The sequence below is a fragment of the Miniopterus natalensis genome, chromosome 14 (genome assembly GCF_054644295.1).
Source record: "Miniopterus natalensis isolate mMinNat1 chromosome 14, mMinNat1.hap1, whole genome shotgun sequence".
NCBI lineage: Eukaryota > Metazoa > Chordata > Mammalia > Chiroptera > Miniopteridae > Miniopterus > Miniopterus natalensis.
This window is the reverse complement of record NC_142094.1, coordinates 11,703,081-11,772,350: the sequence shown is the minus strand read 5'-3', so window position 1 is coordinate 11,772,350 and position 69,270 is coordinate 11,703,081. Positions and strand designations below refer to the sequence as shown.

Below are 69,270 nucleotides of genomic sequence, written 5' to 3'. Positions count from 1 at the left end.
AAAAGTGAAATATTGCCATTTGCAACAGCATGGAAGGACCTACAGGGTATTGTGCTGAGTGAAATAAGACAAAGACAAATACCATATGATTTCACTCATATGTGGAATCTTAAGAACAAAATAAACAAACAAAACAGAAATAGATATACAGAGAACATTTTTATAGTTCCCAGAGGGGAGGGGGATTGGGAGGCTGGGTGCAAAAGGTGAATATATTAAGAAGCACAAATTGGTAGTTACAAAATCATCATGGGGATGTGAAGTACAGCTAAGGGAATATAGTCAATAATTTTATAATAACTATGTATGGTGCCAGACTTATCAGGGCAATCACTTCATAAGTTAAACAAGGGTGGACAAAAGTAGGTTTATGGATAACGCTAAAGAACTCTGTACCGCCCTAGCCCATTTGGCTCATTGGATAGAGTGTCGGCCCTCAGACTGAAGAGTCTAGGGTTCGATTCTGGCCCAGGGCACATGCCTTGGTTGCAGGCTCAATCCCTGCCCCAGTCTGGGCGAGTGTGGGAGGCAACCAATTGATGTGTCCCTCTGTCTCCCTTCCATTCTCTCTGAAGAGCAATGGGAAGAAAAACAAAAGAACTCTGTGCCAAAGCATGCTTCAGTATTGCAAGTAGACTATGAGAAAGTGTGAATAATGAAGGCTGGCAATTTGAGCACTTACGATTCTTTTGGGTTAATGAAGCTACTGTAATAAGCATAACTTGCGTTGCCTTTTTCCATATGAACAACTGTAAACCTATTTTTCCCATCACTATATAAATGTCTAATCCCTGGGTTGTACACCTGAAACTAATATAGTATTGTACTTCAACTGTAACTGAAATATAAAAAATTAGCCCAGTCGGTGTGGCTAAATTGGTTGAGCGTCACCCAATGCACCAAGAGGTCAGCAGTTCTATTCCAGTCAGGGCATATGGCTCTACCTCCAGTAGGGGGCGTGCAAGAAGCAGCCCATCAATGTTTCTCTCTCATTGATGTTTCTATGTCTCCTTCCCTCTCCCTTCCTCTCTCTCTAAAAAAATCAATAAAAACATATTTTTTTAAAAAAGAAATAAAAATTTAAAAATTATTTATAAATAAAGTTAAAAAAACACAACAGTACTGGTGGGAACATTTCCCTGCTACTTAAGCCACTCTCCAAGGTCCCCCAATGTCCTGTCCCCCACCCCCATTCCAGGCCTCCCCCAGACACATGCACACCCCCAAGCAGCTGACACTGACCAATGTCTTGACTCCCACCTCATGTCCGATCCTCCCAAGCTCCAACTACTCCCCATTCTTCTAGGACTCTCCTCACACCAGGTCATATCCCAATGACTGAATTCCCTGCCCATGACCAGACCCCACACACACTCTCTCTATCCAGGCCCCACACATACTCCCTCCCCACCCTCTGGGCCCCCTTCACACCTGCCCCCCCCATATACACTCTTAGGGCCCCTTCCAATGACTCTGGATTTTTGGTGGCATAATGTGGTTAACGAACATCTTTAATTCAAAGAATATTTAAGACTGGGCACTGCACCAGAAAAACATGAAACACCCTAAAATCCTGCTGCTCAAATATGGAAATCACTCAGTAGAGATTTTCCCAAATTTGACAGCATCCAGAACTTTTACAAGACATTAGCAATAATAAATTATGAAACTGAAGCAAATTTTCTAAACTATCAGTAAAGCCCGCAAGTGTGCCTCAATGGTTGAGTGTTGACCCATGCACCAAGGTCACCAGTTTGATTCCTGGTCAGGGCACATGCCCGGGTTGTGGGCTCAATCCCCAGTGCAAGAGGCAGTCAATTGACGTTGATGTGATGTTTTTCGCTCTCTCCCTCTCCCTTTCTCTCTCTCTAAAATCAATTTAAAAAAACATTTTTAAAAAGTAAACTATAAGTAAAAAATTTCTTAAACTTTTTTTAAAAATATGTCTTTATTAATTTCAGAGAGAGGGAGCGGGAGAGAGAGAGATAGAAACATCAATGATGAGAGAGTCATTGATCAGCTGCCTCCTGCACAGCCCCTACTGGGGATCCATCCCAAAGGGGAATCAAACCGAGATCTCCTGGATCATAGGTTGATGCTCAACCACTGCGTCACACCGGCTAAACTATTTTTTTAAATCCTTACCCAAGGATATGCTGTTATCGGTTTTGAGAGGGAGAGAAAGAGAGAGAGAAGCATCAATCGGTTGCCAGGCACATGACCCCTACTGGGGATTGAACCTGCTACCCAGGGAAGTGCCCTTGATCGCGGAATCAAGCCAGAGACCCTTGGCAGGCTGAGGCTCTAACCACTGAGCGGCACCAGCCAGGGCGCAAAGATTTTTTAGAGTGGGTCAGTCAGGCTAGAAGACTGAGTTATCTTCCATTCTTTGTCATAGAAATTATTCTAATTTTTACATATTCTAATTTAAATAGTATAAATCACTATCCTATAAAGCAGTGGCTGTAATTATGCAGTTAATGTTACCAGTGTTGAGGTAAGAACATCCAAACTTGTGTAAAGAATTTTTATGAGTTTATTTGAGCCCAAACTGACTACACATGTCAGGGAGCAAGATCTCCAATGCTCCTGAGAACAACAGTTTGCAGTTTCTTTACGCATTTGGAATTGAGGCAATGTAAGAAAGATGGCAGAAAGCTGGGAGAAAGCTAAGTGGGGGGCAGGAATACAGGAGAATTAACATTATATGCTCCCCGAGAGCTTGGCCACCGCTTCCAGGGAGGGGTCTGGAAAGAGGCATTTCAAAGGAGTGTTAACCTCAATGAACAAGCACAATGGGCAGGCTGGCTTAAAAAACGTTCAGTGTAAAGGAAACAGAACAAAACCCTCAGTAAACAAATTATACTCCCCGGGTGACTACCCACCGCCTCCTGCCCACTTAGGGATTGTTTTATTACAGCGCCCCTTTTCGTCCACACCGATAAAATTAGTATTTTGACAGGAATTTCATTTTAAAGGGTTTTTTAATTTTGTTGTCAGCATTTTAAACTTTGCTTGTCATGCTAAACGGACTTTGACACAGTGGAGCCCAGGGGAGCCTGTGGCCCACAAAGCAGCAGCCGCCGCCGCCCCGGGAGCGGGGCTGGGAGGAGCCCGCCCGCTGCGCCCCCGCCGCCCCGGGAGCGGGGCTGGGAGGAGCCCGCCCGCTGCGCCCCCCGCCGCCCCGGGAGCGGGGCTGGGAGGAGCCCGCCCGCTGCGCCCCCCGCCGCCCCGGGAGCGGGGATGGGAGGAGCCCGCCCGCTGCGCCCCCGCTGCCCCGGGAGCGGGGCTGGGAGGAGCCCGCCCGCTGCGCCCCCCGCCGCCCCGGGAGCGGGGCTGGGAGGAGCCCGCCCGCTGCGCCCCCCGCCGCCCCGGGAGCGGGGCTGGGAGGAGCCCGCCCGCTGCGCCCCCCGCCGCCCCGGGAGCGGGGCTGGGAGGAGCCCGCCCGCTGCGCCCCCCACCGCCCCGGGAGCGGGGCTGGGAGGAGCCCGCCTGCTGAAGCGCGCCCGCCGCTCCCCCGCCGCGCCCCGCCGCGCCCCTGCACCACCCGCCTCTCGGGCGCGCTCCCCGGGCGGGCCACTCGCAGCGCGGAGGCGAGAGCGCGCAGGCGCAGCCCCGCGGCGCTGTCAGTCCCGAGCCTGGAGCGGTAGACGTCTCGCGTCGAGGTTCTTGCCTTGAAGGGCCTTTTGCTTTTGTGAGTTAAAGAACCGGAGCCGACGCAAATGGCGCGGTTCCAGTTGGTGTTGGTAACCCCCGCCCCCGCCCCCCGGGAAAGCTCGAATCTGCGCGGTAGGGGAAGACCGCCCGCAGCTGAGACCGCGGGCAGGCGGAGTCCCTCTGGGAACACGAACCTCCCGGGCCTTCTGTTCTCCTGGGCCCTGGTACGGGATGGAAGGACTTGAGGAGCCCCCGCCGCCAGGGCTTGGGGCCCGCGATCTAGCGTGGCACCGCGTTCACCAGCTGCTACGCACAGGCCTAAGGACTTTTTCTATTATGAAAAAGAGAGTCTCTCCGGCTTAAACTGTTAGTTGTCATGCCTGGCTGGTGCTGTGAACATAAAACTGCGACTGGAGGCCATCAATTTGAAGATGGTGATAAGCTGCTGGCAACAAACTTTTCTCTTGCAAAAAAAAATTGTTTAAAAAATAAACTTTGACACAAACGTGTGGTGTGTATTTTAACATGGGTGTTTGAAACAGCAAATTTTAAGATGGTTGAAGGATTACTCTATCAGGATAACCTCCGTGAATAAAATTCTTACGTGGATTTGAGTCTATTGGAAGTTTGGCACCAGACTGAACACCAGTCTAAGGCAAAATTTTCTCTTTAGTGTTTTGAAGCCCTGAACATGTTTTCCTTAAGATTAAAAGACACAAACATATTATGTTCATAATTTTGTGTTCTTTTCATAGAGAACTTCCAGCACTGTACCAGCTGAAGCTCCCACTTCCAGGATGAGTCCCTCTTCTGGGCAGGTGCTACTGTGCTATGAAGGACTGGCCTGGGGCATTGCTGCTGGGAACCATTTTTGCACACCTTCAGTTTTCTGAAGCCATGCAATTGTTTCCCAAGGCAGGTGAAACCAATTTAGAAATGGAACTGAGACCTGTGCGCCCCACTCTGTCCAGGCTTAGGAGTTAGGTCTTAGTCACCATCAATGTAAAGGTAGGATACTGTAAACTCCACCCATCCCTAGCCGGAAAACTGGCTTTCCAAGTGCAGTGTGGTGGAGGGAATGGCTTCAGATTCTCACTGTGGAAAATTCCAATGTTGATCATCAGAAGTTAAGATATTAATATTTTACTAGTGTGTTAAGAACTTGCAGGCATGTTTTAATTTTACATTACAGGAAAAAAGATAATGTTATTAAATTTTTTTAATCCTCACCTGAGGATATGTTTTGATTTTTAGAGAGCAAAGGAGAGAAAAACATCAATAGGTTGCTTCCTGACTGGGGATCAAACCCACAACCTAGGTATGCGCCCTGACCGGGATATTGAACCAACTCCAACCAACTTAGCCACCTGGCCAGGGCAGCTATTTAATTTTTTAATGTGATTTTCCCCATTGTTACTATACTTCAACTTCTTAATTAGTTCACATTGCTAGAATGTGCTTGTTATTTCTCTCTTTTTAAAATACGTTCTTATTGAGGGAGAGGGAGAAACACTGATGGGCTGCAAGCCCCTTACTGGGGATCGAGCCAGCAATCCCGACATGTGCCCTGACAGGGTATCAAACCGGAGACTTCTTGGTGCATAGGATGACACACAACCACTGAGCCACATCGGCCAGGGCTTGCTATTCTCTTTTGTAGTCTGGAGTAGAACACAACACTAGCCCCTTTGTTGGTAAACCTGCATAACAAATGACTGCAGGAGTTTTTTATTTAGCTACTGCAGTGAAAACAACAAAGACTTTGTCAAGCTTGTACTGAATTTGAATCCATTTAATGCATTCTTTATCTGCAGACAAGCTTCTAGAAACTATTGACATTTATAGTCATATTCAGTGCTAACAAAACACAGAACTAAGACTGGCTGAAATGTAGATCCTTTCCAATCATGTCTTTGGTCTCTTAAGCCACTGTTTTTTGTCTTTCAACATTCAGTACCAGGAAAAACATTCTTTTATTCTATTGCTGCCAAATATGTAAGTAATTCTCCTTATCAGACACTTAATCTTATTATAACTAACATATAAAGATGTAGATAAACAAGTTACATAGACATTTCTTGGGATGAGAGCCACTGGTTCCAGGTAAGAAAACCTTTTCATAAATTATACTCTAATCTAAAATCTGGGTATATATTTTACTTCATTGGTTCAGTTTAATTAGAAAACACATGCAAAGGAAAATTAATGACTGGCATACAAATGTCTTAAACCTGTTTCTGTCACTGCCCAACTCTGACACCCCAATCTAGAAAAGTTGTCCCTGTACCCCATCACTTTCTACATCTCAGCCATTTTATGTGTCTTCACTACAGAGGTCAATCAATACTTGAAATATTTAACCATCTATTTCCTTTTCCTACTCGTTGTTCCACATATCAGCCATTCAGGGAAGGAGCTTTGCACTGACTTGTTCAGAAGCCCCACTTTCTGAAAAAGTGGCAGAACTGTAGTGAGATTCAAAATATAGAATTAGTAAATCAGTGTTCAATCAATAAATATTAATATGTAAATAAAAATTTAAAATAAATGTTGAATCAGTAAATAAATATCAAGTAATTATATTAAAATGTATGTATTTTTAATTTTATTATTTTTTTAATATATCCTTATTGATTTCAGAGAGAGGAAGGGAGAGGGAGAGAGAGAGGTAGAAACATCAATGATGAGAGAGTTGTCATTAATCGGCTGCCTCCTGCACTACCCCAACTGGGGATCGAGCCCAAAACCTGGGCATGTGCCCTGACCAGGAATCGAACCACTGCAATCTCCTGGATCCTAGGTCGATGCTCAACCGCTGAGCCATGCCCAGCCGGGCAATATTTTTAAAATTGTAAAATTAGATGATAATCTATTCAATGAAAAAGCACAGTACACATACCAACTTTTCAACGATTGACACCCTAATGAAAATAAAATGTACACTTAACATGAAATATGGAAATTAAAATTACATACACAGCCCGGACGGCATGGCCAGCATGACTCATCCATCAAGCATGGACATATCATCAGGAGATAGTGGTTCCATTCAGGGTCAGGGCACATACCCCAGTTGCTGGCTGGATCCCCAGTAGGGGGCGTGCAGGAGGCAGCCAATCAGTGACTCATCATTGAGGTTTCTCTCTCTGAAATCAATAAAGACATTTTTTTTTTTAATTTTAAATCACACACACATGCACACAAAATATATGTATTTAAAACAATGTGTATAAACTCTGTGAACACACTAAAAACCACTGAATTGTACATAAATGGCATAACTATATGGTGCGTGAATTATCTCAACAAAGCTGTTTTTAAATCACATTAATGGGGTGATGAACACACAATACAATATACACATGATGTATTGTAGAATTGTGCACCTGAAATCTATATAATTTTACTAACCAATGTCACCCCAATAAATCCAATAGAAAGTGTGTACGAAAAGGGACCACATGCTAACCTGACAAGGTCAGGGAAGGCCGGTGTGGAGGCCCTGCAAACTCAGAGACCTAAAGTAACCACAAAGGATGGTCTAAAATTAAAACTTTTTAACTAAAAGTAGTTCATGGCAGGTAGTTGTGTCCTAGACTAGAATGTTCCCTGACGAAAGTCAATCTTTACCTTAACTGAGCCTGTCTATTGTCTTTAGCACCTACAATAGCATATCTTTGGAATGTCAAAATAATTTCCCTTTTTCTGGGCCCCTCAAAGCACAGGCACCGCTCTGTAGAGACCACAAATCCCCTCATTGTTATTGTCTGTTAACTATCCTGTACTCACCTAAGTAAAAGATGTACGTGTCTATCATTTTAGTTTTCACCCAATCCCAGAGGTCGCCCCACTTTGCTTTCCCCCAGGCCTCCCTAATGGATCACCAGTGGGTTTCATGTAACCCACTTCCCTCTTTTGATTGGAATGTATAAAACCAGGCACTAAACTGCCATTCTCTGGAGCAGTCTCAAGCCCTTGAGAGTTTGCTTCCCAGCAATTATGGACAGTTAGGCTCAAAGGTCTGAATGTTTCTTACGCTGACAGGAGCAGAGGGGAGCGGAGGGAGGGGAGGGGGAAAGAGGGAAAGAGAGACAGAGACAGAGAGACAGAGAGAACGAGAGAAAGAAAGATCCACACGCACAGTTTAGTGCTGAGAGCGGTGGTGAAGAGCCGGCTCTGTGCAAACTAATAGGGAAAGAAAAAGCAGCCAGGCAGCTCCGTCCAGGGCGCCGCCCAGCGCTTCACTTAACCGCTCTCCACATTCCCTCCTCTGAAGCCGGGTGATGAGTCCTCTCTTAAAGGTTGTGAGGATGCCCCGAGTTAACGTGTGGAAAGTCCTGGAAGAGCAACCAGGTCGCACAAAAGGTGCTGCTGTTGTGGACAAGCTGCTGTCAGCCACAGTGCCCTCGGGGAGGTCACAGCCTGCGGGGAGGCATCTCACCGATCACCTCCCTAGCGTTGCTGTCGGCGCTGGCCTGCGGACCGGCGGACAGGGGAGGGGCCTAAAATGGCGGAGCTCTGTGAAACAGACGGGGGGGCGAGAGAGACGACGGAGAGGTTCAATTTGTTAGCTGCCCACTGTGAAGTGCCCTCAGGAAACGAAGGGCGCTGTGTCCAAGGGGCGCTGTGACCCTTCAGTCTACGTCAGGGCGGCGGCGCGGCGGGAACGGCCGGGCGGAGGGAAGCGCCACTCGCTCTACGAAGCGGAGTGAACGGGGCGACGAGGCGCCGGTCTCGCAGCCCCGTGAGCCCTTCCCGCTTCTCTCGGGCGTCTGCATCCTCGCCCTACGAAGGACGTCCTCAAAAGCAAACCCAACGATGTCCACCCCCTGCCTGCAGCCCTCCCCGCGCCCCAGGCCCTCGCCGGCTTGCTGGCCCCTCCCGCGGCCCCTCCACCGCTGGGCCGGTCGCCTCCGCCCAGGCCTGCTCTGAGCGCGCCAGCGGCGCCGTCCCCTCGCCTCGGCCACCCCGCCCAGCTTCTAAGGCGCCAGTTACTGAAGACGGCGACCTCCAGAAGGCCGTGACCATCACGACACAGCGAACCGACAACAGACACACCGGACAACCCATCCAGAAAAATGACCGCGTGAGGACGCCCAGCGGCCTGCACGGGAGCCGCCGCGCAAGCGCACTGTGTCGCAGGCTTGACAGACGCTCAGCGGCCCCGAGCAACCAATCCGCGCGAAGAGGGGCGGGACCGCTCGGAGGAAGGGAAGCCCCGCCCACACCGCTTGCGTCCGAGCCGCTTCACCCACCGTCCCTAGGTGCTGATTGGCTGGAAGCCACCAAGGCCTTGCTCCCATTGGCTGTTTCTCCACGCCTTGCCGAGGGGGAGAGGGTGCGCCGTGAACGGTCTCTTGTAAGCAGCCTCCTGGAGGCAAGTCGGCGAAAGGAAGCCGGGCGTTCGCTCCACGCTCCTGAGTGGAGTGGCTGCCGCTGGGAACCCAGTATTACCCCTCTGGAGACCCGTCCCACTCGCGCGTTTCCGTCTCCCTTGTCCAGGAGGCTCTGAGGTCGCGCGGCGGGAGGAGCCCCAGCCCGCAGGCGGTCGCGCTGCCAGCCTGCTCGCCCCTCCCCCCGGCTCTCGCGTGGGCCGGCGAGTGAGCGGAGAGGCGGCCTCGCTCCCCTCGCGTCCCCGAAGGGGGTGGGCCGCGGGCGCTCGGCACGCACGGGGGGCCGAGGTCTGCGGAGCGTCGCTGGGCTGTCAGCTAGGGGACCCCACTGTTCCCGGTGTGTAAGCCGCGCCGCCAGCTCCGCTCGCTGAGGGAGCTGCGCGAACCGCTCCCGGTGGGCCTGCGGCGGCTCCTCGGCGGGGCGGGCGCCCCCGCCCCCGGGTCGGTCCCCACTCGCGCACTGAAGGCACGGGAGCCGTCAGGACTCGGCGGGCCCCACTCTTCCTGGAATTCACCCCCGATCCCACCTACCTACCCCGGCCTCCCACGTGGGGGAGAAGGTGTATTTGGAACATGACTCACCTTCTCCACTGGATGAAAGAAGGAACTTTCTCCTCTGCGTTCCCGAGCTCGGCCTCGTTCTGTGGGCGCCGCCCGGAGGGACCTCAGTTTGGGCCGCTGGCCCCCAAAGGGTTGGCACCCAGAGGGCAAGAAGAGCCAGGGGCTCCTGAGGGAGACAGAGCCCAGGGCGGGGACCCAGGCGGGAGAGGCCCCGGAGCAGCGGTTCCCTCTGCCCTCCCGCCGGCTGTCGCGCAGATGGGGTGTTCCCGCCCCGCCGGGCAGGGCAGTTGGTTAGCGTGGCCTCCCTGTAGGCCAAGGTGTCGGTTCAGTCCCATCCCGGCACATACATGAATCAACCAGAAAATGCGTAAATAAGTAGAACAACAAATCGATGTATGTCTCTCAAATCAACAAATAATTTTTTTTTTTTTAAAAGGTGTTTTCTCTCCTGCACCAGAGCCCTCAAAGTAGCCTCAGCCTTCCACTGATGCCGGTGACATGCAGTCCATAATAGAAAAAACTCATCTTAAACGCTCCCACTGTGCGCCAGACAAGATAGGAGCCACTTCCCTTAATTTTACCTCTGGTCAGGCTGTCCCGTTTCACCACCTTTCCTCAGGGAGGTGAGTGGCTTTGGGGTACATGTGTCTCCCAGAGCAGGAGGTCGGGCTGGAGAAGGGGAAGCGCCGCTGGGGAGCCGGCGCTGTGGTGGCGACTGACAGGATCCCAGGAGGGAGTCCTGGGAGTGAGTGCTGATTTCCACACCACTCTTGGCAACAGATTTCCCGCCTTCTGTCGGCAGGCAGTTAGACAGACATGAGCAGAGCCAGGACGATGGGCCAGGTACAGAAGGTCACCAGGGTGGAGAGTCCTGGGTGCCTGGCAAAGGACAATTGCAGGGTGGGACCTAATCCCCAGGGTGACCTTTCCTCCCCTAGCATGTCACTGGTCATATGGTTTGTACCCCCTGACCTTTCCCTCCCTAGAGATAACATCTAGGCCTCAGTTGTATTTCAGCTCCAGGCCCAGAAAAGCAGCAAAACCAGACAAACTACACCACATCTGACCTCAGGACCAGCTGCTTTAGATAATGACCCCCTGCGCTGGTGCTGACCAGTCAGTCAGTGGAGATCACAACCCTGAAAGGACACACCTGGACAGCTGCCGAATATTCTGTTGAGATCTTCCCCTGGGACCGCCCCTAAAATCTCCACCCTTAATACCCTTGGGAAGGAGGACCCAGTGCATTCTCCCTCCTGGACCCTTTCCCTTTCCCCTGCCCCTCTCCCCTGGCATGTTGCCATTAGCTTCCTCACTCCCAAGCTCCAAGGGCCTTTCCTTCACCTCTGTGATTTTATAAATGTTCTCTTATAGTTGGAGTCCTGGCTCTGAATTCTTTCCTAGCCAGAAACCAGGTACCGAGGTTGCTGACCCCAGGTCCAGTCTGACCCCACCGGTCAGACACCTGGTACCTGTTCCGCACAGCCCACAACACTTCCACACAAGGTTTTTGTATCCTTTGCAGTGCTGAGTCCAGAGGGAAAGAAAGAGTTCAGAGTTGGATCTAGCAGTTTTATCTCTTGAATTCTTTACCTCTAGGCTCTCATCTCCACCCACACAACTGAGGTTGGTTCTCTATCACCCACTCCTTCCAGCCTTTCATCACCCTAGGTTTGATTTTCCTGCCTGAAGGTTTCAGTGCCATCAGACCCAAATGGATGGCTCTGGGGATTCTGATGAGAAATGCATATCCAAGCTCTGGCCACTGTGGCTCAATGGTTAGAGCTTAGGCCCACACACCAAAGGGTCTTGGGTTTGAATCCTAGTGAAGGGCATGTACCTGGGTTGCAGGTTCGATCCCTGGCCTAGTTAGGGCACGTGCAGGAGGCAACCAATTGATGTGTCTCCCTCACATTGATGTCTCTCTCTCCCCACCCCCTAAAAATCAATGGAAAAATATCCTCAGGTGAGGATTAACAACAACAAAAAAGAAAGAAATGCATATCCAAGAAGCAGGGCCAGTGGGCAGCCCTCCTGGAATGCGACTTCCTGAAAACACCCTTCACTGCCAGTCCAGGCCTCAGGAATCACATCTTGAGAGAGCAGCTGTTCATCCTAAACACTCCTAATGAATAAAAGGGAAGTTTTTCTAAACACTTCTTAATCTATAAAGCTTCTAAAGCTTTCTGTACCAGGTTTTGTGACCACTTATAAGTACTGGGATTAATATCTAAGAAGACAAATTCGTTAACCCAGGAACTGATTTTATGCCACTTTCAGTGCCTGCCACTGAGTGTGGAGACAGCCTTTGGGGCTTCTCAAAGGGGACAAATGCAGGACTCAGCCATGGCACACCTGCACCTACACCTACAGCCAACTTTGGCAAGAAGAAATGAGGTGATGTCCTACTATTGTGCTTGCAGAAGTTACAGGCAGCTGGGCTCCCTCCTCCTGGTTCTGCCCCAGGCTCAACCTATCCCCTATCTTGGACCAGTGTCAATACCACCTGACTCAAGTGATATTTTCTTTCTACTTGTTAAAGGTGATAACACCTGGTAGCAATAGGGATGAGAGTTGGTGAATCCCTGAAGAGGGCAGAAGCTGTAGGGCAAAAGCACTAGTCCCTCTGGAGCAGTGGATCTGAAGTCCTTTTCATACTTCATGGAGACCTTCCAAAGCAAAGATGGCACTTGGGACTTAAAGGGTCCCCTTCCTGCCTGGCCAGTGTTGCTCGGTGGTTGAGCATTGACCCATGAACCAGGAGGTCATGCTTTGATTCCACACATGCCTGGGTTGCCGGCTCTGTCCCTAGTAGGGGGCATGCAGGAGGCAGCTGATCAGTGACTCTCTCTCATCATTGATGTTTCTACCTCTCTTCCTCTCCTCTCTAAAATCAATAAAAACATATGTATTTTTTAAAAAGGTCCCCTTCCTACAAATTCCTGCTTTCTTGCTAATTATTTCCCACTGTAGCTTGATAGGGCAGGAAAACTCAACTGAGGAGTCTAGAAACTTTGGCTGAGCCCCCAAAGTGTGACCTTGAGCAAGACCTTTCTCTTCTCTGGAATGCAGTTTTCCCATGGAGGTCTCTCTAACGATGAGCCCCTTTCTCTCATGCTGCAGATCTCTCCATGTGTGTATCGGGGCCATGCCCAGCTGCAGTAACAGCTCCTGTGAACTGAGCAGCGTAATCAGATGTCATTGTACCGTAAACATTCAAAGTAGGCAAAGGAGATATGGTTCTCATTTTATAGATAAGTAAACAGGTAAGTCAGTTGCTCAAGTGCACATAGCAAGTAACTAACAGAGCCTGCATTTGACTCCAAACTATGTGGCTATTAATGTTTCTTCTGAACCTTCAAACTTTCCACACACCAGGCCTGAGAGGCATTCATTCCTCAAGTACGTACTGAGGGCTGACAAGGGGTGGCCCTGAGCCCCTGCAGCACCTCCACCCCAAACTTCACAGGTAAAACCTGTCATTTCTCCATTTTAAGGAAGAGGGAATTAAATGATGCTCGCAATGAAGTAACTTGAGATCACCCAGAAAGCAATTGGCAGAGCTGGGCTGCAAATCCAGCTCTTTCTGGCCTCAGAACCTCCATTCAAACGCTATGCAGAAGCTGAATCTTGAAATCGAAACACCATGGAACATTTTCATGAGATGTAACATGTTTGCACTAGGAACGCCCTTTCCCTTCCTACTCACCTGAATTCTTCCTGCCCCCAGGCCTTGGCCTGTCTGTCCCCTGCCCCCCACCACTGGGAGTATCTATCTGATGGATTCTTGTCCTCACTGACTCAATAATCATTGGTTCACAAATTGGCCCCCTACATGGAGGGGCAGGCAGGAAAAGACAGGAGAAAGAGGCAGGCCACTCCAGATAGGTAGGTGGCGGGTTTCATAAGCAAGGGACCTTACTGACAAGGCTTGTGAGGATCTCCCCACTAGAAACTTAAAAGTTTATATAGAGGCCTTAACTGGATTCAGTCATACACAGTCCGGATGTTCTCAACACCACCTTACTCTCTCAAGGTTTGGTATTAACCCTGACAGTATTTTATTTATCTTTTTGTAATGCAAGTATCTGACTTAAGCTTTGATTGTCCAGGTATGAGGTATCCATTTCAAAGAGGGCTATTGCAAATAAACATATTGCAGTCATATAGATAAAGAGGCAGGTAAAGGCTAGATAAAGAGCCGGGCCATCTCACCCCACTGAGGCTTCTTTGCTTTAGAAATTTGATTTCCATAACTGGCCACTAGGGCTACTTGTTTTTCTTTCTGTTCCGGGACTTTAAATCCCTGCTCTAATGTTTTAAATCCACCAATAAAGTGTGAGCCCATGAAACCCTAGGCTCCCACCCCCAACCCCAATAACTGCATAACCCCAGTTCCATGTGCTCTCAAGCACGCTACAACCTCATGAGTGGTCCCAGGTGTGCTGTGTGATTTCCAGGTTCTGTGAGTAATAACCCTTTATTTTTTTCAGAGTTTTTTGGTGGTTATTACTGAAGGACATCTTGCAATCATAATAAGAACCACAAGGGCCGGTCCAGCCACAACACTGGTTATTGACAAGCTGAGCTCAGTACAAAACACACAAGGCTATGTCCTTGGAACAGTTCTCACTGTGCCGTCAGTGGGCAGAGCGTACATTTCAAGAACAGGGGGTGAGGTGAGGAGCCTTTGATTGCCTGGGTCCAGCTCGAGGGTCAACTGACAGTCACATCCTCTTGATTACCTCCTCCAATGACAACCCAATCGAAGTCTATTTATTGGTGTCCATAGCTGGGCATTGAAAACAAGGGAGGCAACTTCCCTGCCTTCAGCTGGTTACCATGCAGTGGGAAAAGCAGTGACCAGAGAGAAACTGGGGAAAGGAGACTGCAGAATAGAGGCCCGGGGTCATCCAGGGCCGAAAGCACAGGCTAAAGGTATGTGGAGGAATGAGAGGCAGGGGGAGAGTTGGCCAGCAGCACGAGGCAGGCACGGGCTCGGCAAAGGAAGGCAGCCCAGTCCTTATCCTGGAGCTGGCGGTCCCCCTCCACCCATCCCCTGCGGTAGGGGAGGAACCAGGGCTGGGGCCGGGTGCTTTCGGAATTCCAGCTGTCAGTGTCCCTGGGTTAAGTGGGTGTCAGGGCCTGTCAAAGGGTGGATGATCCTGAGGGGTGCCCATCAGCGCCAGCCCCTGCCCTTGATGAACACCCAGTCCAAGGAAAAGCAATGGGGCCATTAAGCAAATGGAACTTCAAGGCCAGTCCCTGACTCCATGTCAACTTACCTGTCCCTAGGATACCCCCGCACAGAAGTCCTGAACCCCCTCTGCTGGCACAAGAACTCAGAAACACCTGTCCCCTCCAGCACACCTCAGGGCCCCTCTTTTAGGATCTAGGTGAGCAGAAGAAGCTGAAAGTCCCCTTCTCAAGAGAAGGGTCTGAGGTTCTGCTCACCCCTCTCCCCCACCACCACCTCAGTGTCTGAGTTGGCCCTGGGGCCCCAGGAGCTCTGCCCTGCCCTGGGTGTGGCAGGGCTAGCCATCTCCTTAAAAGCAAATGGGGGTGGGGGTAGGGGTGGGGGAGCTGCAGGAGTCCTACAGAGTCTGACCAGTTCCCTCCTGTCTGAAGGTATTGTTGCCCAGGGCGAGGCTGCTGGGTTTAAAGAGCTGGAACCCACTGAGCTGAACACAGCCCAGCAGCCTCCTCAGACCTGCCCGGTGCACCCTGCTCTCAGCTGAGCTCAGAGAAAAGGCTCTCAGGTGAGGGGGCGACTACTGGGACCTCAGGCGCTAGGTGGAGGGGTGAGGGCAGAGGGATGGCCCAGAGTACCAGCCTGAGGAAGGGGTGGTGATGCCTGGGTGTTCTTGGTAACTGGGTATGTGTTTGGAGTTTGAGAATTGGAGGGTGTCTATTCTGTGACCATTGTCAGATGGATGGTGGGTTGGGGGCTGGTGTAAACAGGAGCCAGCCTTTGACTAAAGAATATATAAAATGGAGTTGCAACCCTCATGACCCAGGAATTCCAGGATCATGAAAGGAGTAGAAAGGCAGGCTAGTCTAAAGGAGAGCCAGCTTCATAGACTGCTCAGAGGACATGCCCCTACCTTCAGAAGCAGCTTGTAACAGGCCCTTCCTTCTATGGCAGTAAGACCTCGGTATTTATGTATGTATTACGTTTTTGTACTTACTGTGTGCTAGGCACTGTTCTTAGGCTTCACATATTTACTTATTTAATTCAATCATAACCCTATGAAGTTGCTATAATAATTGTCCTCATTTTACAGAAGAAACACAGAGAGGTTAAGTAACTCGCTGAGTCACACAGCTGTTAAGTGGCTGAGAGTAGATTAGGATTCCCTCCCGCTGGGCCCCACCAAACAATAACAATGGTTTCAATATGGAACACCAACAATCCCTAAACCTCCGAGCGGCTAACAAAATGCTGAAAACTGGGAAGGGCCTTATCTCCAGGGTACAGCCACCCCAGGGACTAGCTCACACCCTACGGAGAAAAAAGAAAGGAGCGATGCCCCGCCCACCAAGGAGTTTCCTGCCAATAGTAGTCATACTCTGAGAGTGGAATTGGGGGTGGCCCGGAGCAGGGTCCCTGCGGAGGCTGGGGTGGGAGGCTCTGTCTCCTGCCAGCAGTCCTCCCACTTCCCTGCTAGGCCGCTGGCTGCTCCGCTCCACTCAGGCCTGGCTGCGCCCTTTGTGGAACTACTTCGGAATTCAGCCTGATAGTGCCCCAGGCCCACACCTTTGGGAACAATAGCCCAGGGCTGACAACCTTGCCCTTCTTGTGGGGTTAGGAAGGCAGGCATCAAATCCTGAGTTAGTTACACCTGAAAAGAATACAAATAATATTGAATGTAAACTGTAATTGAAAAAAAAATCGAATTAAAAAAAAATAAGCCTGGGTTAGAACAGCAGCCCTGTTCACCTGACCTTGGGGCAGGCGTCTGACAGATTTTAACAAAGCCTGTAGGCACTTAGTACGCGAAGGCACTGTTCTGAGCGCTTAACGAGTACTAATCAATCCGTGTCACTCCACAAGCAAACAGCTCCTGCCGTCCACTGCTATTGTCATCTCTAATGAGGAAACAGGAGTTAGTAACTTTCCCAAGACGGCCCCATAAGCAAATGCACCCTTGAGATTTGGGCGTTTGCTTTCCCTCCAAGCAGGCATGGCTGCCTGACTCCAGCCTGACCCCCTCTTCTACAGCCCTGCTCTGCCACTGTGACATGGAGGGAGTGACCTGGGGCCTTCTCTTCACGCTGGCAGGTGAGTCCTCCTAGAGGTGACCCTGCTGCCACTCACATGCCCGCTAAGGCAGTGAAGACCAGGGCAGCATCTCTCAGAGGGGGCCTGATGTCGAATGAAAGTATTCTTATTTACACCGTCAGTTTAAAGGGAAGTCATAGTACAGGAAATAATAGTACAGGGAAGAAGCAGATATTGCAAAAGTTATCCTGGGTAATTTAACTCAGGAAACCTGTAACCATCTGTTGGTATGAAGGGGGGAGCATCCCCGTTTCCTCAGGAAGAAGAGGGTTAGCTAGGGTCTGTCCATAGGAAGCTTCTCAGGAGAGGGCGAAGAGATGCAGACGCACCATCCACTCTGAGTGCAAGAAAGAAGAGCAGGAAGCGTGAGAAATAGCAGCGAGGCTGTGAGCGAGGGGCCCAAGGCCAGGGGGCCGAAGACAATCCCAGCGGTACTGCCTGGGGCTGGGGAAGGCCTGAGGAAGGGAACCGGCCCCAGGGTGCCTCCCAGTGAGGCTGGCGGTCCTTGCCCTTTGGGCTGAGGTCTGCCTGCTGTCGCCAATGATCACGCAATATCTCTGCTTCTCCCACCCAGGCCTGCCTGCCTTGGAAGCCAATGACCTGTTTGGTGAGTGAGGCCCCCAACAAACTGCTCCTGCTGTGCCACATTTTCCTTCTAAGACCCCACATCCTGCCTCCTAGTTTTGGTCCTTACTTGTTTCCTTCCTGCAGATAAAGACAGTTCCTTCTACTATGGTAAGAGCTGATATTCCCCACCCCCACCCTTTCCCTTGCCTGTCCTGGACCTTTTGGCTACAGGTTGGTGAGGGGTGATGTGGAGCCCAATGCAGACATTGTGGGGCTTGAGGGGCTGAGGAAGGAGGGCCAGGATGGGGCTGGGACTGGAGATTAAAGAGCCAGTGTGCTCAATTAAAAGAACGTAAGGCCAACATGCAACCTGGTCTTTGAAAGAGCCTCCTTCCAGCAAGGAAGGAAGGCACCTATCATATTTAGGAAGACTTCTGGGGAATCAGCTGGAGGCAAGGGCTGCTGGGTCGCCAGGTATCTCACACCAACCTTCTTCCTTCCCCTCACTCTCACCTGCCTTCCCCAGCACCCGGTTCCTTGCAGCCCTACAGCGCCCCACCCCCAAGCAGGTCTGCACTGTCCTCCAATGTCCCCACATGCCCCTGAGCTTCCCTCTTATTCAGATCAAACACCACCTTTCTAAAAAGCCTTCCTGACACCATCCTTTAAACCCCCTTCTTTTTCTGGGCTCTTCTGGCACTTGTCTTCCTGGCACTCGCTCCCACCAGATACTGTGCTGTGTATCTATTTGCTGGCTTGTTTTCCTCTCTGCCTGGAATGTGAGGGCAACTGCTCGAGCAGGTGCTCACACATGCCTTTTGAACGACTGCTGGGGGGGAGCCAGGCCGGCGCCAGCTCACTCTCCACTCGCCTAGACTGGGAAGGCCTGCAGCTGGGCGGGATGATCTGCGCAGGGCTCCTGTGCATCGCTGGAGTCTTGTTCGCCCTCAGTGAGCTGTGGGGCTGGCGGGATGGGGGGTGAGGGAGGGCATGCGGGAAGAGGGGTGGCCTGGGTCCCCAGGCTCTTGGCATGGATGTCTTTCCCTCTCACAGGTGGCAAATGCAAATGCAAGCACAATCAGAAGTAGAGGTGAGACAGGGCCCCTGTATGTGAACCTCAAGCTGAGCAGACTGTTTTGGGGTAAAGTCCTACAAGCGGAGAAAGAGGAGTTTCTTGGCTGCTCCCTGGGCTTCCGGTGGGATTATTCACAGATGATCAACCCTGAAGGGGCCCCAAGTCAGAGAAAGCTCTGACCTCTGGTATCACTTAAAATGACAGTGGAAGAATAGCAAGGGGGCAGTTGGGGACCCTCTGGGGAGGGGGCTCCAGGAGTCTTGGTAGAGGACAGAGGTCCAAGAATGCTAATCGGATGTGTTCCTTCCTTAGCCCCTTACTGAGAAAGCTGTTCCACTCATCACTTCAGGTGAGACGGGCTTCTTTGAGAGGCTTCCAGGCACTCAGGGTGACCATATAATTTGAGAGTTAAAAAAGGATATGCTGTGTGTAAGGCGGGGCTGTCCTGAGCCAGCAAAGCCTTGGGGTTGCCCAAGGCTGAGGGGGGTGTCTGTGTAGTAACGGTGCTTGTGAGGACCTGACTCACATTCTTTCCACAGGCCCTGCGGACCTGCTGAGCACCGGACCAGCTTCATGGAACTACCAGTGCCAGCTCCCATGCTGTGCCCTCCCCACTTGGGGGCCTTTCTCTCTAAGAGTTGGCTCTTAGGCTCCCTTCTGATCAGGAGGCTATGCAAAGCTTATTTCTAAATTAAACTGGTCTCACTCCTCCCCTGGTCTCGTAACCTTCTGTGGGGCTGGGCAGGCTAGGCAGGAACTCTGATATCTTGCTCAGGAAAACCCAGACCCTCAGCAGGGTGGACTGCTAATGCTTCTTGTGAAATGTCTGTCCTAAGACCTACTCCATGCCCCCCACTTTAAGAACCTCCTGATAATTGATCTCCTGCCCCCTTGCACTCCTTTGATCCATGCACCATTTGAGACACCTTAATATTATATCAAAGGACCTTATAATTTCCACTCCTTGCCTAGAGACCCGAGAAGTCCCAATGAGCCAGGTACCCATGACATCCTGTAACCTAGAGTGATCCCCAGTGGCTCTCCCTCCACTAAGACACACCTCACTCAGTGAATGCTCTCTATTGCTCACACAGCCCAGGAAATGCAACAATTCCTTCATTGACCCACTCCAGTAAAACCCTGTATTATGCTCAGACCAGTCCATGGACTCTCCCCTCTCCCTAGGTAATATCCCCCCTGTGAGCTACATCCCAAGAAGCCCACATAGTGCCTTTTAGAAACAAAACCATCCATGCAAATCTAGCTCCCTCACTGTTGTTACCGAACTCAAGGAGGGTTCAACACTTGGGGTGCTCTATTCAAGAATGACATGTGGCTATCATTAGGTAGTTTTATTTACTTGCAGCAAATAAAGGAGACCAGGGACTCACATCCAAAGCTTTGTCTCTGAAGGGAGGCTTAGCCATTGCTTACATGCACTATTTGGTCAGTTACCTGTTGATTTCTTCTTTGCAGTTGGCTACATTTAACCAGTTGAGTTCCTGTCAAGCTCATCTTGTTCACAGCTGCTTCTGCAAAGTATTTTAGCACTTAGCAAGAATAGCACTTAGCCCGGCCAGCATGGCTCAGGGGTTGAGCATCGAACTATGATCCAGGAGATGGCAGTTCAGTTCCCTGTCGGGGCACATGCCTGGGTTGTGGGCTTGATCCCCAGTGGGGGACATGTAGGAGGCAGCCGATCAATGACTCTCATCATTGATGTTTCTCTATCTTCCTCTCATATACTTAAAAAGAAGTCTGGCCGCTGTGGCTCAGTCAGTGGTGTCTGCCCACTTACTGAAGGGTCATGGGTCCAAGCCCTGGTCAAGGGCACAAACCTGGGTTGCAGGTTCAATCCCCCATTGGGGCGAGGGCAGGAGCCAACCAATTGATGTGTCCGTCTCGCATCTATATCTCTCTCTTTCTCTCTCCCTTTCCCTCCCTTCCACTCTCTAAAAATCAATGGGGGGAAGAAAAGAATAGCATTTAGTAAGAAGCACCCAGACCTTTAGAACCTTGTCCTATCGAACAGTATGTCCAGTATCCACTCCTGGAAGCAGGACTTGAAAGGTCCCTGCTTGCATGGGGTGGAGCTGGGAGAGGGTGCCTCTCCCACCTCAGCAGCCTGTCCATCTGCAGCCTCGCCCCTCCTGCCAACCTCCACCGCCAAGGGTGTACGGTGTATTCAGCCCAGCCCCTGCCCCCAGCTGAGACGCTGGGGCAGGGACAGGTTGGGGCAGCAAGGTCTGCCCTGTCGCTGCCAGGCAGTGGCTCACAGTCGGGTCTGGGTTGATGAGGCCCCTTTGGGGTTGCTTCAGGCCAGCTCTCTAATGGTGTCCTGCTCTAAACCCTGCCTGCAATTCTGAGTGGCTCCAGATCCTCTGGAAAGAATGATGTGGCCTCGACTCCAGGTCCCCTGACCCGTGGGCTGGGGTCAGGAGGCCAGTGAAGGGGAGTGTGGAGGCCGAGGGCCCTGCCTCCTGCTCTGAAGCGCATCCCCAGGCCCTGAGGTCTAAAAATGAGGTTCTTAGATCTGCTTCGGGCCCTTCAACCAGAAAGTGTAAGGGTAGGTTTCTAAGGTTAGCCAGGAGCTGCAGCAGGAACGCCCAAGAACCTAAATGGGACTCCGGACACCTGGCTGAAAGTGCAGCCACTGTCCGAGGTGAAAGCCGTGGGGGTGGGCAGCTGTGCCAAACCCATGTATGGCCAGACAGATTCTCCAGGCCCCAGCTTTCTGACCTGGGTGGGATGCACACCCAGAAAAAAAGAGGAGTGGTTGGGTGCATGAACAGCAATGGGTGATGTGGTCAGGCCAAGAGGTGACATCTAAGGTGACTCCTCCACTGTGAACGGTAAGAGCCAGGCACCCAAACATCTTTCATGGTAGAGGGGACAGTACATGTAAATGACCTGAAGGGACTCTGGCCTTCATGCTTTTTGAGGACTAGAGAAAGTCTGTGTGACCTGAACGCAGGCGAAAGAGGAGGCATGCGGCCACTCCGAGTGCCACTGCCCCCTGCTGAACTGGGACTCAGCGGAGGCACCGGGAGCTGCAGAGGGGAAAGCGGACGCAGGAGGAGCAGAGCGCAAAGATGCGGGTCCCCAGAGGAGAGCGCAGGCGGGCCAGCTGTCACAGAGCCGTGTCCCTTTCCTCCTTGGACACGGAGGATGCTGGCGTGAGTGGACTGCATGTGAGAAAGCAAACACGAGCTCTGCGTAAGAAAGCAAAGTCTTGGCTGTCAGTGGGGCTGGAGTGGCAGCAAGCCCCTTCTGAGTGTCCCACAACTGCTTCAGAGAAACTTGGGGCCCCACCGTCTCATGTTGCGACAAACTCTGCTGTTTGAAATTCTTCAGTAACAAGGAAACCCCATCCTATCCTGGGGACCTAAGTCACTGACTCGAGATGCAGATGTGGTTCCTGCCGGAGCTGGAGTGTGCAGGGAGAGCATTCCGCATTCCTCTTAGTGTGTTTGTCCCTGTGCCACTTCCTGGGGGGGGAGACACACACACACACGCACACCACACGCACACCACACACACCACACACACACACACCACACACACACACACCACACACACACACACCACACCACACACACACACACCACACACACACCACACACACACGCACACACACCACACACGCACACCACACACGCACACACACCACACACACACCACACACACACACACACACACCACACACACCACACACACACACCACACACACACACACACACCACACACACACACCACACACACACACACCACACACACACACCACACACACACACACACCACACACACACCACACACACACACACACACACACACACACCCCACACACACACGGTCCTGGCCTGCTTGCAGCCTGCCAAGCACAGCTTCACTTCAGTTTTGCCTGAACAAATTCCACAGTCCCCTCAAGTTCCATAGGCAACCATCCTGAGTGAGGGCCCCCCCGACCTCCACCCCCAGGGGGTGTATGAGTGGGAGGGGCTCACTGCTCAGGGTCAGTGAGACTTCATCCAATAATGGGCTAGTGCCTTGTGGTTTAGGCTGATTCTACCTGTCCAAGGCCTGGGCAAGGGGCTCATGGAAGGCGTCTAATCCTGGGTGGGAGAAGTCAGGACTGTTGATGGAGGGAGGGCGGCGGGCTGACGCAGGATAGATCGGTGTTATCCTATGAGGTCGGCGCTGGAGGTGGGCTGCTGATTCTCAAGGGAAACAAGTTCTCCTTTCCCTCCCTGGAGGAGGAGGTGGGAAAGGTTGCCATTGGATGTTAGGAGTCTCTGCCCGGGCTTCCTGTGTGCAATTACGGTGCCCCAGAGACTCCGTCCCTGGCCCGTTTCTCCTAGGGGGTAGCGGGGCTTTAGTCACAGTTCCCTCCTCTTGTCCTCTCCCGGATGAGGGGTAGCCCAAGAAAGGTCCAGAGAAAGCAAAAGGTAAATTCCACTTATTGAACCTTAGTACATGATGAATATTTCACACGTTAACTCAATTTTCCCAGCAACACATGAGACAGAGACTTGCATTATGCCCTGTGCTAAGAGAAGACCCGTACTCTCAGAGGTTCTCACAGGCTGTCTTCTTTTGAGCCATGTTTCTGAGGGACTGGGCTACACTGCCTTTCTGGTGCTTATCATTATCTGAAAGAGAACCCAGTGACTGCACCTGCTTGGGGACTATATATCCCTCCTCCCCTTTAAACAATTTTATTTTTTCTGATTGCAAACATTTATCATGCTTATTATAGAAAACTTGAACATTATAGTTATCTTACTTAGAAGGTAAACCAATTTCTAACCCAGCACCCAGAAATAAGTAAGGTTAAAAGTTTGATATAATACTGTATAATTCTATTACATATATATTTCTATAAGTCTCTGGAGACCCAGTCAGGTTCTTACATGAATCAGTAGTTTATTACTTTGTATTGCTGAGTACTCCCAGACAGTGCTTTTAAAGTAAGGGCCTACTAACTTAAGAAAAAGCTATAAGGTTTATTCTAAGACTAATGGCTTGAAAACACTGTAATGTTTGTTTCCTAGAAAGTACCAGCATCTTATCCTCAACTTTTGTGTCAAATACTATAAAACCCAGGGTAAGAAGGGCTAACAGCTAAGGCAAGGGCGTGTGATGGGAAACCATCTGGGTTGATCACTGGTTAGGTCCTATGCCTGGCTCTGTAGAGGAATTTATTACTCGAATCTCAACCCCGCCATCAGAGGAATATTCTTAAGGCAAGGTCAGATCAACTCTGCTCAAAATGCACTAAAGGCCCTGCCAGCGTGGCTCAGCAGCTGAGCATCGACCTAGGATCCAGGAGATTGCGGTTCAATTCCCGGTCAGGGCACATGCCCGGGAGGCAGGCTTGATCCCTGGTGTGGGGCGTGCAAGGGGCAGCCGATCAATGACCCTCTCATCATTGATGTTTCTCTCTCTCCCTCCCTTCCTCTCTCTGAAATCAATAAAGACATATTTAAAAAAAAAAAAAAAAAAAAAAGCACTAAAGATCCTACTTATCTTACAGAAAAATTCCCTTAACATGGCCTATTGACCCTAGAGTCTGACTGCAGCCCCATGCCTGACCATCCGTGCTCCACCTTCACCCATGCTCTCCCATGCTCACCCTGCCTCCTGGGTGTTGTCTAAACACGCCACAGGCTGCAGCCTTAGCCCTAGGGCACTGCACTCCCCTCCCTCTGCTGGACCTTGTCCCAGTTCCCTTCCTGTAGGCGCTTCCAGGCGCCTTCCAGGGTCATTCTACAACTGCAGCGCCAGCACTCGTCCTTCTTATCTATTTGCTGCTTCTACTTTTTGTACTTTGCCCTAATTCATGTAGTATGTATATTCCACTGATTTATTTGCTATGGTCTCCGAGCCCTACCTTAATGCAATTCAAATTGGCACCTGCAGAACTTCCTGGGTTTTGGCTCATAGATTTGGCTGTTCTGATTGCCAGTTTATGATTTCCACTGAATATATATTGGCCATTTTGAGCTTCTCATGTTCTTAGGGGAATTAAAAAAAAAAATCAGATTGCATTCTTTCACCAATCTGACAGATGATAGATAATAGTTCATGGATCTTGTAGTTATTCTGTATCTACAATTTATATTCACAACACCTGGTACTCTTATAAAAAATATCTAGGCATAAAAGACAAACAAGTATCAGACAGACACCATAAACACTGACAAAGAAGATGCAGATATTGGAATGATTAGGCCCTAATTTGAACTGTGATTGATATTCAAGGAATGACATGATGTTTGGAGATTTTCAGAAGAAAATGGAACCTATGCGTTGTGGGTTAAATTGTGTCCTCCAGAAAGGTACGTTTACGTCCTAACTCCCAGTACCTGAGACTGTGACCTTATTTGGAAACAGGGTGTCTGCAGATATAATCATTTTAGATTAGGTGATGCTGGATTAGGGTGGGCACTAATCAATGACTGGTTTCCTTAAAGAGGAAAATTTGGACACAGGGAGAAGGCTATGTGGTAGTAGAAGTAGACATGGGAATGACATCACCAGGATGGCCAGCAACCACCAAAGCTAGGAGTAGGTAAGGAAGAGTTCTGCCTCGGAGACTTCAGAGGGAGAATGGCCTTACCAACACCTTAACTTTGACTTCTCACCACCAAAACTGTGGGAAAATTAATTTTTTTACACTATGTAAAAAATAATAAAAATTTTAGAACTAAAAGTTTTTTTAAAATTTTTTGAGAACTAAAAGTTTTTTTTAAAAATTTTTTGAGAACTAGAAGCTCTTAAATGAAGTTAAGAACATAGCTGATGTTCAACAACAAACTAGACTTAGCTGAAGAGAATGAGTGACCTGGGAGATAATAAGAAATATCAAGATAATATTAGGAAAAAATGCATTAAATAAAAAATGCATTAAATAAGTTCAAAATGTACTAATGATTAAAAATAGAAACCTTACACTAAGCCAGAAATGGAAATTCAACTAATTTAATAAAGGGTATGAAATAAAAAAACAGTATTTTAAAGGCGAAATAGTGACGCTCTCTCTGAAAAACTGGGAATAAGGTACCCTGTGACCCCAACTCTGTTCAGCACCACATTTTCTAATGATAAAAAATAAACGTATCTAAGAGCAGGCAACAAGGCAAGAACAAATTTTGTAAGGATTAGAAACAAATTAAAAAAGCTGTCACTATTTGTAAATGGCATGGTTTTGTATGTGGAAAATCCAATGAATCCACATTTAAATTAGCACAGATAAGTGAATTTAGCAGGGCCACAAAGTTCAATACAAAAATCCATACTATTTCCTTCTCTTTTTTAATCCTAGTATTTCTAGTCCCAGCAATAAACTCTCAGCAAATGAAATAAAATACACCATTTAAAAAAATAAAATACTTAGAAATAAATCTGATGAAATATGTGCATGAATTTTATACAAAATCTAAAATCAAGCCGGGCCGGGCGTGGCTCAGCAGTTGAGCACCAACCTGGGATCCAGGAGATCGAGGTTCGATTCCTGGTCAGAGCATATGCCCAGGCTGTGGGCTCGATCCCCAGTGACGGGGGTGCAGGAGGCAGCTGGTCAATGATTGTCTCATCATTGCTGCTTCTCTCTCTCTCTGAGCTCCCTCCCTGAAATCAATAAAGATATCTTTAAAAACATAATATAAAAACTGAGATGCCATAAAAAAGCCTTACAACATGATGCATCTGCCCACACTCACGAGTGTAGTCTTAGTGCAGAGTGGGCTCAGCAGCTCCAGGAGCTGCTTTCTGAACAGTAAATAGCTTTCTGCTGCAGAAGACGAGCCAGTTTTAACACTCAGGATCTGAGCTGTGCCTGTTACTTGTCAGAGACACTGCAAAAAACCATTTATGAACCAATACTTCAAGGCTGGGACCTGCTCTGTCCTTTATAGCAGATGGCAGGACAGCTTGTGGAACCCCTGCAGCCTCCGGTCACCTAATAATTGAGTAGGAGCAGTATTTTCAAGTGTAAAATAAGCTCTCTCCAGCCCTGGCCTGGTGGCTCAGTTGGTTGGAACGTTGTACCCTACGCCAAAAGGTTGCGGGTTTGATTCTCAGCCAGGGCATGTATTGTTTCTCTCTCTAGCCCTTCTCCTTGCTCTCTAAAAATAAAAACATCCTTGGGTGAGGATTAAAAAAACCCACAAAACCTTTCTCCAAAATCCAATGTCCCACCAAAAATTATGCCTCTTTCTTAGTGATGCAGTATCTTCACCTTTACAGTGGAGGGAATGTCCCAGTTCTGCCCACGGCCAGAAGTAGGCAGACATTTCCTGTAAAGACTCAAACAGTAAATACGTTAGGATATGTTACACTTTGTGGTCTCTGATGAAATTATTCATCTCTGCTAGCGTTGCACAAGATCAGTCACAGATAAGACATAAATGAATGGGCATGGCTGTGTACCAACGTTATTTACAAAAACAGGCAGTGGGCCAGATCAGGCCCATGGACTCTACCTGCCTTGCAGATCCCTGCCCAAGGCTATCAGATTCTAAAAATTTCCCTGATGTGGCAGCGCCCTGCATTCTCCCTTGCCCTAGCACGCGTCTTCCTAGGCCATCTAGAATACTTGCTGTTTCCTCATCAAATCCCAAGAGAATGTCATCAATATTGATCATGGTGCAGTGACCAATGTCTCTCTAGACACTCCTGTAACAGGGCAGGAGCTACCACAGCCCTGGGGAAAGACAGGGTATGTGTTCCGATGGCCATGTATAATGGTAGAATTTTTTTAATCTCCTGCTTGATGCTGATTGAAGAGAATATATTCAACAGGTCAAGGGCTTCCCAAGTGCCAGAGGCTTGTTAATCTATACTGGCAGGCACTGCATTAAGCAATGAGCTGACTGTGGAAACTACTTGATTAAGTTATTGGTTGTCTGTTATCATCTGCCAGAATCCATGTTTGCTGGGACCAGGCAGGCAAATTAAAGGGCCTATGCTTGCCTTTTAAAGCTTTAAGCGTGGTCCTAAACTGAGGCTTTGCACACGCATTACAGCAACTCCTTATTGTTTTGCACGGGGAACGTCACTTGAGATTTCTTTTGTCTTTTCCTATGGTATGGCTTTCCATAAGCCAGGGACCAAGTGTGGGAGCTCTAGTTGCCTAGAGTACCCCTCCCTACCCATTCAGTTGGGGAGATAAATCTGAGAGGTCTGCAAACCTTATCAACCCACAGTGCAATGAGCATGGCCCAGGAACCCACTTGTCATCTGGCCTCCCTATGCTCCCCCTATAACAGAAGGCCCACAATGGCATTTTGAAACCCCTGGTATCAATACCAACTCAAAAGACTTGGGTCATTCCCTTCCTCCATATAATTGTTAGTGTTGCCATGCTCTACCTCCACTTCAATTGGTCTCTGGACCTGAGATCTGACCCGGTTCTGGAAACGGGAACAAGGTCTTGGCTTTCAACCAGCTTTCTGGTCACAGAACCAGAGTAAGAGCAGAAGGCTGACAGACCTCGTAGCTAAATGTGGCTAAATGTGGTCCCTGGACAGAGGTCTATTAGCCTTTGCCATAGACTTGGCACAAAGGCTCCTTACTGCCTTTTGGGCTTTGCTGCCCATTATGGCAATTATGCTAACCTCACAGCTGATGACTGCCCCTGCCTGGTCTCTGCTCTTCTGAAACCCTTTTATACCTATTTTCTCCTGCCAATCCTGGGTGAGGAAAGCTTCCATTAAGCTTCCTAAAATGCTGGTGTACCTCAACAGCACATTCCTTGTCAATTCAGTGAATGTGTCCTTGGGCCCTTCTGGGGAACATTTTTTTGCTGTTCTGTTCCTGACCCTTTATAACAATTCATAGCATACCCACCTGGGTCCTCTGATCCCTTTCAACTCCCAGGGTCTCTTCCTCCCGTAGGCATTGTCTCCAAGCTTCATATCCAGCAAGTCACTTTACTCAATTTAAATCCTGAGTCACGAGAGATGCCCCATATTAACCATGTTATACTCAACCAACCCTCTGGTTGAGCAAGATCTCGTGTACTACGGGTCATGTCCACAGATACCATGCAGCTTTTCTGGTAAAATATTCACTTCCTTCTATAGTGGCAACTCTCCCTTCTGTACCATGCTCAATCCTGATACCACTTTTCTAGAACCTTAAAGGAGTATTTTAGATTTTGCAGGCAGGTTGAGGCAAATTTGAAACTTTCCATTTTTTGACAAAACAAGCACAATATATTGTACTACAGGTTTAGTAACTTTTGGGGGAGGAGTTACACTTTTCTTGATTGGGGTTTCCTGCCAACAAAATGACAGCTCATGGGCCACAGAAAAACGTAGCAAGCTGATTTCACTTACCAGAATAGTTTACCAACCTATTGTGGAAAAAACTTAAAGGGGCGGAAGTGTTTATGCTTCTCAAGTCTCTCCTGGTAAGAGGGTCATTGCTGCTGGCCCAGAGCTAAGGATTACCTTGGGAACTAGGGTCACCTAGCATGTTGCCTCCAGACTTCCCATCTCCAGTTACTGGGTTCCATATCAGGACCCTTAGCTTAGCAAAGGAGTTTGACAGGGGATCTTGTGGCATCCTACAGTCATTCAAGGCTTCATAACCTCCCAGGTGGTTCTGTCAGGGTTTCTCTGGGTCTTCCTCACAACCCAAACCTTTGCTTTCCCCTATGGCAGACCTATGGAATGGGCCCTGTGCACATGGCCTAGAAAAGTTGCATGGTCTCTGCCTCCCTAGAATTCTCATGCTACTCAAGCCTCCTCTGGATCTTCCTAGTTCTACTGGTGCTGTGGTACTTACAGTATTCCTGGGTGATGCACTGCCGCTGCAGGCTGCAGAGTACCAGTGGAAAGGACACAAGGTAAGGTGGGCCTGTGAAGCCCACTCAATCAGGAAGACTGGAGCCAAGTCTCCAGTCTACCTACAGACTTGTTTTTAATAAACTCTTAGGCTTAACCATTTTCTCTGTAAATATTCTCTGAAATGAAGAGACTACATGATCTTTAAACTAGTGAAATTAGGAAACGTGGGCTACATTATATGGTCATTAAAGACAAATGAGAAAATAAACGGTAAAATTACCAGTAGCAGCTATCCAGCAAAGTTTTTCTCTTAAAAACAAACTCCATTTCAGGGCTTCAAGTACCTATTTGTTTGTATACTGGAAATAAATTTTAAGTTTTTTAAAAAATAAAAATCAACTCCATACACACTGGCTGGTAAGTAGCTCAGTTGGCTAGTGTTGTCCTGATATGCCAAGGTGGTGGGTTCAATTCCCCAGTCAGGGCATGTACAAGACTCAACCAATGAATGCACAAGTAAGTGGAATAAATCAATGTTTCTGCCTTCCTTTCTTAAGAAGAAGAAAGAAAAAAAATCAGTAAAAAAATAAACTCCATTCACATTTTAGAATCTTCGTTTTATTTAGTGCAGGTCATAAAGTTAAACGTGATGGTAATATGCCATGTGCAGAGCTGGCTGGAATTTGGATGCTACTTTACACTGCTAGGCAGATGACAATTTTGTAACAATCTTGGAGATATGTCTAAAACCTTAAGATTACGTGTATCCTGCAATAACCTGGAATTGCTAAACCAGGTCTGTACCCTATAGAAATAGCCATTAAATATGGGGGGGGGGAAAACTGTAGATCTCTAGGCTGAGAAATGGATGTGACTCTAGCATGTGAGGGACCAGCAGGGCTGAAGAACAGAGCACGAGTCATAGGAGGCTGGGACTGTGTGCTTCTACTTTCCTGCTTTCTGGGATGTGTTCCTAAGTCACCATTTCTACCACCCATATATACATAATACTTTCAAAAAGATTACTTTCGATTTAGCTTCCTAGTAAAAAGATAAGGAAAATCAGATTTGATGTGCTAAATTATTTTTAAATTCACACTGAAATAGTTATTTAAATGAATTCTCTTCAACCACCCAGTCGTTTTGCTACTTTTTGGTGAGTAGATAGTCTATGCCAGTCATTGTGAAAAAGTCTTTATTTTAAGAAAAAAGTTTAGTTAACAAAAAAATTTTTTTTAACAAATTTCACTTAGCAAAATACACCCAAAAGGAAATCACAGTAAAGAAAGCTTTAAGTCAAGGCCTCACCAATTCCTACAGTATTAGTAATGTGTCTCAATTTCCAAAACTAACTTTTAAAAAGCTTAAACTTAACCTAAGAGATTTTAAATGAAAATAAACTAGAATGAACAAACATGAGAAATGTTCCTTTGAGTTAGGGAATCTAGCACCTTGAGTTTCCCAAAAATCCATCTCCCCAATGTGTTCATGGTGATATGGTGTAAAAGATCCGTATTTGATGTACTTAAAACTACTTGAAGTCAGATAACATCACCCCCTGAAGGACACTATCAAAATATTGAAAAAAACTGAAAAGTTTTAGTTTACTCAATATCACATGCCAGAAGAAAGTTTGCATGAGAAAACACTGAAGAGGTAACTCTTTAATCCAGATTTCACAAACTCAATGGTGCAAAATGGGTCCCCACAGCTTCTTCTAAAGTAATAACTGCTTTTCACTGCTTGTTGGTTGCCTATGAAAATTTATAACAACTCAAATGCTCTACAAAATTTAGTCATATCCAGTCATGCTGTTCTGGCCACTGTAGCTAGCTCCGTAACAGCCACTCACAGATGGGCTCTCAAGGCCACTGTAAGTGGACTGGGCTGACACCCCCATGCCTTGCATCATCTGGCTGCTATATGCCCCATTGCTAGCCCCTGTTGTGGAATTCAAGAAAAGTTCTATGTATCTATGTTGCATGTTGGCCCTGTCTTTGGACATAGCTGCCACAGCTTCTTCATGAGTGGCAAACTCAACATCAGCTTCGCCCGTCACTCTTCCATCAGGGCCAATCTCAATATGGACTCTTACAGGGTTGAGAGGAGAAAAGAAGTTGTAAATGTCGTTCTCTGTGGCTTTGTATGGCAGCCCTCTCATGTGGACACAGTGTCCAGTGGTACTCTGGACAGTGAACTCGCCATCTCCATATCTGTGGTCATATACCCCAGAGAGACAGTAACTGAGGTCTCTTCCAAACAGGTCAGCACTAAAGCCATAGCCATCGCTGAGGCCACTGTACTCCTCATAGCCCCCATAGCCTGCACTGTAAGCACCAGACCTCATCCTCTCCAAGCCTGCCTGCTTGACAATGCCAATATACCTCCTGGCTGTGCCTGGACGGTCATAGGGCCCTGGCCGCTGTACAGACATGAACTTCAGAGGGGGATCCGAGTATGTTCTAACTTCTTCCTGACTGCTCTTGAACACTTCAATATACCTGTGCCCTATTCTCTCCTTGTGCTTCCCTAGAGCCTTCTCAGCTAACTCCTGTGAGGCAAACTGTACAAAGGCTTCCCCTGTAATCTTGCCCTCGGGGTCCACAGGCAATGTGATCCCATTTGGCACGATTTCCAACCCTGAGAAGAACTGAACAATTTCCTCCTTGGTGCATCCAAATGGGAGTCCTCGAAGCCGCACGAAGCCATCATTAGCGGTGTCAGCACTGTTTGGACCACTGTGCTTCAACACCCAATCCATCTCGGTTCTGTGGGACTTGAACACCTCAATGTATCGGTGTCCCATGCTTTCCCTGTCTTTTTTAAGGGCCATTTTCACGTCATCTTCTGATTCAAGTTCAACAAAAGCCTCACCACTCTGCCTGCCTTCTCTAGTGTAGATGAAATGAATGCCTGCGGACCCATCATGAATTATGCAGCCGGAGAGGAAATTCTGCACATCCTCAATAGAGCAGGACCAGGGCAGGCCACGAAGCTTGACCACAAAGCCTTCACCTCCCTCAGGGCCCAGCATCATGGACACTTGACAGGGCAGACTTCAAACAAGCCCAGCTGCTGCTTTTTGTGGCTGAAAAGAAAGCAAAAACTACATAATTTTCCCTTTCAAATGTATAACAAGAACATGCAGTAAATACAGTTTTCTCCCCCTTACAGAGAGGAAGGATAAGAGAAGTTGAAATGCCCAAAATACATTTGAGTTGAGATTCAGTCCCAGGTCTTTCAAAAAATGTACATATTTTCCAACAGACTGAGAAACAACTGGGGGTGGGTCTTTAAAAAAGGTAATTAGAATTTAGAGTAAAATTTGAAGAACAAAGTAGTGACCCGGAAGCTTCAATCAGTATCTCAAAATCTGTAAATTCTAATGGTCAATTACTCAAGTTCTAGAAGGGAAGACAAGAGAATCAACTCAGGCAACATTCAGAAATGGTAAGAGAACTCAACTAGAAGAAAACAGATGAGATGTATTACTGCATCACTAAAGTAAAAGGCAGGAGGCTAGTGTAACTTGGTGCACTGAACATAGGAATCTACATATTAGTCAGGTTAGACAAGAGCATTTTCTTGTTATATGTTTAATCCAGGTATTTGTCATGATGAAATTTGGTAGATTCTTCGACACTATAGAAGTAAAACAAGTGATGATCACAGACTACTGTAAACCACAATATAGAATAACATTTTCTTTGACACCGGGAGTCAGTGTTCTCTTTATAAGCAAAGCTGCAAGGATGTAAGACAGCAATGGTTTCCAGAGTCTAAGGATCATTTTCTTCTAGATTGTCAAATCAAACAAAATGAGTCAAGTGTGAGACCAAGGTGAAATCACATCCAGACAAGCAGACAAGTCCATCAACAGAATATTAGTTATGTGCACCTCAAACACAGAAATCAAATAAGCTTCTCAAGGTTCATATATAAATAAAAGTTTGACCCTGGCCAGGTGGTTCAGTGGTTAGAACACTGTTCCAATGTGTCAATGTTGCGGGTCTAATCCCCAGGTCAGGGCACATACAAGAACCAACCAATAAATGCATAAATAAGTGGAAGAACAAATTAATGTTTCTCTCTAAAAGTTTTTTAAAAATAACATTACATGATACACATTTTCTGCTACATTTTGTTGAAGGACTAGGAGGAAAAAGAACTCCTCCACATACAAGAGGGGTAAGAGTTGCCCTTCTCATAGGGTGTCATAAAGTGCAAATGGCATCTGGCACCCAGAGTTCAAGTCTTCTGAAGAGTAGGAATTGAACCATCTGATAGCAACATATGCATAAGAGACAAAAATATCGATAGAACTAAAAATTTATTTTTAGTGACCAATGTTCAAAATGGGTACATGTACTGATGTGGAAATTAAATGTTTCATGAAAAGTGTCATTTCACATCAAGTATAGATGCAGCCATTAAAATCAGTGGTAAGAGAGATAACTTTTCAAGAAATGTGGGCATGAGCAGAAAACAATAAAATAATAGAAACTTAGCTCAAATGAATCACAAAAGCATCTGATGGAATGAGTTATTTACAATATTAGTGCAAAATATGGACAAATATATATAAAAAGAATGTCTAAATTAATTTTTCTTTAAAAACCCAAAATTTATAAAAAATAGAAAGCATGATTAGGTAATTTAAGCTAAGGAAAAGCAAACTGGTAATAAATGTATGCAATACTCAACTGCACTAGTATTACAGAAAACAAATCACTGACAAGTTATGTTTCGAACCATAATTTTCATAACTTAAATATTCAATGTAATAAATAAATTTGAGGCCTTCTGCCTCAAATCCAACGAATTCATTATTCTCAGGTGATCCCATTCTCAACCCTAACCACACCCCTAAACCCTATCAGTAACTCTTGATGTCAACAATAAAGGCTTCTTACGGTTCTATATTCAGTCTGAGCTTGGCAAAGAATGAGCTGAATAATTCCTTCGTGGTATCAATGATCAAACTGTCATTTTCTTTCTGCATTGCCCTCATATTTCTAATTCCTATACCAATAGCCCATTCCAGGATACTTGGATCTGGTTTTTAAACTTCTCCAAGCATAATGGCTAGCTCATATTGCAACTCAATCTGCAGCTGAAGTGTTCCATGTTAAGGTGACTTTATGTCCCTCTCCCACTGCAAGTCTGCCGAGGTTTTCCACTAACATTGGAACACAAACCACAGGGCTAAGGGGTTCGAAGGTCTTGCAACTCTGGCCTGCAACACACTATCTACTAACTCATACCACCCCACCATTTTAAAATCTCCTGTTTATTCCCATGCCTGAAATGTGCCAGGCTCTTTGCTCCCTTGGATCTGACACACATGGTAATTCTCTCCAAATGCATTCCTTCCAACCTTCAGTCTAGCTAAATCCTACATTATAATCTTTAAAGCCTCAGCTCAAATATGCCACAGTTCCAAAAGATCTTCCCCCTGCTACAAACTAAATCTTATTATTCTATGCTACCATAGCATGCTTGCTGTGTTTAAAAGATATCTTCAAAACTGCATTGGAAGCCTGAGGGGACAGACTGTCAGCTCTGTGGGTCACTGTTGCCCCACCCCCAGGCACAGCAGGTTTAAGATTAGCAAGGGATTAACTGAAGACTACGTGGGGGAGGGTCAATATCTTCCTCTAGAATATGGCAGCCCAGTTAGGCCAAGAAAGACACGCAGGAAGCATAAAAAAGAACACACATTTCGTAAGTATTATTTATGCAATTAAACACCACAAAAAACTAAAATATTTTCACTTTTGCTTTCAGAATCCTCTATATTTAGATTCTTTGCAGAGACTTACAGTACTTAGGACAAAAATTTAAATCTCACATTCTTAAGAAAATTTTCTACTTGAATATAACACAGATATGAACAGAAATTACTTTTCTTAAAATAGCTCACCTTAAAGAACAAGGGGGGATGCCCACAGCCGGAGACACTCCTGGTAGGTGCGAATTGTCCTAAAAAAGAGCAATATGGCCATCTAGCCTCAGTGTCCAAGCACTCACCAGAGCAACCTGAGGTGGTGGTTCTGGTGCTAGGTGCTGCCTTCCTTAGAGAAACAAAGCAGGGCTGGGGCTTGCCCTCAAGCATTTAGAAGATTTACCTCTTCTTAGTGTAATACAGAAGATAACTGCAAGGGAACTCCCACTTGCCCCGAAGAGACAACTCAAGTCCCAAGTTTCTATACAGAAAACTTTAATCACAGTAAGAAAATTTAAATATTGAGAGCAGGTGGGGGTGGGGCAAGACCAGAGCCTGAGCAGGGGGCAGCCTATTTTCACTGGGATGGACCCCAGAGAAAGTTTGCTAGAAATCCAACAACAGGGATTGTAATTTACAAACATCCTCGGTGGCAAGGTGGAGACACTCAAGGCTTTCTTTCCCAGTTTTACTAGATTAACTTCACTTCCCGTGACCTAACATTAACCTTTTAATTAACTAAGGATAAGGGGAAGAAACGCTGAATGACATATGCTTTCAACAGGAAAAACAGCGTTACTACCATCGCTCCAAGTCACGCGATAAGGCTGTACCCAAAGGCCTAACTATTTGCTTAAGTATAGGGAATACGTCTGAAAACTAAGCTACATTGTTAGTTTTAGAAACAAAGAACTGGGAAAGTGAATTTCGCTGAGCGTGTTGCCTTATTATTTGCCCTGCCTTACTAGGCCCCTGTGATTATTACGTTAGGCACTATTGGGAAGGAAACCCCGCATAAATGTAAACTGTTATTTAAAACGCTATATCCGGGGCCGAAGAGAGTCTGCGTTTCTAACAGGCTGCCGGACTCCCGCGAGGCTCTCCCGAACGGGCTTCCCTCACGCTACTGGTTAGACGGGATTGAATTCGGATTCAAGCAGATCCAATCAAGATAAACTGGGTGGCGCCCTCGCGGACCCGGCTGATTAGGCTTATCCGTGGAGTAAACAGGGCGGCTTAAACCGCACCTCCCAGCTTCTCGAAGGTTCCGGGCCGGGAACGCGGCCCGCCGTCAGTCCTGTTCCGGCGAGACCCGAAGAGCACTTTCGCCCTCATTTGTAAACGAGTTTTAACCTGCAGCTGGCAGCACACACAGCCAGGTTGTCCCGGACGCCTTAATTACTCGCAAAGTTCTATTTCTAAGCCCCAGCCCGCGGCAGACACCGCCTCAGGGTCACACGGTTGGTTGGCTTTTTGCTTTAAGACTTACCGCTGACGGGAGCAGGGCCGATGTCTATTTTCATCAAGCGAGCGCGGTCTACAGCCAAGGACCCCAATTCCACCCGACGCTTAAAAACGCAGAGGGCTCTGGGGAAACTCCAGGTGCATCTCCTGTTGTTAACCTGAAATTGAAACTGCCCGGTTGCGAGTACGTTAGTGCGAGGCTGAAGCGCCAGCCGCCAGGGGCGCGTCGGAGCGATTTCGGCGGGAAGCGTAACCGCGGCCCCGGACGTGGAGCTCCCGGAGCCCACGGGCACCGGAACCAGGAACAGGAGTTCGCTCCGCCTTCACCTGCCGCCCCGACCGCCTCCGTCAGCCCAGCAGCGAGTAACGCCGGACCCCAGGGCGCCCCCTCCAGAGCATGGGCGGGGTCAACGGCCGCTTCCGGGGCGGAGCGAGCTGCGCGCGGGGGAGCGAGCGGGCGGCGGAAGGGGGGGAGCGGGCGGAGAACCGCTCACCCGGACCCGCGGGGGTGGGGGTGGGGGTAAGAGGGCACAAGGCCTCACGGCTTCCCGGGCCCGGCGGAGCGAGGGGAGCCCGCGGGTCAAGGGGCTTACGGGAACGCCGAGAGGAAGTTCTCTGCCCGCTGAGGGAAGAGTTCTCCCGCCGGCTTGCCCGGGTCTCGAAGAGGGGGGCCGAGGAGGCGGAGCTCCCTATCAAGGGGGGCTCCCTACGACCGCCGAGAGTTCCCGGGACCCGCAGGGAGCCGGTGGCTTCCAGGGCTAGGGCGGAGCTCCCGCGCCGGGGGACTTCCTGGGGCGGGGGTGGGGGTGGGGGAAAGTTCCTGGGGCAGCGGGGGCAAGAAAGAAAAGGGGGGCACGGTCGGAGAGTGGGGAGGTGGGGAAGAGTTGCCCCAAACGCGGGGCTGGGGGAGGCGGGCGGGGGGTCGTCCGCTCGCGGCGGCTCACCACGACTGGCCTGGATCCGGAGTCCGGAAGGCCGGCGCGGCGCGCGGGGCTGCGTCCCGTAGGCTGAGGCCGCGTGACTGGGAGGGCGGCGAGCCGGACGTGGGTCACGGGGTGTAAAGGAGGAAGTGCCACCGACGGGCCCGCCAAGATGTCACCAATGGAAACGCGTCCTGCAGGTGCGGCCCCGCAGCCCGCGCGGTTGGCCAAGGCAGGAAGTGGGAGGAGGGAAGAAAAGCAACGAGGAAGACTTTTCTGAGTTCACAGGAAAGGTGCCAGTGTGGGGAAAAGTCCAGAGTACCAGCGGGGAGGGCGGGCAAGGTTATGTGGAAGGAGAAACCGTAAAACTTAAAGGAAAAAACCCATCTTTGAAGGCAGGAAGAATTTAGAATGGGAACTAGTGGGTATAGAGGAACAAGAGCACCTTCTTTTGTAGATCTGACCAGACTCGTCAATAGTTTGCAATTTTTAAAAGATTAATTTTAAAACACAGAACTATATACCTAACAAGCAATTACATTTCATGAACCTCTAAATCCTAATTTATATAAACACACTAGAAAACAATTACAAGGCAACTGCAGTAATGTAAGCAGTGACTTAGTTATTTTATATCAGGAATTATAAACTGTAACTGAAAAGACAAATGAGCCAACCCTTCAACAAACCATGAATAAAATTAAGAGTTTCATCAAGGACATATCTGGATCTTGATTTAAGCAAACTGGTAAACATTTATGGGACAATTTAAGAGATATTTGAACAATGACTAGAAATTAGCTTTTAAAGGATATTATTTTAGGTATGACAGAATTGTTATGTTTAGAAACAAAAGATTACTACTTAGAAATGCATTTTGAAGTATTTGTGGATGAAATGGTGTGTTGGCTGGGGTTTGCTTCAAAATTATCTAAGTAGATGGGGAATGTAGAGAAAAACTGTCCCTAACTGGTTAACTGTTGAAGCTGGGTGATAGGATTCAAAATCTAGCCATCCCATGGAAAGTGAGAGACACTAAAAACTCACACCTTCAACATAAGGTAGAACAATCTGAAAAAGTCTGTGCAAAGAATATGTCTACAGAAATGGGTACCTTGACTGCTTCGCAAGCATTTATTTCGCTTCTTAAAATCCTCTTCAAAGTATATATTTGGTGGTTTATATGACTGGCATGCATTTTCTCATTTACTGTATTTGAATGTATTTGTTACAGTTAAGTAGTTTGTACACGAGTCTTCTTGGCTTAACTGGTTGGTGACACCAGCAAGACGAGTGTTAATAATTGATCAGTCACGATAATGGTTCCTGCCAGTGAAGGAACAACAAGTACAGAATACACCAGGTAGCCTGCTGTGCGCTAAGACAGAAGGCACCTGAAAAGACTTGCAATAACCAACAATGGTTTGGTATTTTTGGACTTGATTTAAAGGCCAATGGGAAGTAATGTAATTGTTTCAAAATATATAATGCATTACAAAATGCATTCTGTGTTTTGCTTTCAACTGAACAGTCCAGCTGCTGTCTGGAAAGTGAATGGTGAGAACAGATGCATGGGAAGGAATTAGACAAGTTTAGGAAGAACTAATGGTACCCTGCAACAGAAACATTGTGGAAATTGAAAAATGTGAATGGATTTGAGTGATGTGCAGTAGATAAAATTAACCAAACTAGAGTCACTCATTAACTCAGATATATTGTGCACTTACAAGAAGCAGGTCCACAGAACAGTAAACAGTAAAAATAAAGGAATTAATTTTTAGAAATTCACTCTGACGTATTTGTGGATGAAACAGTGTGATGGCTGAGACTTGCTTCAAAATTATCTGAGTGAAGTACAGGGGGGATGTAGAGAACTGTCCATAATTGGTAATCATTGGATCTGGGTGATAGGATTCAAAATCTAGCCCTTCCATGGAAAGTGAGAAACAGACAAAGAAATGTCTAATGACAAATTCTGAGATAAACAAAAACTAGAAAATGAGAATTTACATTGGTCTTCTGAAGAAGTGACATTTAAACAGACCAGAAGCAATGCAGAGGAAGGAACATGAAACTCCATTCCATCCCCCAATCCCTGGCCCCAACAGCTAAGGTTTCAAAGTAGAAGTCAGAAGACAGTATTCTTTTATTCCTTTGCATATTACCCTTCTTATTCTCCCTGATGTTTGTTCAAATTCTTTATAATGCAACCCTTTGCCAACATGTTTTGGTGTTGTATAAATATTTTTATTTTGTGGAAAATCCTTTTAATCTTTATATTCCGTTCTTATTAAACCCACAAGAGAATTTTAGATACATTTCTGCTGCTCATATTTGTTTTCCACTTGAGCAGATAGTTATGAAAAAGCAGCAATTCCCTCTCATGGGATAGTATGTGAGCAGAACCCAGACCCCTCTCTGTTATGTTTTCGGGCTCTACTACAAATTACATTGGAAACGTCAAAAGTCTCTTCCAACCCAGCAATTTTATAAAGTCTCAATTTAGTTGCTTTTAAATATTTCTTGCTGTCAGGAATTAACTTGAGAATATGATGCAGGTCTGGACCAACTTCTAAAAAAAAAAAAAAAGTACCGACACACTGTTACATACCTAAATTTCCAAGGGGCTCATGCCCCCAAAGTGTGAGAACTCTTACCTAATTTGCACATGACAAGTTCAAGACACTGTGCTACCTAAGGGAGAAGGTGTAGATGGATCATGAAATACATTAATATTTTAAGTGTTTATTGCTATTACTACATTTTTATCCATCAAAGGGGTATGTCATGATCTATAAGCAACAGGAAAGCTGTTTTCTATTATCTTTAACAATAGACCCTTTAGTTTCTTAGTATAGCTAAGTCTGGGGTAATACACTGTTTTTCCTCAGTATTCATATTTCTCAAAAGCTGTGTTAACTAAAAAGCAAAAACAGTATAATGTGATGTCAGGTAAATAACATCTATGATGCTTAAGGGACAAATTTTTATCCAACAGAACAAGCAACCATTGCTCTCTCTCCATTTTTAAATTTCAGTAATTTTAACTCTAATGAGCTATTTTACATTTTTTCATACTAACTCCTAAAATCCTGTGTGTATTTATACTTATAGCCCTTATCAATTTGACTAATACATTTCAAATGCTTAGTAGCGACCTGTTGCTTGTACCTACCATATTCGACATTGATCTATACCAGCGACTTTCAACCTTTTCATCTCATGGCACACAAACTGATTTTTAAAAATAGGTATAATTTTGATTCATTCACAGCAGACAGCTATTGTTGTTTTGGCTGTCATTTTTTTATTTGACAATCTAAGGCAAAAGAAGTCAGTACCCCTGACTAAATATAGTCAGGTATTGCATGTTTTAAAAATTCTTGTGGCACACAGGTTGAAAATCACTGATCTAATGTTACTGATTTCATTTTGTAGGTGACTCTAAAGTTACAACAGAGAAAAATACATGTATTGGGTGGTCTTCATAAAAAGAAACACTGCTGCCCAGGTGTGGCTCAGTTGGTTGGAGCACAATCCTATACACTGAAAGGTCACAGGTTCGATTCCCAGTTGGTAGGTTGAGGCAACCGATCGATGCTTCTCTCTCACATACATGTTTCTCTCTCCTCTCTAAAATCAGTAAAGAGGAAGACTACTGTTAGACTCCCCTTGCTAAAGATAAAATCTATTTTCAATTGAGGGGGAAATTTCATCATCTGTACTAATTGGGAGTGTTCTCCCCACAGTAGAAAATATGATTGGGGGGTGAGGTGGATTTTTACTAAAGAAAATAATCTCCCAATTACCCCCCCCCCCCCAACTTTCTGTAGCTCTCTCCCCTGAAGCAAGCAGACCTGGGGTGGGCAAGCAGTCTGATTCTGGACCTGGGCTAAAGGCCTCAGGAGGGCAGTGGGTTACACTTGTGGTCTCCACAGGGACCTCTGCAGTACATGCCCACAGCCTCCTTAAGAAGGTGTCCTTCAGGGGCCTAGAGCTTCCTCCTGGGGCTCCATGGAGAGCTGACACCTTGTAAGGTCCCATGCAGCTGCCACAGGAGTGGAGACCACTGTAGCACCTTGTGCTCAATGTTCGCTGTTCAGGGATCACAGCACACTATCCGTGAGAGTGGAGAACAGAGCTAAGAAGAGGAAAGGAACATGACAATGTCCTTGAGGGGCTTCCAGCACCCGGAGAGAATACAACACACAGGGAAACAGCTCAGACAGTGGTTTTCAGAGAACAAGTGCTGGGCAAAACCATATTTTAACAGAAAAAAACGAGCACTTTCAGATACTCAATTACAGAATTAAACTTTTTAATACTAAAAACTGAGCTTCAAATTTAAAAGTCAGTAATAAGTTGAAAAAAAGGACAGTGGCCTGAAAACCAAATGAAGAAATATCTCCCCCTAGCCTTGTGGCTCGGTTGGGTGTCATCCCATGCACCAGGGGGTTGCTGGTTTGATTCCTGGTCAAGGGCAGTTATATTTAAATATAAAATAAAAATATCAAAGAAAAGAAGTAGAAACAATAAGGGGGGAAGATATGAAATTTGGAGGACATAAGATATAACACAGGACTGGAGAAATAACACGTGAATAACAAATTCAGGAGATAAAGACACAAATGGAGGCAAGAGAACAGATAAAAAATAGAAGGAAATTTTCCTGGCTTAATGATAAACTACAGTTTATCATTGGCCGGGTAGCTCAGTTAGTTAGAGCATCATCCCCATAAGCAAAGATTGTGGGTTCAGTCCCCAGGCAGGGCACATACAAGCAGCAACCAATGAATGCATCAGTAAGTAGAACAACAAATCGATCTCTTTTTCCCTCTCAAAATCATTTTTTTATTAAAAAGGATAAATTATGTAGTTCCCAGCAAACATTTTAAAGGCACATGTTGCTAAAAATCCTAAAATTAAACTACAGAAAAAATTGCTTTGGAAAAAGAACAAGTTAGGCAAAAAGAATAAAAATATGGTAGCCATTAGCCACATGCGGCTACTGAGCACTTGAAATGTGTCAAGTACAAATTGAGGTCTGCTGTGCAAGTATTAAAATGCACACTGAGTTGCAAAGATTAGAACAAGAATGTAAAATCTCTCCATTTTAAAATCCTTGTTACGTGCTGAAACATTTGGAGTGTACTGAGTTAATCAGAACCTATTAAAATGCACTAAATTAGAATAAGAGAGGTAAGGATCTGAAATACTCATGCTGGGCGAGGGTCTTTGAAAACAAAGAGGTGCGCTATCGGGGAACCTAGAAGGAGTTCAGACTTCATCCTAGTATTCCATTCCCACCCCCGCTTAAAAATTGTTTACCTATTGATTTTAGAGAAGGGGGTGGGGGAGAAAACATTGATTTTGTTGTTCCGCTTATTTACGCATTCACTGGTTGATTTTTTAAAAAAAATATATCTTTATTGATTTCAGAGAGAGGGAGAGGGAGAGATAGAAATATCAACGATGAGAGAGTCATTGATTGGCTGCTGCCCGCAACCTGGGCCATGTGCCCTGACCGGGAATCGAACCCAGATCTCCTGGATCCTAGGTTGATGCTAACCGCTGAGCCACGCCCGGCTGGGCACTATTGATTCTTATACATGCCCTGACCAGGGACTGAATCCACAACCTTGGCATATCAGGACAATGCTCTAACAAACTGCACTACCTGGCCAGGGCTCCCCACCCTCTCCTTTTAATTATCACTTTCTAGGTCCTGTTTAAGAGAACCTTTTCCTAAGCCCAAGGCCACACAGATTTTTTTCACCTTATAAAGCTCTGTTTGTATCTGTATTTTCACATTTTGATCTACAATTAACCTGGAACTGATTTTCCATTTCCAAGAGTTTTAGAATTGGCTTAACAAGTTACACAGGCTAATTTCAGCCATGAACTCAGAAGAAAAAAAACCCTAAAGCCAACCAAATCCAGCAATACACAAAGCAATACTACATCATGACCACGTTGGGTTTATTCCAGGAATGCAACTGTAGTTCATCATGTCAAAGTTAATCGTCACTGAAATTTGTCACACTAACATATTAATGAAGGCAAAATATTAGTTAACTAAGAATTTTTCATGTTTTATGAGAAATACTAAGAAATATCCTAAATAATAAAAAGAAAAATAGAAAATAGATAAACCTTTCTATCAATTGAGAATAGGGAAAATTTTCCTGACCATGTCTCAAAAACCAGGATATGGGGAAAATACCATAAATTCTGATTACATTAAAAAGCCTCGCCTCCTATGCATGGCCAAAAACACTATTAAGCTAAGCAAAAATACCAATGATAAAATGGGATAGATATTTGCAATTTATTTCCCAAGTGTTATTAATAAACAGCCTCTAAAAAGACACAAAATGTCCAACAACCCAAACGAACAAAAAGAGCTTAAACATGAAAAGATGATGCTCAACCTCACCCATGTAAAATAAACTAAAATTTTAAATAACATTTAAAATACCTATCATAGTGGGAATAATACAGAAGTTTGCTAACATGTTTCCTTGGCAAGGCTGTAGATAAGCAGGCTGTAGATAAGCAGGCACTCTCAAATACTGTTTGTGGAAATATTAAATGGTTCAACCCCTATGGTCAAAAAAGGGAAAAGCCACCTTTTTTCCCAAAGGCTATTCACTGCAGCACTATTTTCAACAGAAAAAGACTAGAAACAGCCAAATTACCCATCACTAGAGGTCCAGTTGATAAACTTTAGTGGATCCACTTAATGAAGTATTTATTATTATACCTTAAACCACGGAAGCCAAGAACCAATTTGAAGGGCTCCCACTGGCCAAAACTTGGATAATTTGAGCAAAGAGAATAAAACCTACTGTGGATTAAAACACTATATGTTTAACATATATGCTATATGTCAAAATTCATGAACTCATAATGGTACCAGAAAAACTGTCTTTGGTACATGCTAGGGATTCAGTTCATTATGTTGCATATTGATAAACATAAGGAAGGAATAAAAAAATGTAACCTGCCTTTCCCTGGTCGGGTAGCCCAGTTGGTTGTCCTGATACTCCAAGGTTGCAGTTTGATTCCAGGCCAGGGCACATATAAGAATCAACCAATGAATAAGTGGAACAACAAATCAACGTTTCTCTCTTTCCTCCTTTCGGCTGCCTCTAAAATCAATAAATTTAAAAAAACAAATAAACCTGCCTTTTATAAAGTACATCTTAGAGTAATCAAATGATTAACACAGAAATTTCCTTTCTATAGAAGTATTCCTAATAAATGAGAAAAAATACTTAAAATATCAACTAATTGCCGGGCCAGGCGTGGCTCAGCGGTTGAGCATCGACCTGGGACCCAGGTGATCAGGGTTCCATTCCCCGTCAGGGCACATGCCCGGGTTGTGGGCCCGATCAATGAATGTCTCATCATTGATGTTTCTATCTCTCTCTCTCCCTTTCCTTTCCTCTCTCTGGAATCAATAAAAGATATATTTAAAAAAAAAAAAACAAAACTAATTTGGAAACATTAACAAAACAATGGATCTAGGGAATGATCTCTGGCTGCTAACATCACAAAAGGGGCACACCAACCAATAGGTGCCCTCTGGCAGAAGTATACACCACCTCAAATGAAAAGTTATTTTCCACAAAAATATCTCAACCGAATCAGAACAGCCTTTAGAGGTAAATACCATTTCACAGGAAATGCAGAGTACAGAGATTCAAGCACTACCACAGGAATGCAATCAGAAAAACCCAGAGTGAGTTAAGACCTCTACATGACACACAACCTGATTTGTTCAACAAAGAAGAATCTTGTAAGAATGGAGAACCACCTATATCTAGATGGTTACTAATAAGGCAGTCACTTATCACACTTGAAACTTGGCTGGCACAAACTGAGGTGGCTGTAAATAATAAAGTACACACTTAGTTTGAAAAAAGCATGAAAAATGTAATTTAAAAATATAATAAATGAATATTTTAGATATATATTAGGTTAAACTAAATTATTACATATGTGGCTTGCATTTTATTTCTATTGCAAAACACTGCTCTGGATTACAACATAATTTAAGAGATATAGCCCTGGCCAGTGTGCTCAGTTGGATGGATGTTGTCCTGTGCAGCTGAAAGTTGCTGGTTCGATTCTGGTCAGGGCAAATGCCGTATAGTGGGTGTGGGCTCGATCCCTGGTAGGAGGCATGCAGGAGGCAGCTGATCCATGTTTCGCTCTCACATTGATGTTTCTCTCTCTCTTCTCTCTCTCAAATCAATGAAAACATATCCTTGGGTGAGGATTTTTTTTAAATGACATTAAAAAAGATAATCTACCAAATATAAGGTGTGACCTTATTTGGATACCAATTCAAACCCAGCAGCTGTATAAAAATATTTATTAAACAATTAGGTATATTTGAACACTGGGTATTTGTTGATATCAAGGAATTATTATTTCTCTAGGTGTGATGGTATTGTGGTTATAAAGATCCTTAGAAATACAAGCTGAAATATGAATAAAAATCTTATTATGTCTGGGATGTGCTATAAAATAAGAGAGGCTGGTCTTAGCTGATCCTGGTTTTCCCTCTGTCCTGCCTTTTGTCTTCCACAACTACCCTGGTTCAGGACAACCAGATGGGGGCAGAGGCCCTGGCAGGGAATGGCTGTCTGTCAGAAAGTTCAGAAAGATCTAAGTGCCAGGCCCAACTGTGTTACTGAGCAAATGACTTCTTGTCTCCTGGTGTCCATTTTCTCATCTGTAAAACGAGGAGAATACCAATACCCCCTTTATAGCCTGGCCATGAACATGTGATTAGAAAATGTTATAAAACACCTAGCTCTGTGCATGACCCAGTAAGGGTGAATTAATGTGGTTTTTACAAAGAGTAAGTGCCAGAGCTCATATTGAGGGGAAGTTGGCAGGAAGTTACCTCTGTGGAAGGGGGCCCCCTCCCATTTATGCAGCCCCTCCAGGCACCTACCCTGATGGGCACCCTGTCTCCACACTCTCCTTCACAGTTTTGGCCATAAACAAGGAGTAACTCTTCTATTTAATCAATATTTTCCCTTAAGTCAATTCGAATTTTTACTTGTTTAATGGGAGCTTTGTAACTAGACTCTTAAGTGAAAACCAGTCACTTGTCAGTTAAAAAACTAAAATAAAATAAAAAGGAGACTAACATGGAAATAACAAACCTAATCAATTTACAGAAATGCATACAGGAGCACGAGATTCCCAAAGCAAAGGATGGACTCCCCTAACATTAGTGATAGAGCAGTCTCTCCCAATATTCACTTATTTTAAAATGAAAAAATCTCATCTAGAAATAAGCACTGAAAACACCAATTTTCACCGACAGACCCTAATATATTTTTTGTCTATCCGGCGGAGAGCCCAAAGTATTTTCATTACTGGAAATTCAGCAACAAATAATTAACTTTTAAAAACGTGACTAAAAGTAACAGTGAGAATTACATTAAGATCGGTAGTTTCGATGGCGTTCTGAATTAAAAGATTATTTCCAGCTTTCAAAATTCTCCTAGCTCCACCCGGTTCAGGACACACAAGGGCCGCCCCTAACCTCAGGGGCTTCTGCCCCGACCTCCCACCCCCGCCGACCAGCCCAGAGCCGGGAGCCCAGAAGCCGCCGCGCCGCCCTCCGCTCGCGGGTCCCCCCACGCTACGCACTCGGCCCGCAGGGGCAGGCGAGAGGCCCGGCGCGCCGCGAACAGTAGTGAGCAAAGAGGGAAGCACGTTCGTTTGTCCTCGGGCCTTCAAGGGAAGGAAACTGCTGCGAAGGGCGTCCTGCGTGACACAGGCTGCGACAGGCCGGGGCCGCCCGGACGCGGGGCAGCACTCTCGCAGGCGCCCAGGGAAGGAGCGGGGGTGGGGGGATGGGGGGGCTCTTCGGGCTTGTGACCGCCCAACGTTTATATAAAGAAACCAGGGTAGGTCGGGACCCCTCTACTGCCTGGCGTCACCGGGGCCACCTTCAGTGAACCCCGCGGGGCACGGGAGGCAAAGGGCACAGCGCGAGCGCCGAGAGCGTCCAGAACTTTCTGAGGCGCAGTCAAGAATCAGCAAATATATCCAAAGATACAAAGAAGTGAAAGACAAGGAAAAAGAAACTACCGATTAGTCAAGCTCGCTCAGAAAAAGTGGCCACCAGGTAAAGACGAGAACCAAAGAGCCAGCCAAAATGCAGACAATACCTCTCAGGGCAGGAGACGAACGCAGGCAGGCGCTCCGGACACACACGCAGCACGAAAAGGAAGAAAGGCCGCAGAGACCGAAAGTGCAGGCCCGACGAGCGGGAACGTGGGAGGGGGCGGAGTCAGTCCCAGCCCTTCTTGGGCAACTCCCTAGCGCTTCCAGCCACGTGGAGGTACAGCTTTCATTTTAAAATAAACTTCTCTGACGGTCGCCCGGTCCCCTTACCTTACTTCTGGCAGGGGCGCTCGGCCTCTGCTCCCGCTGGAGTCCGCACGAGGCCCTGCCCTTCCGGACCCCAAACCTCACCCCGAATATAAGACCCTTGACCTCAGGCCCACTTCTCCCAACCCCAAACCTCAGCCCCGCCACCCCCACCCCAGTGGGCTCAGTCCTGGGTGGGTATCTCCGTGTGCGGCCCTGAATCTCAGACCCCGCCTAATTAGGCCCTTCGCACCCCACCAGCAGGAGGCCCCGTCCCAGATCGGTGCCCGGTGTGCTCAGATCCTGCCTCCCCGGACCCCAAATCTCAACTCCGCCACCCTACCCCCAGGGGGCCCTATTCCCAGTCGGTCCCAGGTGTGCGACCCTCGGCCTCGGACCTTCCGCTCGTCCCACTCCTCACCTCAGGCTCCAAGTCGTCCACGCTCCCGCTCTACTTCACATCCGGCGCCTCCGTCGTCCCTCTGAACACCTAGAGGAGGGTGGAACGCGGGGGACTTGGCAGTTGCAGATGAGGCAGTTGAGGCTTGTTTACCATCACCATGGAAACCCCTGGCTGCGCGCCCTGGGCGGGGCTTCCAGGTCAGGAGCGCGACAGGCCCGAGTCCACAATTCGCGCCCGTTGTGCGCACGCAGCGCTTCAAACGCTGCTGCTCTAGGCGTCCAAGCCCCCTGCTCGGCCCCGCTCCCCAACACCCGGGAGTAGCAGCCCCAGGAACCCGCGCCCCCACCCCGCTCCTGACTGCTGGTGCGAGCCCTGCTCGGTTTCCCCAAGGAACCCCACCTTTTCCAGGAGGACGCGACGCAGTCCTACTTCCACCAGGGAACCGGAAGGACGCAAAGACAGCCGCGGGGCGGGGCCTCCACGGCTGGCTTCCGGGAACTCGACCTCGAGGCGCCATTATGTCGCTCCCTAAGCGGAGCCGGGGATTGGTCAGCCAGGCGGAGGGCGGGGCCTGCGGAGGGGGCGGTGCGCGGAGGCGAGCGGCGGCCGCTGGAGACGGGGAGTCGGGCGACGCGTCCGTGTGCTGGGCGCTACTGAGCCCTGAAATACTGACGGAGCGCCCCCGAACAGGGAGTCCAAGGGACGGCTGGGCTGAAGACCTGCGTGAGGAAGGAAAGCGAGGGCCGTTTCCTGCGGAGAGGAGAGAGGGACCTGAGGACCCCAGACGGGTAGAGGCTGCTGTGGCGGCAGGATTTAGGGGGGAATGAACGGGTTGCTTTCGTAATGGTCACTTGGGATAAAAATCCCCAAAGCCCCTGAAGGTGACTCGAAGCCTCAAGGGGAGCGCAGGGTGCTGAGCTACCGAGCGCCGGAGCCACCTGGCTGCCTCCCTGGGATTGACCACCCGCTTGCGGCAGTAGAGCAGGCTTTTCGTGATATGCTCTAGAATTAATCATTGTTACCATTTTTTGGACACTTCATAAAGTGGATAAAATCAAGTCACAAATTAAGCAGAAAATTATTTTAAAAATCACCATTTAAGGGAGTGCTTTGGAGTACTGTGTGATTATGTTTGGACAAGGATGATGGAGGAACACAGATTGTCAGAAGTTGTTTCCGAGAAAAAAATTTGAAGCATAAATACAGGAGTTGTCAGAGGAGGTGAAAATGTACAAGGTGACAGAGGCAAAATTATAGAAAATGGGTCCTACAAAAATCAAGTATTTTTAAGAAACCCCACAATGACTCCATTAAGTCTTTCTGGAAAGAAAATGCAAGTAGCCAATCTGAAGCAAATATTAAAATTATACCAAAAATAGTAATGCTTCCAAATTTAGGAACTGCAAAACCAGGTCCAAGAAGATAATTCATGTAGTTAGTTGGGAGGGCCTCTGAGCCTAATGGGCTCTTTGATCCCAGCAAGTCTGACAGTTCATCAGGCATTAAGGATGCAGTAATCCTTGTAGTCTGAGTGCAAGGCTAGGGCCTTGGCCTAGTTACGAACATGCCCCTAGACCTAGGGTGTTATCCCAGGTGTTCACTATGATTTTTTTTTCATTTCTTGAATTTACTGGGGTGACGTTGGTTAATAAAATTAGATAGGTTTCAGGTGTACAATACTATAATACATCATCTGTATACCTTGTGTTCACCAGGCCAAGGCTCCTTCCATCATAATTTAACACCACCCCCCCCATATCCTCTGCTACCTCCCTTCACCCCCTTTTCCATCTGGCAATCACTGAACTGCTGTCTGTGTCAATAAGTTTTTTTCTTAATCCCTTCACCTTTTCCACCCAGTCCTGCAAACGCCCCCGCCCCCCAAGCTATCAGGCTGTCCTCTGTATCTATGAGTCCGTTTCTGTTTCGTTTGTTTATTTTGTTCACTGGATTGCACAAATGAGTGAAATCATATAGTACTTGTCTTTCTCTGACTGGCTGATTTCACTTAGCATGATGTGCAGGTCCATCCACAAAGGATTTCCTTTTTAATGGCTGAGTGGTACTCCATTATATAAATGTACCACAGCTTTTTTTATCCACTCATCTGCAGATGGGCACTTGGGCTGCACTATGGTGTTTTTTAGAGGTGAATGGCAGCACGGTGACATATAAGCCCTCTTCCGCAGTGAGGGCTGGAAGCAGTCACTGTTGCCACAGATCCCTGGCCTTTTCCACATATGTCTGGCCCATCTCATGAACTGGAGGATGCTCGCTCACACTTGGTCTACTTGGACCACTTAAGTTGGGGGGCCATAGGGATCGCCACCCTTTTTCACCTCTGTATCCACAAAAGTATTTCCTCTAAACTCTGAAATCTAACAAGAGACTTTTTTTTTTTTTTAACATATCTTTATTGATTTCAGAGAGAGGAAAGGAGGGGGAGAGAGAGAGAGATAGAAACATCAATGATGAGAGAGTCATTGATCGGCTGCCTACCCCACAACCCGGGCATGTGCCCTGACCAGGAATCAAACCCTGATCGCCTGGATCCTAGGTTGATGCTCAACCACTGAGCCATGCCCGGCTGGGCAAGAGATTTTTTTTGATTCTTAAGAGTACCTGCACAGAGATGCATCTTTTTTTTTTTTTTTTGAGATGCATCTTTAAGGTCTGTGATTCAGGAATAATTGAATTCACCACAAATGAAGATCAACCCAAGATATATCCTCTTACACACTGACCTGCCTGTTTATTCCCTGTTGTTTATGTCAGTAGATTAGCACAAATTTAATACCTTTCAAGAAATATTTTGTTTTAAAGTAAGTTCCTCTCTGGAAACCACTAGTCCATAACAAGTGATACAGAAGTTTGTATTGTCTAGGGTCTGTTAAAATTTTCCAGCTGATAGCCCCTGAAAGAACACTGAACACATTAAGCTTTGATCCTGTTCCCCAGGAGAGTGACAGTGGGTAGGCAGGATCACCAAAGCCCAGTGAAGGCCCTTAACTAAAATCATAGTATCTGTCACATAGCAGTTGTGATAGCTAACATGTATTGCATCTTCACTGTGCACTATTGTGAATACTTAACCACATTTAAACATAGCAACCCAGCAGTAGATGTTAATACTACCATTACATTTAGTGGAAGGAAACTGAGGCACAGAATTCTTAAGGTAACTTTCCTAAGGTCACTCAGGTGACAGGTCCGAGCATGGGGCTGAGACATTCTGGTTGCAGGGTCTGGACTCTCAACTGTTACACTCTTGAACCCGGGAGAGAGAGGTGTTTTAGGCTAACTCAGACCCTCTCCCATCTGAGGGAAGGATGAAGTGAGAGAGCAAACTGAACTGCCCTGCTACAGTATGCGTCCTGTCCAAATGTAATGTTTCTCCTTGAGGCCAGGTGCTTTATAGGTAGAAATGAGGGATAAGATAACCCAGGTGGGACGCAGGCAAGCTCAGTAGTCACAGCCTCATCTAGTTAACTTTTCTTGATCAATATAGAAAAATGCACCTTTGAAGCAGCACCAATGCTTATCCAAGAAGTCAGTCACCACCACGGAAGGCTGGCCCCCTGGTCTGCAACTCTTTCAGGGACTTGACAGTTCTTTCAAATAGCACTTAGTGTTAAATAGTGAAAGAGAGATTATGGCGCCCCCTGAGCTTGAAGGTTACTTGCTTAAATTGTTTTCTTTGCCTTGCAAAAGACAGCAGGTGGAGACTGAGCAATAATGAGCATCTGCCCTTACTTTGACCATTTCCTCAGCAGACTGGGCCTACAAGTCCTGACTTGGCTGTTAGTGAGCTAGTCTAGCTCTCTCCACTGTGAACTGTCATCATAAGTTTTTCCACCCAAGAGTATGCAGATGCCTTCACTTCTATGACAGAGTCAGAAAATCATTTGGACTAAGATGTGCTGTTATGCCCCTAGCCAGTTTGGCTCTGTGGTTAGAGTGTCGGCCCCCGGACTGAAGTGTCCCAGGTTCAGTTCTGGCCAAGAACATGTACCTCAGTTGCAGGCTCAATCCTGGCCCTGGCTGGGGTGCATGCAGGAGGCAACCAATCAATGTGGCTCACATCGATGTTTCTCTCTCTCCCCCTTCCACTCTCTCTGAAAAGTAATGGAAAAAATATCCTCAGGTGAGGATTTAAATAAATAAATAATTTTAACAACAAAAAAAGTTCTCTTTTTTAATCACTTGGGATTTATTAAACAGCAATGTGTCCTGCTAACATATTTTGAACACTATGAAAAAATAAACCAAGTTTTATCCTGGAAAAATGGAACAAATTTAAGATCTTTATCTTAATAATGTTGACTTTGAAAGTTTCTGACCTACAACAGAAAAAAAAGGTTTGTAAATTAAAGATTAGTTGAGTCAAGTGGTTTGGTGTATGTGGGTGGGAGAGACAGAAAAAAAAAAAAGGGTAGGGCTTACTCCTGTACAAGGAAGAAGAAACCAAATTCAGAATCACTACAGCTTCCTGAACTCTTCCTCTTGTCAGGGCACCCCGAGAGACAGGCCACAGGCGGTGCTCTAAATGAACCAGAGGTGGTGGCTTCATGCTGTGGCAGCTTGGCCAAACTGAAGGACATTGCACAGAATTCCTGCTCCTCTGTGTTTCTGGTTGGGGAAGGGGCTTCAAAAGATTCTTGTGTGAGATTTTGAGAGTGGAACCTGCCATCTTACCCTCCCTGGTGGGTGGCAGGGCCAGCCTTTCAACTGCTGCACCTTTCCCTGGATCCTCCTCTAACCTTCCCAACTCTTGGGCCAGTTGTGTGTTTAACTCTGCAAGGATGGGTCTTCTACTGGACACCAATATTACCAAGGTCAGAGGCAGGGAAAACAGGTGAATTTCAGCTCCACCTCTAACTTGTGAGTTCCAACTTGTTCTTTACATCCAACTTCCCTTATGTTATCAACGATGTTGACTCTCAGTTCAGCAACCTTGGCTCTTGAATTCAGCTAAGAAAGAATTCAGTGCCAAGAACTCTTAACACAGGGGGAAGTTTATTTAGCAAGCAAAGTGAAAGTACACTTGAAAGGGAGAATCGAGTGGGCTGCTAAGAGAGCTACCTTGGCCTTTTAAAAAGAAAATCAGCCCAGCTGGCATGGTTCAGCTGTTGAGCATTCACCTATGATCCAGGAGATCTCGGCTCAATTCTCGGTCAGGGCACATGCCCAGCAAGGGGCTTGCAGGAGGCAGCTGATTAATGACTTTGTCATCATTGATGTTTCTCTCTCTCCCTTCCTCTCTCTGAAATCAATAAAATATATTAAAGGGGAAAAAAAAAGAAAATCATAGAGACAGAAGAAGTGAGCCAGCTGGGCTATGTGGAGTCAGGAAACAAGTTACAGAGGCCAAAGAGGGGTCCTCGGAGACAGGTTTAGGGGTTTAGCCTGGGATGAGATGCTCCCCTGGTTGTAAGTCTCCTGGGAAACTTTAGATCTTAGGAGAAAGAAAAGCAAAGATAAGCAAAGGAGGTGGTTGGGGGAGGGAAGGAGGGAGGGGGAGAGAGAGAGAATACTGAGTCATTTGCTTTAAGGGTTTTTATCTGTTTTCTAAAGGCAAGTATGTTAGGGGCAGTGTTAAGGGAGGATCCCGATAGAATATTCATCATCTTTCCAGGTGTGTCCTTTCAGGGTCCTGGTCTCTACTGATTTGTTGGGGGAAGGGTAAGGGGGACATTAGTCATTGCATCTGGTCCTGAGGTCAGCCATGGCGTTCCTTCATCTGGTTTTGCTGCTTTTCTGGGTCTGGAGCTGATACACAATGGAGGCCTAGATGTTATCTCTAGTTTGACCAAAACTCTCTCTGTGATCACCAGACCTCACACTTTATTCCTAAGATTATGTTTTTATTTTTTTGTTAATTCTCAGCGGAGGATATATCTTCCCATTGATTTTTAGAGAGAGTGGAAGGGAGGGAGGAAGGTGGGAGAGAGAGACACACACATTGATTGGTTGCCTCCCACATGTGCACCCAACTGGGGCTGGGGATCGAACCTGCAACCTAGATACTTCCCTCGACTGGGAATCCAAGCTGTGACCCTTCGGTCTAAGGGTCGATGCTCTAACCACTGAGCCAAAACAGCCAGGGCTGTTTTTAAGATTATTTGATGCTCATCAAAACCTCATTGTCCTGAGGGCTGAATACTTAAGGGAGAAGGAGGCAGATGAGTCGGGCTGGATGAGGCCAGTTTGAGTCAGCTGTCTGTCTTAGTGTCCCCATTCCACTTTCTGAGCAATCTTCCTGGCTTCTTACCATCCTGCCTCATTCCTCCCTTAGAGACTTCCATCCCTTCAGTCTTTCAGGGGTGATGAGGAAGGAGGGTTTGTCTTCTGTATCTGCTTCCTGCTGACAAGGGCTGTGGTCCCCGCCTGTATAGGGTATGAATGTCTCTCCTTTCCCCATCTAACGAGATAAAGGAATGGGAGCTGAGAGTAGGAGAGGCTGTGAGCTGATTCTTCTAAATTAGAGATGGGCCCGAATCCCCGAAGTGTCATCATCTTGATACGGAATTGTTGTATCCTGGATGTGACAAATTTGACAAGAAGATTAAAAAGGCATGGCCCAACCCTGGCCTGTGTGGTTCAGAGGTTAGGGTGTGGGCCTGAGAACGGGAGGATCTCGGGTTCTATTCCTGGTCAATGGCAGGTACCTGGGTTGCAGGTTCAGTCCGTGGCCCCTGTCGGGGCATGTGCAGGAGGAGGCAACCAAGAAGTGTCTCTCTCACATGAATGTTTCTCTCTCTCTCTCCCCCTCTCTTTCCCTCCCTCCCTTCCACTCTCTCTAAAAATCAATGGAAAAAATATCCTCGGGTGAGAATTAACAGCAAAAAGGCATGGCCCCCAAATGAGAAGAATTATAGCAACTAAAGGCCTGAGGAGAGTTAAGAACCAGGTGATAAAGGGAGGAACTGAATTTACAGTGTTCCAGATTAGGTTGGCAGAGGGGCTTTCCTGTACAAAGGTTTGTCACCTGACTGAAGCCCTCTTGTTTACCATACTTAACTCAAATTGGGCTAAGGGTGAACATCCGAAGATCTTTTTCCTGAAGGAGGTTTTTTGTGGGTCTGAATTTCTTGGGCGGGAAAAGGGGGTACGGTCAAAGGTTCCTAAAAATAGCTAAAACTTTATATCCCCAAAAAAGCAGTTTCAAGGTGACAGAACTTTGGTCCCTTTAGTTCCACCTTTTAAATAATAAAGTTTTACATTCCAGAGCTTATTAATTCACTCAACTACTGATGGGCACTTGAGCTGTTTCCAGATTTTAGCTATTATAAACTGCACTGCTATGAATATAGGGGTGCATAAGTTCTTTCTGGTTGGTGTTTCGGGATTCTTAGGATATGTTCCCAGAAGTAGGATTGCTGGGTCAAACGGCAGCTCCATTTTTTGAGGAAACTCCATACTGTTTTCCAAGGTGTCTACATCAGTCTGCATTTCCACCAGCAGTGTACCAGGGTTCCCTTTTATCTACATCGTCACCAGCAATTGTTCTTTATTGATTTCTTGATGGTAGCCATTCTGGCATGTGTGAAGTGATACTTCATTGTAGTTTTAATTTGCATCTCTCTGATGACTAGAGACTGAGCATTTTTTCATGTCTATTGGCCATCTGTATGTCCTCTTTGGAGAAGTGTCTATCGAGGCCCTTTGCCCATTTTTTAATTGGATTGTCTTTCTGGTGTTCAGTTGTATGAGGATTTTATATATTTTTGAAATTAACCCCTTATCAGATGTATCATTGGCAAATATGTTCTCCCATACTTGTGGTTTCCTTTTCATTTTGTTGATGGTTTCTTTTGCTGTGTAGAAGCTTTTTATTTTGATGTAGTCCAATTTTTAAAATTTCTTTCCTTTGTTTCCCTTGCCCTAAGAGATGTATCAGTGAAAATACTGCTACATGAGATGTCTGAGATTTTATTGCCTATGTTTTCTTCTAGGATTTTTATGGTTTCACGACTTACATTTAGGTCTTTTATCCATTTTGAGTTTATTCTTGTATATAGTGTAAGTTGATAATCTAGTTTCATTTTTTTGCATGTACCTACCCAGTTTTCCCAACACCATACATTGAAGAGACTGTCTTTATTCCATTGTATGCTCTTACCTCCTTTGTCAAATATTAATTGACCACATTGGCATTTGTGGATTTCTGAGGTCTCTGTTCTATTCCATTGATCTATATGTCTGTTTGTTGTTGTACCAATACCAGGCTGTTTAGATTACAATGGCTTTGTAGTATAGTTTGATACCCAGTATTGTGATCCCTCTAACTTTGTCGTTCTTTCTCCTGATTGCTGTAGCTATCAGGGTCTTTTTTGCTTCATAAAAATTTTTGGAATATTTGTTTTAGTTCTGTGAAATATGTCATTGATATTTTAATAGGAATTGCATTGAGTCTATAGATTGCTTTGAGTAGTATGGACATTTTAATGATGTTAATTCTTCCAATCCATGAACATGGTATATGCTTCCACTTGTTTATACGATGGAACCTCGGTTCCCAAATTTAATTCATTCCTGAAAGCTGTTTGAGAAGCAATTTGTTTGAAAACAGAATCATTTTCTCCCATTAGATTTAATGTAAATTGAATTAATCCATTCCAGGACCCTAAATGATTCCATTTTAACCTTTCTTATATACAGTACATGTCTAATATACTGTTTAATCTATAAAAAAACACTTTTCTTAAATTTATCCAACCACCCCTACTAGCCTTAAATGAATCACTTTCAGCACTCATTCCAGGGGTGCAGCATCTTTGCTTTTTCACATATCACTGCCTCTGCAATGTCGCCAGCTAACTGCTTTTCATTTATCCAAATAAACCACAGTTTTTCTACCTCTTCAATTGCCTCTGGTCATAGTTGTGTGAACACTTTTGCACCCTTAGCAACATCAGCACACTTAATAGCCTCTTTGTTTTAAAATTGTGCTAATCATCCATTTCACCAGCAACAAAGGCAAAAAAACCCCCAAAAACAAAAAACCATGAAAATATTCACAGCACAATTTCCTAAGATGTTAACATGAGGTTTAAAGGTAAACTAACTCTCATTCTCATCTTTCTTTGTGGCTTGAGAGACAGTTTTTGTCATGCTGATGTATCAGTATGAAGGGTTGTCAGGTCAAGGACTGATGTTTTGTTTGAAAATAGAGACATTTTTTCTGTGAACTTTATTGAGAACCGAATTGTTTGTGATGGGAAATGTTCTAAAACCGAAGTTTGTATCTTCCTCTATTTCTTTTTTCAATGTCCTATAGTTTTCTGGGTATAGGTCTTTTACCTCCTTGGTTAAGTTTATTTCCAGGTACCTTCTTTTTTATATATATATATATATTTTAATTGATTTCAGAGAGAGGAAGAGAGAGAAAGAAACATCAAGGGTGATAGAGAATCATTGACCGGCTGCCTCCTGCAACTCCCCTTATAGGGATCAAGCCCACAAACCAGGTATGTGCCCTGACTGGGAATTGAACTGTGACCTCCTGGGTCATGGGTTGATGCACAACCACTGAACCACACTGCCTGGCTATCTTATTTTTTTGTTGCAATTGTCAATGGGATTTTTTTTTTTAGTTTTTCTTTCTGAGAGTTAATTATTGGTGTGTAAAAATGCCATCAAGCCCGGCCGGGCGTGGCTCAGCGGTTGAGCTTTGACCTAGGATCCAATGATCAGGGTTTGATTCCAGGTCAGGGCGCATGCCCTGGTCGTGGGTTCAATCAATGATTCTCTCATCATTGATGTTTCTATCTCTCTCTCTCCCTCTCCTTTCCTCTCTCTGAAATCAATAAAGATATATTTTTTTTAAAAATGCCATCGATTTCTGGATGTTAATTTTGTATCCTGCTATTTTGCAGATTTTTTTAATCCTCACCTGAGGATATTTTTTCCATTGCTTTTTCAGCAAGAGTGGAAGGGAGAGAGAGAGAAACATCAATGAGAGAGAGAGATATATTGATTGGTTGCCTCCCATATATGCCCCGACCGGGGTTGGGTATTGAGCCTGCAACCAAGATACATGTCCTTGGCTGGAATTGAACCTGGGACCCTTCAGTCCTTGGGCCGATACTCTAACCACTGAGCCAAACCTGCTAGGGCTATTTTGCTGAATTTATTTATTAAATCTAGCAGTTTTTTGGTGGAGTCTTTAGGGTTTTCTATGTACAATATCAGGTCATCTGTGAATAATGACAATTTTAATTCCTCCTTTCCTATTTTGAAGCCTTTTATTTCTTCTTGTGTGATCACTGTGGCTAGGACTTCCAGTACTATATTGCGAGTGGTGAAAGTAGACATCCTTATCTTGTTCCTGATCTTAAGGGAAATGCCTTCAGTTTTTGCCCATTGAGTATGATGATAGCTGTGGGTTTGTAATATATAGCCTTTATTATATTGAGGTATGTTCCCTCTGTTCCCACTTTGCTGAGTTTTTATCATAAATAGGTGCTGCATTTCGTTGAATGCTTTTTCTGCATCTATTGATGTGATCATATGATTTCTATCCTTCATTTTATTTATGTGATGTGTCACCTTTGTTGATTTGTGAATATTGTACTAGCCTTGTACCTCCAGATTAAATCGCACTTGATCATGGTGGATAATCTTTTAAATGTATTGCTGGATCCGATTCGCTAATATTTTGTTGAGGAATTTACCACCTATGTTCATCAGGAATATTGGCCTGTAATTTTCTCTTTGTAGTGTCATTATCTGGTTTTGGAATTCGGATCATGCAGGCCTTGTAAAAATATCTTGGAAGTCCTTCCCACTCTTGAATTTTTTTGGAATAGTTTGAGAAGAATAGATGTTAACTCTTCTTTGAATATTTGATATAACTTGCCTGTAAAGCCATCTGTTCCAGTACTTTTATTTGCTGGAAGTTTTTTTTGTTTTAATATTTTATTTTATTTTACTTTTTAAATCTTCACCCAAGGATACTTTTTAGAGTGGAAGAAAGAGAGACAGACATTGATGTGAGAGAGACACATCAATTGGTTGCCTCCCACACGCACCCCAACCAGGGCCAGGCATTGAGCCTGCAACCGAGGTACGTGCCCTTGGCAGAAATTGTGTGGAACATGGACCCTTCAGTCCATACATAAGCTGATGCTCTAACTACTGAGCCAAAACGACTCTGGCTGCTAGTTTTTTTATTGCTGCTTCCATTTCATTAGTTGTTATCAGCTTATTCAGGTTTTATCATTTTCCCTGATTGAGTTTCAGAAGATTGTATGTTTCTAGGAATTTGTCCATTTTGCTCAAGTTGTCCAATTTGTTGGCACATAGTTGTTCAAAGTATTTTCTTACAGTTTTTTGTATTTCTGTAATGTCAGTGGTTACTTCTCCTCTTTCATTTCTGATTTTATTTATTTGGGTCCTCTCTCTAAAGGTACATCAATCTTACTTATCTTTTCAAAGAACCAGCTCTTGATTTCATTGACCTTTTGTATTTTTTTTTTTTTTGTCTCTATGTCATTTATTTCTGCTCTGATCTTTATTATTTCGTTTCTTCTACTTATTCTGGACTTTTCTCATTGTTCTCTCTTTAATTCTTTTAGTTGTAGGGTTAGATTGCTTATTTGAGCTTTTTTTTATTTCTTGAGGTAGGCCTGCAGTGCCAGGAACTTCCCTCTCAGGACTGCTTTTGCTGTGTCCCATAGGTTTGGGATTGGTGTGTGATCATTTTCATTTGTTTTCAGGAAGTTTTTTATTTCTTCCTTGATCTCTTTGGTAATCCATTCATTGTTCAGTAATATGCTATTTAGTCTCCATGTGTTTGAATGTTTTCGAGGTGTTTTTTATTGTAGTTGAATTTTAGTTTCATGCCATTGTGGTCAGAGAAAATGTTTGATATTATTTCAGTCTTCTTCAATTTCTTAACACTTATTTTGTATCCTAACATGCAGTCTATCTTTGAGAATGATCCATGTATATGGATGAATGTATATTCTGCCACTTTGGGGTGAAACATTCTATAAATGTCAATTAAATCCACTGATCTAGTGTGTCCTTTAAGGTCATTGTTTCCTTGTTGATTTTTATTTTTTGGAGGGCTGGAAGATCTATCCAGTGATGTCAGTGGGATGTTCAAGTTCCCTACTATGGCTGTATTGCTAATGATATCTCCCTTAACGTCTTTCAAGAGTTTCAAAAAATATATATTTAGGTGCTCCTATGTTTAGTGCGCATATGTTTACAAGGCTTATATTTTCTTTAGTATTATGTAATGACCTTCTTTGTCTCTTGTGTGGCCTTTGTATAAAGTATTTTGTCAGATACCAGTATTGCTACCTCAGCTTTTTTTTTTTTTTTTTCATTTCCATTTGCATGGAATATTTTTTTTCATCTCTTCACTTTCAGTCTGTGTGAATCTTTTGTTCTGAGGTAGGTCTCTTACAGACAGCATATATATGAGTTGTGTTTTCATATGCATTCAGCTACCCTATGTCTTTTAATTGGAGCATTTAGTCCATTTATATGTTCCTTTTTCTCTAGAAAATTCTATTTTAGAATCAGTCGGAGTCCTTTCCATGGATTTTTCTAAAGATGTAACATATTTGTAAATGCATCAGAGTAAAATAATGAGTGCCTCTAAATGACTAAATGACTAAATGACTAAAACTTAAAATAACATGGATATAGATCTGATTATAATGTATTTGCTTTTCTTTAACAATATTTAAAAATAACAATTAGAATTACAAATGAAAGTATATCAGAACTTTGTAGACCCTTGGTGATTTGTATATAATCTCTACAATATCCACTTTAATAATAAAAATATATGTATAAAAATAGAACATAGCTATTATTTCCTTATTTGAGAAAGCTTCCCATGTACTTCAAGTGTATTAAATAGGACTGATTAGCTTAAGTTTTCTCTTTTGTAAGGAGAGAGAGAAAATCCTTCAGGTATTTCAGGGGAACTTTGGACTAACTCAAAGCCATTTCTAGGTTAAGAAAAAGTCTCTTAAAATTTATACTTTGAGCCTGAAACCCAGGCATGTGCCCTGACCAGGAATCGAATTGCGATCTCCTGGATCCTAGGTCGATGCTCAACTGCTGAGCCACACTGGCCGGGCTCATTTTACTTTTTATCCAACCCCAGAGCTGTGCTTTGCTTTCTCCCGTCTCCTTAATCTTTCACCAATGGGTTTCGTGTAACCCACTTACATTTACTCTTTTGATTGTAATGTATAAAATAAAGTGCAAAACTGCCATTTTCTGGGGCATTTTCTCCATCTTTTGAGGTTTTGCTTCCTAACAATTGTCATCAGTTTTGCTCAAATAGACTCCTAAAAATTCTTACAGGTTTGGGCGTTTCTCACATTGACACTGATTAACACAATATGCTCCAAACCTATTTCCTAGTTTCTCTGTAATAAAAAGCCAAAAGTAGGTGAACTTAAGACTTGTGTAGAAATAATTTTCAGTATTTCATGTTATTTCAGAATACCTAGAGATTCAACAATTTTTACCATTTAACTTAACTTAGAAGAACTCTAAAGTATAAAGTTACCAAGTGACTTTAGAAAAATATGTTTAAGCATGTATATAATTATTACTGAAAAGGTTCATCCAAAACCCCTTCATTTTATTTACCTATTTATTTACTTTTATTGACTGATTGATTTTAGAGAGAGAGGAAAGGGGAAAGAGGAGAGAAGCATTGATTGGCTTGTTGTTCCATTTATTTATGCATTCATTGGTTGCCTTGTGGTGGGTAGTTAGACATGAGAGCAGAGCAGGGACCTTGGGCCAGGTACAGTAGGTCACCAGGGTGAAAAGCCCCAGGTGCCTAGCAACAGACAATTGTAGGGTGGGACCTAATCCCCAGGGTGACCTTTCCTCCCCTAGCATATTGCTGGTCATGTGATTTCACACCCTGACCTTTCCTCCCTAGAGATAACATCTAAGCCTCAGTTGTATTTCAGCTCCAGGCCCAGAAAAGCAGCAAAACCAGACAAACTACACCGAACCTGACCTCAGGACCAGCTGCTTTAGATAATGACCTTCTGCCCTGGTGCTGACCAATCAATCAGTGGAGACCACAACCCTGAAAGGACACACCTGGAAAGCTGCTGAATATTCTATTGAGATCTTCCCCTGGGACCTCCCCTAAAATCTCCACCCTTAAAACCCTTTAGAGGAGGACCCAGTGAGCTCTAGCCAATTTAACAGAGCTCCTATTTTTTAATTAACAATGTCATCCAAAGGTAGAAAATACCTCAACACTCATGAACATAGAAACAGACACAGATCTTTTAGCCATGAGACAGGTACCATAAAACAAAACTCACTAATTTAGAAAGAGCAGCTAAAATAAGTTAAACTGATCTGCTCACATGGCTTAGTCATTCCCTTTTTCATAAGAATTACCTTGGATTTTAGAAGATGGCCCAGATACAAGTTGTTAAAGAAGAGCAGGTATTTACATCTCAAAGGTACAGGAAAAGAAATGCAAGCTCCTGCTAAGAGGACTTTGGTTTCATAAAGCCAGTTATCTATAAGTCTTTTGAGATGAATAGGGGAGGTTTGGGGAAGGTAATAGGAGTTGGTGGGCTTTGAATTGTTTCTGGATCCACATGCCTGGCCCTGTACATACTTCATTATAAAATAAGGACAGTTGTTTATAATGCCTCTAGAATTGGGTTGCCACCTAAATGTTGGCAAAGGCCTGACAAACCCATTTACCCACTTTTGGATTTTTCCCCCCATCTGGGTACATTTTTCCTTTCAGATTCTGTAATGGAGGAGGGGTTATAAGGCAGGGGCTGTGAATGTAGTATAGCTATTACAGAGGGATCTAGTTTATAGGTAGTATATAGCCTAGGGTTATCACTGAGGGCCAAATGGATATATGGGACCTCCTTCCATTTTTTAAAAATATATATATATCTTTATTGATCTCAGAGAGAGGAAAGGAGAGGGAGAGAGACAGAAACATCAATGATGAGAGAGTCATTGATCGAGCCCACAACCCGGGCATGTGCCCTGACCAGGAATCGAACCCGGATTGCCTGGATCCTAGGTCGACGCTCAACCACTGAGCCACGCCCGGCCGGGCCATTTAAAAAAAAAAAATATCTTTATTGATATATTAATTATCTTTATTGATATATATTTAATATATCTTTATTTATAGAAACATCAGTGATGAGAGAGTTATTGATCGGCTGCCTAGCCTGCAACCCGGGCATGTGCCCTGACCAGGAATCGAACCCCGATCACCTGGATCCGAGGTCAATGCTCAACCGCTGAGCCACGCCTGGCCAGCCTCCATACGTTTTTGGGGGGGAATGGCAAAATAGGTCTAGTTGTAAGACAGTATTAAAATTCATGGTGCCACTGACTGGCCAAACCTCTTTGTCACCCAATTTATATGTGGGCCAGGCTATGTTGCAAAAGATTAGCTTCCTTTTTTTGAGGGACTCAGGGTCAAATTTCTCCCAGTTGGTGAGTATGCACCCCAAAGGGGTGTCCTGAGGCACTACGGGTTATAGGGAGGATGCCCTGCCACCAGGGCGCCACCCAGAGTGTGAAGTACTTACCCCGTGCTGTGAGGACAGCCTTACCGATGGTCACAGTGGTGGCTAGGCACTGTGACGTTGGACTTAACCCACCCAGATGAAGAATGAATATGGCCCGTTTCCTCAAGCACGGTGCTTCCTGAAACAGGTCATCTTTCTTTGTTCTTGAAGGTCTCAACTGCGTATTATCAATGTTGATTTTTATGGTTACCACCAGAATTTGAGAAGCATCCCCCCATTAGAGAAAAAGTTATTACACTCCAGAAAGACCATTTTATAGGTGAGGAAAAGACTAGTGGCACAGAAAAGACTATGTTAGAAAAGACTAGTGGCATAGAAAGCTAAAATTACAGATTTCAAAAAGATAATCTGTTACTTTTACGCATTACTGGAATGTGTTTATTCTTGCACTTGTGATAGGCTGATAAATCTTCTAGACACTATTGCAAATCAAATAATAAAGCTCCCATCTAGATTTGACTTAGAAGAACACAGAACATTGGGGAGAATCCCATCCCTTTCTTCACCTTACACTCCAGTTCCAGCTCCTTCCTTCCTGGAAACAAGGCAACAGTCCTTTTAGGTGGTTACATGATTTCTTGCTTTGAACATTCTAACTTCTTTCCCCATCCCTTCAAAACTAGACACCTTGCCCTGGCCCGTGTGGCTCAGTTGGTTGGGTTTTGTTCCTGCACAGAGGTTTTGTTCCTTGATTCCCTGTTGGGGCGCATGCCGGGGTTGTGGGCTCCATCCTTGGTGGAGGGCGTGCAGGAGGCAGCCAATCGATGTTCTGCTCTCCCTCTCACTTCCTCTCCCTCTAAAAGTCAGTAAAATATATATAGATATATAGTTTAAAAACTAGACACCTTAAGTAGTTAGGTTTCATACTGTAAGAAGGTGAATATACTTCCATAAAGTATTTTATCTCCTTTTTTATTACATCAATAAGAATCTAAAAGCAATTTTGGAATTGCCTATGGAAAATTTAGATTCTGTTTCTGCTACTAGTCCTACTTGCATGCCTGGCAGGCATCTGCCTAATGCTGTGGGATGCGTATGTGATCACTACTTCTCACAGTAACCCTGAGTGACGGATAGTTCTATCTGTTTTACAGGTAGGGACTTATCTAAGGTCATCCAGATAGGAAGTGACAGCTCCTAGGCTTAGACCGGTCTGTTGAACCCTTAAGTCTATATTCTTCGTGAACTCTCTACTCGATTGCACCTGGACACAGCCAGGCCTTGCTTTGTGGGGCTCCTACATGCACAAATTTCACTTTCAGTGGTTTGGTTCAATAACACCAGTATCCCAACAACATGGTTTAAATTTCAGTTACTACAGTATGTTAACTGTAATTGCATAAAATACAAACTTGACTGCTAGTTCTTCAGGCCACAGATCACTACCTAAAAATCAAATGTGCCTAATGATCAGTGAGCAGTCATGTAAGTTCTCTTAAAGAGTCTGCTGGTGCCCACTGCGAGCCTGCTGCTTAGTTCACACACAGAAAAAAGGACATGGCTGTGTTGCTTTTTGTCTCCCCAAATAAACAATGTGACATTTTTACAAAAAGTGATGGTCGAAAGAGAGAACTGGCCAACAAAGATGAAAGTGCAGCAAGTAAATGAAAAGTAATAATTCTGGGAGTGAAACTGGAATCGAATGTAAATGGAGTTATAGATGAAATAGCTGACCAGGGAATGTTGACTCCGCCACTGTTCAAGAGACTCTAGATCTGCAGCCAGACAAGCTGTTCAAAGAAAGTTTATCAATATAAATGAAGACAGTGTTGTTGTTTTTAGAAATGTTTTTATTGATTTTAGAGAGAGAGGAAGGGAGAGGAATAAAAACATCAATCAGCCAACCAGGGCCTGTGCCCTGACCGGGAATTGAACTAGCAGCCTCTCTTGGTGCATGGAATGATCTCAACCAATTGAGCCACACAGACCAGGGCAAGTGTTTGTGATAAAAAAGATGAAGGTGTCTTAGGGGAAGTGACGCTGGCAAATAATTTCACATTAAAGGAGTCTTGGAGATATTTCATGACATTAAAAATCCAAAGGAGAATGTATAGAAAAATGGCCTCTCTATCATAAATTATATGATGAAAATAAGATGCAGCCCTGGCTGGGCTGCTCACTTGGTTTAGAGAGTCATCCTGATACGTCGAGGTTGCAGGTTGGATCCCCAGTCAGGACACATACAAGCAGCAACCAATGAATGCACAAGTAAGTGGAATAAGAAATCAATGCCTCTCTCTCTCTCAGAAATCAATCAATAAAAATTTTTTAAAAGGTAAAAATAAATAAATAATAAATAAATAAAAGAAGAGGCAAACATTTTTCAAACTTTAACACTCTTGGTAAATTTCAAAAACACCTTAATTCAGAATGTTTGTAATGTATTAAGTTACAGAATACTAAGTAAACATTAGTTTTAGTATTGTTTTTATTTCCTAATGCACATAATTGTTAGAGTTTTAAATGTTTTGGTAAACAATTTTAAATGTGACAAAACAATCATCTTTCCCATTGAGCACTAGATGACTTTGCATGATTTCAGCTTGTGTGGTCGCTGTTACAGTCCACACTACTGTCAAAAGCAAGGAACACACACATGCTCATACACATATGTACAGTGAAGGATCGATCGGGCTTATTAGGAAGATAGTTAGAATGGGACCCATGTACTATAGGTTTCTGTGCAGCCATTTACTATTTGGGTAATTTTGGAAAAGTCATCTAACTTCCACGGTCTGAGCATCCTCAATAGTGAAATAAGGGGTCCTCCTGTTACTGGAAAGGGAACCTGGCCCTTAGTGGGTCTGCCCAGGGCCAGTGAGTAGTGTGTGGGTTCTTGACTTTGCATAGGAAAAACTTTACAACTTGAATCCAGGTGAATTTTAGAGGACGTTTATTAAAGCTGAGGATAGTGAAACAAGGAGGGGCCTAGGATAACAGGAGGGGGATTATTAGGGAAATGAGCCTAGGCTGGGCCGCTTTGGCTCACTAGGGAGTCAAAGAAAAGGAGGCTTTGGGGGCAGGTTCAGGGTGCAAGCCTCAAGGGGTGTCTTAGAGTTTAGAAGATGCAATCCTATGAAGGGGAGGGGGAGGGAAAGGGGAAAGGTACAGTGTGCTCCTGGGAGGGAGAGCTTGCGCTGGGATCTTCCTTTTGAGAGTTTTAAAGGCTGGGCGTTTAGGGGAGGCCTTAGGAGAAGATCAATAGAATATCAGTTTTATGCTGGTGCGCCAAAATGAGATTTATTCCCTTAACTTCATCAGTCCTTGGGTGTGGTTGGCAAATGGCATAATTGGATTTCTGTTGTCTGTCTCCCTGTGTAGGGTGATTTAAGTTATTTACCCTCTGGTTAGGAGAAGTGCAAGTCATTTACTCTTAAGTCTCCTTGTTTTAGGGGAGATGGAACTGTCTAGGTGGCTGCAAACTGCTGTTTAACTATCTGGCTCAGTTTCCCCATTCCGCTTGTCCTGGCTTGTTAGCCTGTCTCACTCCCAATGATTCTCTTCTGTCCGCCAGTCTGATAATTGACATCAGACAAGTTACTACTAATCAAGCCTTCCTTTTTTAAAAAAATATATCTTTATTGATTTCAGAGAGAGAAAGGGAGAGGGAGAGAGACATCAATGATGAGAGAGTCATAGATTGGCTGCCTCCTGCACGCCCCACCCTGGGGATGGAGCCTGCAACCCAGGAATGTGCCCTGACTGGAATCAAACTGAGATCTCCTGGATCCTAGGTCAATGCTCAACCGTTGAGCCTTGTGGGGCAGGGACCTTTTGCCTTTAAGTGAAAGGGTCACCTGACTCAATCAACAATGCAGCCATGAATATTGAATATATAACTACATCTACTGAAATCTGTAAATGCAGTAAAAAGCAATTAGGCATTTCCAGAAAATGTGAACTACAAGTGCCTCATTTCCTATAGGAATATTGGCTAACTTGGGGTCACAAAGTGGGTTTTTGGTCATCCTGACCACACCTGACAAAGGCCCACTTCCATGGTTGAGCTCCTGTGAGCATAGCTCTTTCTGGTGCTGAATGCACTTGGGCATCTGTCCTTTTTAAATGTGCCTTTATCTCAAAATAATAAAATAAAATGTAAAAAATAAAAATAAAAAAATAAATGTGCCTTTACGTTTATAAACTCTGAGAGGATGTAAAACCCCCCACTTTTGCTCTATTTTATAACATTTAAAATATTTAGGAGTCCTTCCTAAAAATGAAATGCAACTTCATTTCATTTCAATGCAACTTTCATTTCATTTCATGCAATTTATTCATTTCAAGGCAGCTTCCTTGAAAAAGTAGTTGGCTTTCATTTACCTATTCCTGCAACACTGCCTGAGTCCTCCCATCAGGCAGGGGACGGCAGACTGCTCCGGATATAGCAGTAACTAAGCCAAACTTGGTCCCTGCCCTTGACATTTAACCCTTGTTAAATAAAGCTGGATAATTTCATTTAAAACACACATGAACACCTACAGAGAAAGCATTTCTAGTAATCAGCTAAATACTTATTGAGCCAGTGCCTAATGGTGTGGAAGATAAAGAGCCACAGGAGGGGGGGGCAGGGAGCCCACCCTGAGGCGCGCCCAGCCAGGGAGAAGGGTGCACCCCCAGTGGGCCTCCAGGCTCCCCCCCATCCGCAGACGGACCCAGGGACCCGCTGGGGCTCAGGAGGGCTGTGTACCTGCTGCTGTGCTGCTGAACACTGTGCAGTCCTTTCAGCAGCAAGGCAGTTACCAAGGCAGCCGGCAGAACCCCCCACAAGAGGTACACGCTGGTTCCAGGGTGGAGGAGCTCCTGACCCCAAGAGTGCACCTCCCGCCCTAGCCGGCTGGCTCAGTGGTTGGAGCATCGGCCCTCAGACTGCAGGTTCCGGGTTCAGTTCCAGCGAAGGGCACACACCTCGGCTGCAGGTTCAATCCCCGCCCGGGGGTGAATGGGGGAGGCAACCAATCCATGTGCCTCTCTCACATCAATGTTTCTCTCTCTCTCCAGTCCGCTCTCTGAAAAAATAGCCTAGGGTGAGGATTTAAAGAAAATGCACTTCCAGCAGGCATACTGGTCCCCACGGCAAAGCCAGGGTGGAAGAGGGGACCCGCACAGGGTCAATCTGCCCCCAACAAGGGCCCCGCCCCCTCTGGGACGTTTCCCTTTGGGAAGGAAGAAGAGATCCACTGATGACGCGCGCAAACAAGAGAAACAGCAGCAGCCACTCCGCACCCCCTCAGACACCGCGAGGCTCTGCAGGTGGGGAGCCAACGCGCACACAGCAGAGGCCGAGGAGGGGCAGAAGGGAGCCCGGGCGCTCCAGCGCCGGGAGAGGCAAGCAGGCAGCTCCCGAGGGCAGCTCCCGCCGCGCGGCGGGCGCCGGCGCCAGGCCTCCGGGAAACGCCGGGCTCCTCACTCTCCGTAGCCTCGGGCTTGGCCGACTACCCGGAAAGCCAGGATGCC

General features: G+C 45.6%; 2 protein-coding genes across 8 annotated transcripts; one reads left to right on the top strand and one right to left on the bottom strand.

Moving 5' to 3' along the window:
• The first annotated feature begins 16,783 nt into the window (after positions 1-16,783).
• Positions 16,784-19,102, top strand: FXYD4 (FXYD domain containing ion transport regulator 4). 2 transcript variants are annotated; one of them, XM_016206967.2, is made up of 7 exons: positions 16,784-16,893; positions 17,468-17,500; positions 17,605-17,628; positions 18,336-18,410; positions 18,514-18,550; positions 18,848-18,884; positions 19,075-19,102. In XM_016206967.2, exons 1-5 carry the CDS (start codon positions 16,854-16,856, stop codon positions 18,546-18,548), a joined length of 207 nt encoding a protein of 68 aa, XP_016062453.1. In that variant the 5' UTR covers positions 16,784-16,853; the 3' UTR covers positions 18,549-18,550; positions 18,848-18,884; positions 19,075-19,102. The 2 variants fall into 2 exon arrangements, 1 of the variants encoding a protein (XP_016062453.1); XR_001602752.2 differs by lacking the exons at positions 16,784-16,893; positions 18,336-18,410; positions 18,514-18,550; positions 18,848-18,884; positions 19,075-19,102 and adding an exon at positions 17,265-17,324 and having other exon boundaries at positions 17,605-17,629.
• Positions 19,103-30,506: 11,404 nt separating this feature from the next.
• HNRNPF (heterogeneous nuclear ribonucleoprotein F) lies at positions 30,507-48,699 on the bottom strand. 6 transcript variants are annotated; one of them, XM_016206982.2, is made up of 6 exons: positions 48,641-48,699; positions 48,260-48,328; positions 37,462-37,631; positions 36,543-36,687; positions 35,252-35,310; positions 30,507-32,416 (listed from the first exon to the last, which is right to left on the bottom strand). In XM_016206982.2, the coding sequence occupies exon 6, from the start codon at positions 32,363-32,365 to the stop codon at positions 31,121-31,123; it is 1,245 nt and encodes a 414-aa protein (XP_016062468.1). In that variant the 5' UTR covers positions 32,366-32,416; positions 35,252-35,310; positions 36,543-36,687; positions 37,462-37,631; positions 48,260-48,328; positions 48,641-48,699; the 3' UTR covers positions 30,507-31,120. The 6 variants fall into 6 exon arrangements, with proteins under 6 accessions (XP_016062468.1, XP_016062465.1, XP_016062469.1 ...); XM_016206979.2 differs by lacking the exon at positions 37,462-37,631 and having other exon boundaries at positions 48,641-48,696; XM_016206983.2 differs by lacking the exon at positions 48,641-48,699 and having other exon boundaries at positions 48,260-48,533.
• Between the last annotated feature and the right edge of the window lie 20,571 nt (positions 48,700-69,270).

What these genes read in the sequence shown, in the direction of transcription:
- FXYD4 (XM_016206967.2), top strand. Translation starts at nt 16,854, where the DNA reads ATGGAGGGAGTGACCTGGGGCCTTCTCTTCACGCTGGCAG. An exon ending in CCTTCTCTTCACGCTGGCAG is followed by an intron (nt 16,894 to 17,467) that starts GTGAGTCCTCCT and finishes TCTCCCACCCAG; the next exon opens with GCCTGCCTGCCTTGGAAGCC. An exon ending in GGAAGCCAATGACCTGTTTG is followed by an intron (nt 17,501 to 17,604) that starts GTGAGTGAGGCC and finishes TCCTTCCTGCAG; the next exon opens with ATAAAGACAGTTCCTTCTAC.
- HNRNPF (XM_016206982.2), bottom strand. Translation starts at nt 32,365, where the DNA reads ATGATGCTGGGCCCTGAGGGAGGTGAAGGCTTTGTGGTCAAGCTTCGT.